This window comes from Talpa occidentalis, unplaced genomic scaffold (assembly GCF_014898055.3).
Source record: "Talpa occidentalis isolate TD23 unplaced genomic scaffold, MPIMG_talOcc4v2.1, whole genome shotgun sequence".
Classification (NCBI taxonomy): Eukaryota; Metazoa; Chordata; class Mammalia; order Eulipotyphla; family Talpidae; genus Talpa; species Talpa occidentalis.
Genome location: NW_026555331.1, coordinates 19,910,770 through 19,971,717, shown reverse-complemented (window position 1 = coordinate 19,971,717; position 60,948 = coordinate 19,910,770). Strand labels below are relative to the sequence as shown.

At 37.5% G+C, this 60,948-nt stretch overlaps 1 protein-coding gene across 1 annotated transcript; it reads left to right on the top strand.

Moving 5' to 3' along the window:
* The first annotated feature begins 18,577 nt into the window (after positions 1–18,577).
* On the top strand, positions 18,578–33,988 carry LOC119249423 (60S ribosomal protein L10a-like). Its single transcript, XM_037516757.1, is given in 4 exon segments — positions 18,578–18,633; positions 19,565–19,694; positions 33,520–33,543; positions 33,545–33,988. Coding segments are annotated over 4 exon segments (654 nt in total).
* The last annotated feature ends 26,960 nt before the right edge of the window (positions 33,989–60,948 follow it).

The window sequence follows — 60,948 nt, the reverse complement described above, 5'->3', positions numbered from 1 at the left end:
AAAATCTTCACTGAACCTGAATATAAGTAGGAAGACAGGATTAGATATTAAACATAAAGGTGCAAATAGGTGAATCTAAACAATAAAGCAAGCTATAGCATAATCACACATCCCAGTCAATAGTATCTGTGGTTAAGTAAAGACTTAAAAACTTGCCAAACCTTTCCCTGAGATGTCCAGTTCCCTTACTATTCACTATTAGTGGGCAATGATCAAAACAGATTTTAAAATAAAAACATTCTTTCCACGTGCATTTCCTTTGTATGTCTGCTTATTGATATTTGCATAAGAAGGTAAACTTCACATGCTCAGAATAGATAATTAACATACTTTAGGCAGATTTATTCAACTCCATTTAAAACTCTTTTGAAAGGCTAAAGATCTCAGCCAACATTTATCATATCACTGGCTGATTTAAAGAAGATGCACCTAAGTTTATAGCACATTATCAGTGTCCATAAAATAAGTGCAATATATAGTTTAGATTGACCAATAAAATGAAAGAAAAAGATAAAGGAGATGCAGGATTTGCCATGCACAGTACTCTAAGAGACAATTAAGGATTATGCCACAATTACAAGAAAATACATCCCAGGTAGAAAAAGAAAGGCTAGAATTTGGTAATGAATGCTATAAATACCAAGCAGTTCCACATTAACTCTTGAAATTAATATCATGCAATGGATGGGGCCATGGAATTAACATACTCAGCACCCCCAAAGATTCAATATGATGGCAAATATATCCATTATACAAATGAAGAAACTGAGGCATAATATGCAAATATAAGAGTTGCAAAATGTTGGCACTGGACCAAGGACCCCCTGAAGCAGCAAACTATAGTATCATGGAGAACTTGAACTTACAGAACCACTCTCCTTCTCCTTGATAATCTGTCAATTCCTTTAGGTGCTGGGTCGGTATTCCATCCCAGGGAGACTGTACACACCCATTTGATGCACTTGCTTCAAAATACAGTTGTTAACGGCCAATAAACTGAAGATGTCACATGTCACATTGATTTTCACTTCCCTATACCATACTCTTTTGCCCTGCCAGCTATGGATATGCTGTATCATTTAAAGTATTACATTTCATGTTTACATTGTTTTCTAAGTACCTGGTGTCTGTTCTTCAATATAAATCTTAATTCTGATTGGTAACAACTTCAAATGCTCTAGCAGCAATATAATTCTTCTTAAGCCTTATCCTCATGAATTTATTTTTAACAACATGTATTTAAATGTTTCAGTTAAGGGCCTCCCTGGTGGCACAAGAGGTTAAGTTACACTACTATGAAACTATACGCAGCCACTGCAGCACAAGTTCGATCCCCAGCCAGGGAGCTACCCACATGTAGCAGTAGACCTCTCGTGTCTCACCCACTGCTCCCCTCAGCACTGTATTTCAGTCCATCTGCTTGTTCTGTGACCCATTCTGTCTCTGGTAAATCCTCTCATCCCCCATACCTACCTCTGGCCTGTACCCCAGTTCTTATTTGCATAAGTAAATAAATCTTTAAAAAATATTTTTCTCAGTTAAATGGCCAACTAAGATAAATGAAAAATTATTTTCAAAAAAACTTAATACAGCTATGCCTCAGTAATCCAGCCTAACAATGAAGGAGGAGAAAGCATTTGCAGAGATTAATTTAGGAAATAAAAAAAAATACTATCATTTTGACACCTTCATCTTTTATTTTGGGGTGTACAAAAACATAATAGAGCTGTTCTAGGGATTCATTTTTAAAAAAGAAACTATTGTTCTCTAACTGCCCACCCTCTGGAAGTAGAGACTAATGACACTAAAAAATATCTGGTGTACCATTTCCAGCCAGCTGTCTGCTATGACTGTTATTCATAGTGGTAGCAGTCCAGTGCTTCAATATGGCAAGAAATGCACTGTCTTCTAGCACCTCCTCCACTGAAGAGATCTTCAGTAAAGCTTAGAAACAGAAAGGCAGAAGAGAGAAGGAATAAACTCTAACTACAAGTGTACTGAATGACCTAACTAGATTTAGAGACGGAACACTGTAGCACAGAATTAGCAGACATGTATGAACCAAAGTTTCTTCAAGAAGAAATTTATACAGAACTGACACCGTGCCTCACTCTAGTTATCTCCAGATATGAGGCTCCAGTGTTGGTCACTCTTCTTTGGAAAGCAGTCTACACAGCTTTTTTCTTGCCCTATTGAGTTGCAGTTTGGGAGTCACTATTGACCCCAAGCTAATCATAAACCACAAGTTATTAAAACAGAGACCCTACCAAAGTGCATGGAAAGAAATAAAGTCAAGTATTCATAGATTTTTAAAACAGCAATTATTAACGCAAAATAAATTTCCAAAGTTCAGAGGATCATGTCTTTGGGGAATACTTCCTGCAGAATGACAGACCTTCAAATTGCACCACAGACATTCAGAGGTTCGTGGAAGGCAGGTTTTAGAGCGATCCATTTACCATTCTCAAAGGCATTTATGAACCAGGCACCCAAGAAGAAAGCATATGTATCCAGCAGAGCTACTATAGTAGACATTCATATTTCTCTTTTCTTTTTTCAGTTTTAAAATAGTTGTTTGTTTGTTTTTTTTTTTTTCTGGCTGGTCGATTCAAAGAAATGTTTTCCTAAGTAAATCTTCTCTCACCCATTAAATCCCAGTGACACTGCATTTGAGAGCGCATCTGATCAACCAAAGATTTCTACTTCTCTGCTGAATGCAGTCATAAGAAAGAAATTGTAACAAAAAATTAATATTCTTCAAAATATCATGAGTTGCCAGCAACTAATGGCTGGTGTATTGATTAATAGCTTGAAGTAAACAGTTAATGCTGTAACAAACCGCTGGGGTTTATTATACCAATAATTCTATGAAATTACTAAGTTTCAAGAGCCTTTTGCTAAAATAAACCATATTCTTTAGCACCCACCACAAGTGGTATTTATATCCATACATATATATTTTCCCTTCTTCAATAAATTGCTTATGTAGGAAATTTATCATTTATATTTGCTCAGGAAGAAAACATGGCACATCTGAAAAGATTTACCACGAGATGATGTGATCTTGCAAATTTTCCAAGTTGTGTTTTTGTTTTTTCAATCTTTTTACCTTCCTCCCAGGAACAAATGGTAGGAGAACAGAGATGCAAAATAGCTCAATACAGTGTTAGAGAAGATAGCGCTGGTCAAAGAGCACCAACTTGAACCAGTCCTTAGAAGGAGAAAGTATGAAGGACTAATTCATTCATCTGTTAAACCCTTGTGTCAGCTGGGGGGGAAAAAAGTGCTCTTGAGTAGATTTTCCTTACTAGGATATACTGGAAACGAAATGGGAGGTAGTGTTGATAAAGAATCACTTTTGAAGAAACTTCTCTGAAGAGGAAATGCAAATGGCCAACAAACATATGAAAAAATGTTCAACATCACTTGTAATTAGGGAAATGCAAATCAAAACTACCATGAGATACCATCTTACACCAGTGAGAATGGCACATATTAAAAAACTAGCAACAACAAATGTTGGCAAGGGTGTGGAGAAAAAGGAACTCTCCTGCACTGTTGGTGGGAGTGCAAACTGGTCCAACCACTATGGAGAGCTGTGTGGAGATTTCTGGACCTACTAAACATAGAGCTTCCATAGAATCCAGCAATTCCACTCCTAGGTATTTACCCAAAGGACACAGAAACATCAATTCCAAAGAACACCCGCACCCCTATGTTTATAGCAGCTCTATTTACAATAGCTAAGCTTTGGAAACAGCCCAAATGCCCAAAAATAGATGACTGGATCAAGAAGATGTGGTACATATACACCATGGAATATTACTCAGCATTCAAAAAAGATAAACACATGCTATTTGCAGCAACATGGATGGTGCTGGAAGGGATATTGCTCAGCGAAATAAGCCAGAAAGAAAAAGAAAAATACCAGATGGTCTCACTCATAGCAGGAATATAGAAAACTTAAATAAGGGACCAGGAAAATGAATAACTATAAGAAAGTGAAAATCAAAATCAACAAAAAACTATGAACCAGAGGCATTTTTTGGGGGGTGGGAGGCAGGAGGGGAGGGATTGGGGTCAGAATGGGGGGTTGCAATTGTATGGAGAATATAAAAATAAAATTTATTATTTAAAAAAAAAGAATCACTTTTGAAACTCTGTATACAGTGGAAAGCTGAGAGAAGCACAGTCAGAACTGCTAGCATCATTCCCCATGGTGAGGAATCCAAGTTGTTTGCACATTCAAGAAAGAAATACATAGCAGTAACTGACAATTTTTGATACAAGTACTGAGAACACAAAGGCAGTGAAGAGCAAAAATAATGCCTAATTTTTAGTTACTACAAGTTCTAAAGCCAAACTTCCTTGACTCACAGGCCTCTGCATCACTTCTCTCCCCATGGTTTGAGCAACTAGGCCCTTGGGTAGTCGTAGCTCCAAATCTAGTCAGGTCATTCAGTACTGTTGTAGTTAGAGTTAATTCCTCCTCTTCTCTGCCTTTTGGGTTTCAACCATGTACCAGGCACTAAATTCCTACCTCTACTCTTTACCTTAATTCTTAAAGACAAGTATTTTCATCTCTCCATCCTTTTTTCACAAATGTAAGTTAAATAACAATAACTTCAGTTTTTCATACATCGTGCAGAGAGCTTTAAATCTAGGTCAAAACCCTAAGCACTTTCTATGATAGCTTACTTAGTATTCAACATTGACCTTCTGAAGAAGGATATACCAAAGGCTCCAATCACACCGTCATGTGCCAGCAACAAGTTACTTTAACCACCATTTTGATTGGCTGCCCCTTTAGGGTAAGTGAATTTCTGCCTCACTTGTGTGTTATAGTCTTATACATTACAGAAAATTGGGTCTCTGTCCTGGTCACTGTTTTTATAACCTACAGAGTCTCCTAGACATCTATTCTCTATTCTCTGTACCACTATCTTCCATTTTACCCATCCAAGAATTACAACTATCATGAAGAAGAATAGTGATTACCATTTATTCATCTTGTGCGAGAAACTCTAAGTCTTTTAAAGACTTTAATTCATTTACACTTCACAACCACCTTAATAAGTATACAAGCATGTGGATATTATAAACATTTTAGGCAACAGGAAACAAAGACTTGAACTGATTGAATAATTGGTGACACAGTATATAAAGTGATAAACGTAAGAATTTAAGTCCACCTGACTTCAAATTCCAACTTCAAATACCACCCTGTATTCTGTCTTTTTCTCACACCTCCTCCAAGTACTAAAAATTCTAAATTCTAGCAAGGTGGTAGAGCCTAAATTTGTCTAACTAACATGAATATTGGTAACTGAGTCACTTTCTAAGATTTATGGTCACCTCCTAGGATTTAGAGCTTAGTGTAATCAAGTATGTGTCAGGTGTATGCCAGGATATCAGCCCACGGATAACCTACTCATGAGGTGGTGTACTCTGTGTAACAGATAATACTTCCTGAAAATGAGCCTAAAGTACCTACAAAAGAGCCTAAATCCTGGTAAACTGTCCCACCAAATGTGTAGACCCCTGGCCTCTCCTAATACATAAGACTCTACCTGCCTCATGCCCCTCACTCCCAGAAGTACTGAGCTGGCCCTCTGTTTCCCCACAGTTCATGAAGAACACAAGAGAGAATCTCTTCACCTCTCTTCTCAGCCCAGGTTTCCCTGCTCACCACATGAGCCCTTCCTCCTAGAAGTGCTGTGCATATACTTCTTCAGGAGACAAGTTTCCTTAGGGCCAGGCCAAAGATTTTCCCATTCATATCGTGCACCTCTAACTCCCAGCTCAACAGTAGTATCATACAAAGTCCACATGAATTTAACTTCGAGTAATGAGGGTAAAAGAAAGAAAAATATGGGAAGAGTGAAATTTTGATTCTCTCTGATCAAAAAAGCATATTAAGAACCTCTAATCTCACCTTATAAACTTGCAAAAACGTTAACCAAGACTAAAGCACACTTCTCAAACCAGGCCCTGTGCAATGAACTTATTATAAGACTTATGATCTTTTTTCAATCATCTTCTTGCTTCTGCATATTCCTCTTCCATTGTTCCTTAAGGTTCTTTCTGTTTTTCTCTAAATTAGACCCACAGGTAGCTTTCTTGACACAACAGACATGGTTCCTGTAAAGATCAATAGAAATCAGAGCGCCATCAGATGAATCATATATTGATTTAACATTTTAGGGGATCCTACTGTTAAAATTTGGCTCTTTCAGTCTGCATCATGTCTCATCATTTAAGTTGGAAGTTTCTCTGCTCCAGAGCTTCCATTTAAATAATTAACACTTTATAGACAAAATCTGAAAGCACTGAGGAGCTCTCTATTTAGGGAAACCACAGGAGGAAGCTCTATGTATGATTAAAAATAGAAAATCACCTGCTTCCCATGCCCAGATCTTATGGGCAGAACTTGAAGGGATTTGGTGTCTAGTGAAGAGGAGTCGTGGCTGAGTAGGTGATTTAAAGGAAAGGGCAATGGTGTCAATAATTAATAAAAGCAAAATCTGGTGAGATAAAAATTAGCTAGAAAATTCTTTAGAGATATAGACATCCAAATACTTCCATCAAGAGATTTTTTATTTTTAGGCCTGGAGCTAAGCCCATTAATCTGCCTTTAGGAAGAATTTCCAGGCAACTCTGACTGTAGTCAGAGAAACATACTTTAGAACAAAGTATTCTAGTAAAGTATTCTAGTAAAGTACTTCTCAGGCTCAAATACACCTAAGACTCTCCCAGAGATTTCGCTTCAGCACATATTCCAAGAGATTCCAATTTCTACAGTCTGAACATGTAAGATTTTGCATTTTTAACACAACCCAAGGACGACACTTCTTAGAATACCACTAACACAGCAGACTGCTTCTCAAACTTGGCTAGATAATTAATCACGAGGAGCTTTAAAAATAATGATTGATGCCTGGATACCACCCTGTAGAGATTCTGATAAACTGATCTATAATCTGATCATCAGGACTTTTTTTAACTTCCCACGTAATTTTACTATGATGCACATAAATGGCTCTCATATTTCATATATTTATGATATGTTATATATTTATGATATAGCATAATGAATAGCATTTATTCAGTGTTTAGTATCTCAGTGTCTTAATTGACATTTCATACAGGTGTAAAGTTTTTATCCCAGCACACTTTTGTTGCTGGGTTTTTACTGTTAGTGGCTAGATGTATTCCCAGTGTGAGACACGTATGATTTGGAGGAAGAGAAACTGGCTTTGAACTGATTCTGCCACTTTTAGATACCTAAACCTGGGCAAGTCAGTTATCCTTTTAGAATGTGGATCCACATCTATAAATGGGCTTTTGTGAGTGATTTAATCTGTAGTTTGGGCTTTCCTTTTTATTGAGAAATTGTTCAGTGTTGAAAGGGAAGGACGTATTATAGAAGCAATGGTGGGGGACCTCCCCAGTCGCACAGCAAGTTGAACACAGCGCTGTGAAGCTGTCTGCAGCCTCTGCAGTGTGGGTTCGATTCCCGGCTGGCCAGGGAGATTACACATGGCATGGCAGACCTCTCCTGTCTCGCCCGCTGCTCCCCTCAACAGTGCTTTTAGTCTGTCTGCCTATTCTGCTCCCCACTCTGTCTCTGGTGAATCCTCTCACCCTCCCACGCCTCTGGCCTATATCCCAGCTGTTGTATAAATAAATTAAAAAAGATGAATTTTTCATAATCTATGACTATAAAGAATTGTAAACTTTGTGGTGGGCTACTACAGAAAAACCTCTAGGCCCTTGGGGGTCACTCATGTTTGCATCTCTGAGAACATGGAAGAAGCACTGTCCTTCTCCATGCCATTAAAGAGCCATTGAAATGCCAAACGGAACCCATTATTTGAGCCCATTACTGGAAATGTGTCTGCAAAACTCTGTACCGATGCAATAATGATTTAGGCAGGTCAGATTTCCCAGAAATGAAGAAAAGTGCTGAAAATAAATAGGAGACAATAAATCTCTTAATGGTGCAGAGGGGAAAAATAAAGCAAATTATATTTTATCTGGCAAAGATATCATGGCCATTTTTTTTTTTTTTGTAATCCTCATTTTTCCTTTCTGCAGAAAACAGTTCAAAATTGAAGAAAATTTAGATTGCAGTTTGTAACACAGTGTCCCAGCTGAGCATAACCCTGGATGCAGAGACTAACCATCCCCAGAAAACAGGGCTCAGTGACCATTCTGGGCATTTACTTATGAGTTCATAAATGTAAATTATGTGGGCAGCTGATGGTATAATAACATCTGAGTTATCCCTCCTCCAAGAAAGCGAGAGCCCTGGGTAAAATACACATAGGAACATGCAAAGAGCAAATGAGTATGTTTGTTTTTTACATAATTTTAATTTCAGTCCAAAATCCAATACAGAGTTCTAGGAAGGCTGGGTAGATAGTCTGCTCTAACAGTCAATGAGGAGCTCTACTAGCCCCTAAAATCAATCTAAATCTTTTAATCTGACCATTCTTGGACTGGCAACATAATTCTGGAGGTAGAAGATTAAAAGAACATACACATGACAGGAAAATAAAGAATAAAGGACGGACCTCACATATGATGACATCTTTTAATACAGAGTGACCTTACCTACTCTTAAATCACTATGTGTGAGTCCTGAAATGGAATGAATCTGATAGCTAAGTTCTCTTCCTATGGTGAGAGAAGCAATAAAATAACTGAGATAAAGGGCTGTGGAGAGGGGCAAGGCTTCATGCAGGAAGAAATTTGGGGTATACATTTTGGTCCTATGAAGAAAGATGGAAAAGATAAGGATAATGGACAGGATTTGGAGGTACTTGTATCCCTATTCCTGTTTCTGCTTCTACCCTCTGTCTTTGAGTGCAAACATAAAGAGGAGCTGAGCAAGAAATTAAAGAGTAGGAGTCAATGGAGAGCATGTAAGATTCTGAGTATAATGAGGATTGCACTGAGATTCAGGCCATGACATAACATGCAATTAGGAAGAGGCAAAAGTGAAAGTCTTTCCCTGACCCCCTCCCTCCAACTGTCAAAATTCACAGCTCAGTTTTGAGTTACTCAGGCTCTAGAACAGTGATCTGTAGAGGGTCGCTGTGCCTGGAGGGACAGCACATTCCTTCCCAGAGAAGACAGATGCTAATTCAATCGTGAGGCCCTTTGGCATGGAGGCCACAATGGAGAATCAAAGGACTAGTACCTGGGCCTCCCTGGTGGCGCAGGCAGCTGAACACCGCACTGTGAAGCTGTCCACAGCCTATGCAGTGCGGATTCAATCCTGGCCTGCCAGTGAGACTCCCACATGGCGCGGCAGACCTCTCCTGTCTCATCAGCTGCTCCCCTCAGCAGTGTATTTCCTCAGTCTGCCTGTTCTGTTCCTGCTCTGTCTCTTGTGAATCCTCTCACCCTCCCACGCATCTGGCCTGTACCCTGGTTCTTCTATAAATAAATAACTTTTAAAAAATAAATAAATAAATAAAGGACTGGTACCTGAAGACAAGTGAAAAGCATTTGGAAACTAGGGTGAACACTAAAGGAATATTTAAAAATTGGCTGTAATAATGAGTTTTGTAGTTTGCAGATTATTTTCACATACCTCACTGGTTTCTCAATAATCCTAATAGGTGGGTATGACAAGCATTATGAGGTTCCTCATTTTGCAGGTGAAAAAGTTGAGTCTCAGAATGTAAACAATACTTAAGGTCATTCATCTGTTAAATATCAAGACTCTGGCTCTAAATTTTGTGCTTTTCACACTGCCAGTCTGGAGCTGTGACAGTTTAGCTAAACAGTCCTTAAAAAAAAAAAAAAAAGATCCTCTAACATAGAAGACTTAACATAAAGGAGCTCACAGGAATTCAGCAATGCATCTATGGGAAAGAGAAGTTGCAAAAGCTACAGGGCTGGCCAGCACTTGAGTCCAGATGAAGAGAAAGATGCCATCTCAGGATTCCCATGGCCTGCTCACTGAGAGTCCAGAAAGCACTGCCAAGGCAAGGTGACTAACAGGAGGATGGGTGGTGAAAGGTTGAATCACCCTCCAGGCAAGAAAAAGGAGGAAGTATGTTACTGAGACAAACAGAATCACCCTAATTGAGAATGCAGGACATCTTTGTTCTCCTAGCTCATTTTTCCTTTGGGGAAGAAAAGTCCTGGATAGGAAGAGTATATAGAATGAGAGTCTGTTCTCTTCCTGAATAAAGATGCTAATGACCACTGTGGTCATTAGCATCTTTAGCTTATATTCTACATTCTATCTAAAAAGGTTGAGGGGTGGTGTTAAAATACATGCCTAGAGTAAATACAAGATTAGTAATTTAAGGAATGATACTGTAGAGCTGGGGCTGGCAAATTTTTTCTGGGAAGGGCCAAATAGTAAATACTTTCAGCTTTGCAGGCCATATGGTCTTTATTGCAACTGCTCAACTCTGCCATTGGTAGCAGGAAGGCAGCCACAGACAATATGTAGACAAATGAGCATGGCACCGTTCCAATAAAACTTTATTTACAAAAACAGGTGGCAAGGTGAATTTGACCCAAGAATGCTAGTTTGCCAACAGTGGAGTTAGAGAAAAATTCTATTTACCTAAAGATTCAGATATCTTTATTTCTACCTCTCAATCAAGTTGGAGCTTAGGAAAGATTATAACATATCACATTAGCTATTTGCTATTAACTTTCATAACATTAAAATGCTATTCACTGTAACCATAAGGTATTCATGTCTACACTTGCTAATAAATTATTATTGAGGGCCCTTATCTTCTATATTGTCTGTGAAATGTTCCATGTTAAGACATTGTCTAACAGAGTTTGGTATTAGAATACAATTTTTCCAAGATAAACCTGGACATGGAATTCACAGTAAAGAAGCAAAAGACATTAAACATCGGAAATTATACTCAGTCTCACTATTAATCAAAAAATATTTTTTGAAAAAAGAGTTACCATGTGGATTGATAATAATTTTTAAAGACTTAGAGCACCAATTTTTGGCGAGAGAAATAGAAATGCATGGATTGATCATGGAATTATATATGGGTACAAATACTTGGAAATACCTAGCAAAGTGAAAAAAAAACTTCTTCTTATCTAATAAACAAAAGTTTTACCTGCAGACATCAACCCTATAGCAGCTGCACCAGGGTCAGCATCACCTAGGAATGTGCTAAATATTCAGATTGTTGGACCCAACTATACCTGTTTCAATCAGAAGCTGTATGGTTTGGGCCCCAAAATTTGCATTGTCACGGCACACCAGCTAAATCTACTGTGCTCTAGTGTATGAGAGTCACTGTGCTAGAAAAGTCCTCGTATGTGTGTTCTTGAAGATGTGTGCAAAAGATTCACTGGAGCATTGCATGTAATCATAAACATGTGTACAAGACCCAACCTGTCCTCTGGGGGTAATGAACTGGTCTATTTGTTCTATGGGATGCTTTATAGCTGTTAAGATGAACACTTAGTTCTATCTATCGATACAGACAAAAGCAATGTTGAATTAAAAAAAGTTGAGTTATGCAGTATGATGGTATTTTTGCAAATTTTTAAAGTAAAGAAAAGGTGGATCTATTATTCATGCCTTTTATCACTTATTTGTTAAGTACCAAGACTCAAAGAAATGTCACACCAGCATCAGGATAATTATTTCTAGGATGGAAATGAAGGCATGAGGCAAAGGAGTTAATGAACCATGGAGATGGCTAGCAATATCTAAAATATTTTTATTTCTTAATTACAGTATGAAAAAACATGGTAAAATAACATCATTTATAACTAGGTAAGGAATATGCATAGGTGACTGCTGTATTATTTTTTGTACTTCTTGTATTTTAAAAATATTTTCTAATTTGTACAAATATGTTATATCTTCAAGAACACACATGCTTGACATTAGAATAAAAACAGTATTTACTCTGAAAGCATTAAAAATAAACAAACAAATAAAATGCTTTAGTCTTAATTATGAATGGGCAACTAACACTTAAGAAAACCTTCCCACAGGAAAAGAGAGACCATGGTAATTGAAAGTGGAGGGGGGATATAGAAGAAACAAATATGTGAGAAAATTTTTCAAAAGGATTTTCATTAATATTAGCAGAGGGATATCAGAATTTTTGATCTTTCAAACAACAGAACATGCATAAAAGTATAAAGAAACAGCTCTTGAAATTTAAAATACCACCAAAAAATGGAAACATAAGCCAAATAAAGGGAATGAAATTTCCGAGAAATAAAAGTATACGAAAATGTAGGGGAGAAATAAGATTTAACAGATTATAGTTTGACTATTCAATTAACATAATTGCAAACAAAGAAAATGAAACAACAAAGAGAATAAAATTACCATAGAAAAATTACATGGGGCCTCCCTGGTGGCACAGGCGGTTGAGCGCCGTGCTGTGAAGCTGTCCGCAGCCTCTACAGTACGGGTTCAATCCCAGCCGGCCTGTGAGAATACCACATGGCGAAACAGACCTCTCCTGTCTCGCCCGCTGCTCCCCTCAGCAGTGTATTTCGTCAGTCTGCCTGTTCTATTCCCCGCTCTATCTCTGGTGAATCCTCTCACCCTCCCGCACATCTGGCCTGTACCCTGGTTCTTGTACAAAAATAAATAAATCTTAAGAAAAAAAGAACAATTACATAGAATTGTGTGACACTAATGTCTATACAGGACATTTGAAGGCCAGCACAAGGAATGAAAAACATCATTTTTTCATAGCACTGTGAAATTTCTTAACACCAGGGTTCAATGAAAATACCTGAGATGCTTCCAGGAGGAAAGGAATCAGATTTAACACAAAGAGTAAATTAAAAATGACATCAGACTTCTCATCAGCAGGACTGCCCTCAAAATTCAAATGGGAAGGGAAGTTATCAACCACATTCTAAAATCAAACTATTAGCCAAGTAGAATAATAAATACATACAGGCAGAAAATTAACCTGGCATGTTCTCTTTGTTATTAAACCCATTAAGGAATTATACTCTAGCAATTAAATAAAGGGGAAGGAAAAAGGATGAATCCAAGAAATAGAATGCAAAAATTCATTGCAGGAGAACCAATAATGAATTCCCAGGATGAAGCCATAAAGCGCAAATGGTCCACACTGGTGGGTGAGGACTGACTCTGGTAGAAAGGACTCTAAGAAAAATGAAATTTAGTAGAACAATTGATATGATAAACATTTGAAAATAATTAAATTTTGTGGCTAGCAAATTATGCAAGTAAAAAACTGACCCAATTAGAAGATCCAAGAAAAACAAAATGTTTTACAAGAAGATGAAATCTTGATACACTATTTGGCTCAGCAGTAAACAATATTTACAAAACTTGATAATATAATCAACGATTAGGATTTAACTAAAAACAGAAATGTAACTACATTGGGGGTATACAATTAAAATATCATCTATCATCAAAAGTCAATAAATATTATGCAAAACAGATAAATCAAGATAAGGAGTTTTATAAATCAAGACTTCTAGTACTTTCTCAATATCGGATACTCAAACATTCCCTTTTCTGATCCATTTTACAAAAGCTACCAGATGTACTTTCCTAAAACATTAATTTTATTACACTCTTGGCTCAAAATCTTCAGTGAATTCACTTTGTGTAGTGAATGAAACTTAATCTCTCTGCTGGCTAATTTTATATGTGAACCTGATTGTGCCATGGGGTGCCCAGATCTCTGGCAAATATCACTACATGTTTGGGGGCTACCAAAAGAGATTAGCATCTGAATCAATAGACTGTGTAAGGGAGACTTCTCTCCTCAAACTGGGTGGTTATCATCTAATCCATTGAGGATCTGAGTAGAACAAAAATAGAGAGAGAAATCTTTTTCTCCCTGTCTAGTTAAACTGAGACATCAATCTTAATTGGCCTTCTGTTTGTCAGGCCTTCAAGTTTAAACTGGATTCACATCACCACCTTTCCTGGGTCTCCAGCTTGCACACAACAGATTATTTCAACCTCCATAATCTTAAAGCCAATTCCTTATTATAAGTCTGGAGAACTTTTAACTACCTTTGCATGCAATCAAATTCTCTATTAAAACAAAAATCATTTTACAAATATGGACATTACCTTTCCCCAACATGCTTTATACTCTATTTATGTCATACCTTGCATCCAAAAATGTTTCCAACTGCACCCCTCCATATTCACTTATCAAAATCCTACCCATCTTTAAAGGGCAGTTAAGATGCTTCAAGTTCTAACTATGCCATCATCTTCAGTCACAAAGGCAGAAATCATTTCTCTTTTAGCACAGGAGCCCAACCCTGTTAGACTCTATTACCCCTTCTGGCCAACTCTGCCTTTGACCACTCAGTACCACTGCCTACATTCCAGCTACTCTGGCAGTTTTCCCTATCCTTTACATTTTCCTGCTATGTCTCTGACAGTAGTTGCATTCCACAATGGCTTCTCTTCATGGTTCCAGTATTCTCTGGGTTCTGTTAATTCTATTTCCCCCTTACTCTTTTAACCTCATAGCGACAATGGCTATCTACCATTGCTACAGTCTTTTCCTTTCATTTCTTCTTTAATGTATCTGCATTTCTGTAAGTAGACTTAGCATTAAATCTAGGAGTAAGTGAACTAGAAAGAATGAAAATGCCATAATAAATAAAGAGCTAGATGAACCATCTGGAGTGAGTTCACCAAGGCTCCATTCCATGCAATTCATCTCAATGCTTTCTATAATAATGTATGTCTGTTTTATCCTATGATTATAGGTTTTCTGACTTGGGTGACCTATACTTGATTCATCTTTGTTATTTAAGTGTCTAATAAGTAATATATATCCAATAAATGAAGTAAATGAATCATAATGTACTGCCTACTCAATGCACTCCAAAAAGATCTGGTCATTAGTTCCTGGATGGAAGGATTTTACATGAACTTTCTGTTTTAGATAGCAATCTGATCAGGATTATTGAGGGACACAATCCTGACAACAATGACAGGGATTGGGGAGGGGGTTGTGGAATTAAGGATTCTAAGGAAGGAATACTTTGAACCAGAGATGTGTGAACCCAGAATCATTTCGAGATTGGCATCATGTCTTGAACTAGTTTTCAAAGGAATCAGACTTGGCCAAACCCAAAGAGAATTTTGCCAAGCACTTTTCCCCTTAATTTTTAAACCCATGTGTATTTTAAAGGAAATTCAATCCATATGTTTCTGATTCATTTACACTTAACTCATCAAAATGTTGTTTTGTAAGAGTCATTTGATGTCCCAGTCTTTTGAGCTTTTGTGAAGAAATGCTTTCTCCCCTTAGAAATAGAAACCTTCTTCTGGTGAGTCACAAAAAAAAAAAATCGATCCCCAAAAGGTTCGAAGTCATTTCAAACCTCAAGGCCCACAAAGTTCCAATGGTTCTTTACTGAACCTGACATGACATCCATCTCTGTAGAAATCTGAGGGCTCTCTGTTGAAGAAATACAAAGATAGAGGTCTGACCAACAAAAACCGAAAGACAGAGATAATTAAAAACTCCAAACTGAGAACACAGACATGTCAAGGTTGGTGAAGAGATGAGAGGAAACAATAAATCAAATGCCCCAAAACAGAGACAAAGAGAGTAAGTACATCAATTTTTTGTGCACAGAAGTTCAAAGATGAGGCAAGAAAAGAGGAAAATGTGTGCAAATATATGTCACAGAGCACATATATCAGAGCTTTCAGAATCCTGTTTTAGAAAACCAAATGCCTTGGCCATTTGGGAAGCAATTATGAGAATGTGTTACTAATTACTTAGATGTGCCTGTTTACTTGAGCAATAATAGTTCTTGCTACGGACCTTGCCAGCTTGCCTGCTTTACTTCTATCACCAAAGTTGGCGCTACTCGTGCTTACTGCAAGAAATCTTTCCTTTTTCATTTCTCATATCCACTGCTGAACTCACATGTGTGCATTTCTCAAAAACATTATGCTCCAAAGTGTCAAACAGAAGTATTTATAAATGCAGATGATGAACACTGGGGCAGGTCATTGGTGGGGGGGTACCTTGCTACCTTCTAGCAATTCACAACACAATTGCCAGCGAAATAATGCCAGTGAAATAAAGCCAGTGAAATAAAGCCAGTGAAATAAAGTTATTTTAAGTCTCAAGTTCTTCTCCATTAGAATACCCTACCTCAGATGTCAGAAAAATGACAAAACTCAAGAACACATAAAGCACTCCACAAGGATAAAGAGAGATGAGAGTACTCCAATTGAGTATTTAAATGTGAATGATAATTAGCGTGGGGCTTAGCTTTTAGAGTTGATTTTAAAATGCCCAGGGCGGGGGGGGGGGGGGGGGGGGGGGGGAGTATAATTTCCTGGGTTCTTGCTCTCAAAGGTAAGATGACCCAAGGGGATAAATGAGAGACTCTTTAAAAATAAAGAAATTCCAGAAACATAATCACTTATGTTTTCAAGTGGAAGTAAAGGTGGAGACATCTACAGAAAGCAGTGATATTCCTAGTTTTCTTTAGTGAACTTAGGAATTAGTAAAAATAATTGTTTGTTTCATTTTTTTATTTTAAAAAGCAAGCCGGAGCCTTTAAGTACAGGCCAAAAAACATGACTTCGGCTGGGAAGAATAAAGAACACCCCAAGCTTGTTAAAACATGCTTAGTGGAAATATGAAAGAGCTTTAACAGTTATTTCAGATGCTTAAAAACAAAGAAAAAGAGTGCCCTCCCTCTTGGAAACTAATCAGGTAATGTTATCTGATACCAATAAATACTGGAATTATTCAATTCTGCCCTATCAACCAAGCTAGCTCTATGTGTTTGTTTCTGTTCCCCAACTCGAATGAGTTCCTTCAGGACAGAGGGTAAGCTTTGTTCCCTCCTTTGGCCCCCAAGCAACTGGGATATAACTCATGTTTAGTAAATATTTATAGAACAAAAATGTGATTAGTCTCATTAAGAGAATGCTGGCATGTGGTGGTCTCCATCTTGCACTAGTCCTAGCTCTCCCCAAGTGTATGTAATTTTCATTCAGCAACCAATAGGGTTAGGTCTTTATGCCTGTTCACCTGCTGTCATTCTGGGGGAATGGGGGGAGCTGTGGGGTGTCACAGCAGGGTCTCGGCTACAGGATTGCCTAGTTCTTGATGGCAGCAGTTGAGAAAGCAGGTCAGAAGCCCATGTGTGGGGAACAGGAAAAACTCTATTATGAGGCAGCAGGAGATACAATAGTAGCAACAGGGGCAGTGTCCAGGAAAGGCAGCCCTCATGGTCTCCAGACACAGCAGTGACCTTGTGCTCAGTGAATGGCCAGAAGAGGTCCCCCCACCCCCAGAGGAGCCCTACTAGCTTTTATATGATTTACAGACAAAGCCAGCACTGGGCTAAGTTTAGGCCTAGTTTACAGAAATGTGTCCATGCATGTGAGCTATCCATCAAGGTTACATATTATTTACTGCTTTCTGCACATGCAGACGACATCTCAAGGCTACATGTTATCTGTCGGCCACCTGTGCTCGAAGGTCATGGTGTAACACAGTCTGAGAAACTCTGAGTAAACTATTTTCCCATGTGTCCTATAGTCAAGTACCTCTCCAGCTCACTACACCTTCCATCCTTCCAGCCCATTTCCCAGAATGGGTGTGCCATGTGTTAGTCTTCCTAGTCTTGCCTGCATCTGTGCTCCTACAGAAGTGCTGAGCATGCCTCTTCATACTCATGTCTTACTTGCCACCTTGGGTTGTATAATAGCCGAGAACTAAACCACAGTAATGCAGCCTCCACTGAGATCTCTCATAATGGTCTAAACCTCTTTGATGTCCATTCTTGTAAGAGTGACTGTTTCTGCTCCCTGTTTACTACAAGATATTGTTGCCCCAATTTTCCCAGTGTGCTATAAGTCTGACTGCCTCACCCCAGTGCATGCCAGAAGACGCCCATAAGGGAATGCCCTACAGCAGCAGTAGTCATATAGCCGTTTTCAAAGGGAGAAATGCCTCCTGACCCAGAAAAACTACACCCAGGGAAAGAAATAAGCAATATACATTAGGTCAGGTCAAATTAGCTTTTTCTTGCTTTTCAAATAAGGGATACTAGAAGGGTCACATAGACATACTGTCATTTAAGCAATGCATTTAGAATTATTATAGTCTTAAAATCAGCACGACCTTATAGAGAACGTTGAACTTTTGGTTGGAGATGAACTCCACTGAGAATCCAATGGAAGTCAGGAGCTCTATTTGCAAAAGTGTATCAAGCAATTTCAGAGGGAGTCGTGGGGCTCCATATCAAGATTTTGTTTTAGAGATCAACAAATCTAAACACTATGCTCTATCAGTGATGAAAAACAAAGCGGGTTCACGTAAAGGCCTCTAAACTGCATTCAAACACAAAAACTATGCTTCTAACAAAACAGTAAAAATAAATACATTTCTTAATGATTGCTATGTGCCAAGTTGTATCCTAAATACTTTATCTACATTGCTAATATTTAATTCTCACAGCAACCCCATGTTTTGTATTATCATAATCTCCCAATGAGAAACAATACAGGCAAGCAAACTGAGGTTTGGAAAGACTAAGTAGTATTTCCAGGTTCATGCAGCACGTGACAGAGATAAGATCAAATCATGGTTTAGGTGTCTCTCTGTCAAGGTAAGCAAGGTTATGGCATCCTAAACCCCAGTGGCTGATAATTAAAGAAATGTGTTTCCCCTTACTCTAGATGTGCACTAGACATCAGAGTGAAACTCTGTTCTTCTTGGGCCTTCAGAACCCCAACTAACAGAACCACCATTTCCAGTGCCACCTGAATTTATGAAAAAAATGCAGCTCTGAGGGTCGCAAAGCATCAATCAAAATTCTATAGCCCAAAAGTAACACACCTCTCTTCTACTCATATTTTGTTGACCAGAAGGAGTCACATGGGCAAATGCAAGAAAATTTAGAATTGCAATCTTACCATGTTTCCAGGAGATACCATCCTAAAAATACGTTGGCAAACATTATAATGTCTACTACAAACAAAGTCCACTTATTAACAACAAATTTTATATGCCTACAACCCAAGAAGTGAAATGTTAAGCAAAGAGGTAAGTTAGCTGTTTTTCCATAATCATGATATAATCACAAAACAGGGAAAAATACACACCAAATGTCATTCCTCAAGTCCCGTTCTGTATACCTCAAGTTTCATATTATGACCTCACTGGACACTGAAATTGCACTAAATTCCAGATACCTGCCCATGCTCTGTCTTTAAATATAGTATAGCAAATATAGAAACACTTTCAGAGATAACCATATTTGAACCCTAATTCCTTCTGATCTTTGCCCTATTTTCTGGAGAAAATTTTAAAAAAGCAAAATATGTGTTGTGTTGGTACAACTCATAAAAAACAATGCTATGGATTTCCCCTTTTATTTCCATTCTATCCTGGAAACTTTAAGTAATCGAAACAACTTCCTTCATTTTAAGTCTCCAAATGTCTTTGTATGGTGCTTTAGCATTTGCAAAACACAGGCACTTTTCACATCAATGATCTCATTTCAACAGCCTTTCATACAGTCATTATTTTCATTATAGCTCTCCAGATGAAGAAATGGAAGCCCAGGATGGTCTAGAGGAGGTGGGGAAGGAGGAGGGACTTAGCCTAAGGACACAAAGTGGAAAAGGAGGCTATACCAGAATTCAGTCCCTCTCCTCTGATCCTGCAGTCTGTGCTCCTTCCTGTCACACCTCTCAAATCTGTGTGACAATTATCTCTAACTGCTATTAAAATCAGTCATGGTCCATCCTCTCTTGTGCAAGAATATCTGAAACAAAAGGTCCCTTATCCCAAAATGACTGACTTATAAGGCAGTCACAGAAAAAAGGGTCACAAAGTTTCAAGGGAAAAATTGCAAAATTAACATCAGAAGAAAAGTCTTTATTAGCTAGTAATAAACAAACCAACCCCTATTGCAGAGTATTTTGGAGGTGGGAAAACTAAGATTTATGGTATACCTACTACGAATTGAGCACTTAAAATTGTGTTAATAATAGCTGATGTTAATTGAGGGCTCATTTGAAAAAGTTACAGGACTAAAAGCTTTCCATGCATTATTACATTTTATCTGTTCAACAACCCCATAATATCAATACAGTCATTATTGTACTGATACTCTTGACGACTGCCAACAGCACACACTGCTGACAAGTGGCTGAACTGGGATGTGAACACAGAATTCTGAGTTACAGAGCTTACCTTCTTGTAATTTAATGATCACAGCAAACCCCTTTACAGCTGTAGGAAAAAAAAATAGCATAGAGAGGTTAAGTAACTCTTTTAAAGCTGCACAGGCAGAAGAATGCAAAATAAAAATAAACTCATACTCATACCATATCAAAAGCCAGTTACACCAGGTGCTGGAGAAGCAAGGGTTTTTAATGAAAAACTCTACCCCTTTTAACTTATCCTTATCTCAGGAAAGAGAAACCCACAGAGATCAATCAACAGAGGAGGGAGAAAAGAGCTAGAACTGTATGTTTTTAGTCTGCCTCTAAGTCTTACTGATGCCATGTATGCTGTCAATCTCTAAGGTTGGAAGAAGGAATTCCTAATGATTCCTGGATGCCTCTGAGGCACTTTCCACTGGAGACACACACATTGTTCTGTTTGCATATGTTCTGGAACACTGATCCATTCCTTTACATTTGTTTGAGGCATTAACTTTCCAACACTTCTTTAGTCACTTTCAGGCACCTCCCATCACTAAGATCACCCTAGAACTAATATTTCCATTCATACAGTCAATGTGCAACCCACCTTTCCAGGATTAAGTGTGTCACCTTTGAAGGGAGGTTGGTCCTCTTTCTGCCTTTTATTTCACATTAAATGAAGTGAATAAAGATGATAAGTCATTACTCTGGAACATTTACAAATATGATCTTTCTTAATAAACTGATGAATTGCTGAACAGGAGTGTTGAAACATTCTTCTGATTTACAAATAATATCTACTGTGCTCTATAAGTGCTGCCCAAATATCCTTTTGGGAATAAGCATAATCTGAGAGATCATGTTTTTATAATGGCATGCAATTGTAGAAACATAGCAACTAAGACAGATGTCACATCAGGCTGAAGAGAGAGACAGGAGTACAGGACTATCTCATGACTTACAGAACTGGGTAAAAAGGAATAGTGAACAAACGCTTGTTTAATTTACATCTCTGAGGAGAGGCAAGAAGGAAGCCGGTGAGAGGAGAAGGAGGAATTTCAGAAAGGAAAGAGGCACAAGGATTGACTGGGAAGAACAAAAATCACAACCTGAGATGCTGCATCCAGAATTAAAGGAGTGAATATACATGCCTCTCAGATAAATCATATAATCTCCCAAACTGTGATAAAAATGATTAATATCAACAATAATGACAGCTAAAATTTACTGAGTGCCTAATTTCTCATCACTCAAACACCTGATCCTTCTAAATACCTTCTCTTAAAAAACACAAATTCTATGCATCAAATGGTGTCCCTATAACTCCCTACTTCTTTCTCTTGCTTCTAAAGGAGGTTCTATAACTGTTGATCAATTCTAGACCACGAGAAGGAAGAAATGATAGTGGTTTTCTGATCCCTCGCCTGGTTGTTTAGTCATCTCATTAATCCCAACTCTATAGCTAAAAGATAAAAGAAATAGAGTAATTCTTTGTGCTGGATTCATATTCAGGGGTATCAACAAGAATAATCATCCCAATTGTAAAAATATCTAAATATCTCCTTCAGATTGAAATATAGCCACTGCAGTTCCAATTCATGCAAGTAACCTACTCCTTCCACTCAAACCACTCAGTGCCTCCTTCAAGATCCCTGGATGCCAAGATCCCATCAACTAACTCAATTAATGTGTCCATTTCAGGAGATAGTGACAGCTCCAGGTCTCAACTACAGTCTGCGTTCAGCATGCATTATTAGTATATTTGCCCGGATTTTTTTTTTTTTGAATTGTGATCTTGTTGTAGATGACTAAATGCTGTTCTTGGGTTCCCTCTGAGAAAGAATTTGGCAGTTTCTCATTCAGCAGCAAACAGCAAGTTTATTAAGCCTCAGCAAGTTTAAGGAAAAAGATGTTTGCACAGACACAAGCATTAAGGAAAAAGATGTTTGCACAGACACAAGCAGGCAAAGGCTGCAATCAAAAAGAGCAAGTTTATTAAGGAAAGAGAAAAGGGGGTAAAAAGGACATTTGCATAGGTGCAAATGGGCAATTCTTAAAGGGCAAGAAGCTACTTTTGAAAGAAACAGGTTTATTAGGAAAAAGAGACACCTACAGAGACACAGGCAGACAGTCTTAAGACAAGAGGTGTGTTTTGTCAGAGCAAGGGCTATCCATATGTAGTGTTCTTTGGGAGAATTCATTTCTGTATGGAATTTGATTGCTTTGGGGTCAGTTAAGTTAGTTTTCTTTAACAACAGGTAATTCTTTCAGATCTCACCTCTGGTTTCTAGGAATATCCAAAGTCAATGTAGTGACTTGTTAATCATACTTACACCCATGTATGGTTTTTGACCTTCTCAAACTTCCATCCTAAATTTTCTCCTCTAAGGTTCCATTAATCTGAGTATCAGTCCTAGGATACATTATTAGGTGTTAAGTTCTAAGGTATCTGTTATATTTGTGAATCCTGTGATTAACAAACCCAAGCAGGTTTCTCTTTTTTAAAAAGATTTTTATTTATACAAGAACTGGGGTACAGGCCAGAGATGACGGAGGGTGAGAAGATTCACCAAAGATGGAGTAAGAGCAGAAAAGGAAGATCTACTGAAATGCACTGCTGAGGGGAGCAGCGGGCGAGACAAGAGAGGTCTGCCGTGCCATGTGGGTATCTCTCTGGCCGGCTGGGAATCAAACCTGCACTGCAGAGACTGCAGACAGCTCCACAGCGTGGCGCTCAACCTGCTGCACCACCAGGGAGGCCTCCAACAGGGTTCTTAACTAGAGAACATCTTGGAGATTTTAATATTCTAGTGGGTATTATAAATCTTAAGGAGGGATAGAGATTTTTCCCTTAATTATTTTAAAGTGAAACCTTTTTTCCCACAAATACTTAATCATTTGACAAATATTTATTGAGTTCCTCTTATATGGTCCTCAGCATTATGAATACACACTTCATATTTTGTGTTCTTCTGGAGCTTACACTACAGTAGAAAGGATACAAAATATAACTGCCATGAAAAACTAAAGCAGGGTAAGGCAGTATTCATAACACAACAATAGCATAACCAGTCCATTAGTGGTTAAATCAACTTAGCTTGGCATGGTTTTCAATGAAATAATTTGAGTGGATTGATATTAAATGAAATAGAATGCTATGGAATAGGAGATACTAGAATGTATCTCCCATAATAAACACAGGTAAGGTTCTCTGAAATTTTTGCTGTCATTTTCTATGTACATCATATGGGTCATGATACAAAATGTACTTCTCACTGTGGTGACAGGAAAATGAGTTTAAAAGACTCGAGTAAGAAGTCAAAGAGTGACAAGTAGGTCTGAGTTTAGATTGATGGCCAGAGAAAGCCTTTTTGAGGAGATACCATCACAGCAGAGACCTGAGAGAAATGATAGAGCAAGGAGTTCAAACTGAGATAACGACATCTGCAAAAGCACTGCCTGGATTATGCTCGCAGGTTTGAGCTGGCAAGAAGGCCCAAGGGGCAGGAATAGAGAAGACTAGAAGAAAATGGATCACAGAGGAAGCCAGGAACCAGAGCATGAAAGTCTTGAAGAAATAGGATAAGTTTTAGATTCAAATTTAGTGACATGATCTGACTGAAGTTATAAATGGAGCCACCCAAGCCCACAGACAGGATGACCACAGACAAGAATAAACATGATAAGACACAAGTGTTAGAGGGGTTGGTGGCCACAATTTCCAATCATCTGATTGTTTAAGTCTGTTTGGGGCGTTCTTTTTAACCTTATTCCTTCCAGGTAGACATGTGGGAAGAAGCAGAAGAAGGAACTACCCAAGAAACAGAGCAGACAAGGATAACCTGAAACTACCACGTGTCTCAGCTCACGGCAAGGATCACCCCTCCCAGGCTGGGTTCAGGTCATTCAGAAAACCCACCAGAATCTCCACGGGCAATGAGACAATAATAGACTTTATTGATGTGGCCCTAATGCTATAGTTTTAAATGGATAATGCTTACTCCACAGGTGACTTTTGGAGACTTTTGTTCTACCTCATGTGTACAAAAACATAGTACTTGGCATTGCTAAGTATGAAAATCTAAATTTAGAATCACTTCAAAATTGCCTCTGATTCCAGGAAGAATGCCAGAGAGAACAAGGAGGGAAAAAAAGAGAACTAGAAACATTGGAAGACAAGAAGTTAAGCAAAAAATAAATAAATAAGAAAAAAAAAGAAAAAGTACTTGTCTAACTTGACAAAATGCATCCACTAATTTCCATTTGTTTTTCTAAAAGTGAAGTGCAGAACAGCTCAATGAGGCACTTGAATCTGGAAAGGGAAAGTGAATATTCATGAAGTTTATTTTCTTGAAAGGTCTGTGTTTTAAATGTACAGTGCAAGCAGTCAAACGGAATTATTTAAAAATCAGGTTTGAAAATCTGGGTTCCCTTCCAAGGGTTCGGTCTAGTGGGAATTTTTACTTCTGAGATACTGGGGAAAACCCTGGCAAATGGAGACTGCTAGGAAAGTAAAGATAATATCTGCTGTTCGGCAAACAAAGCAGTTACTGTATAGCAGATGACTGAGCTTCAGCATGCAGGCGCACAATGTATGCTGTGCTACTCTGCCTATACCATCTAAACTGTTGCCACCCCTGTTAGGTACAATTTAAAGAGGCCTCCCTGGTGGCGCAAGGGTTTAAGCATCAGCACTATGACTTAATCCGCAGCTACTGCAGCACAGGCTCAATCCCTGGCCAGAGAGGTGACCCACATGGCACAGCAGACCTCTCTTGTCTCGCCCACTGCTCCCCCAAGCAGTGTATTTCAGTAGATGCACCTGTTCTGCTCCCAGCTCTGTCTCTGGTGAATCCTCTCACCCCTGCACCTCTGGCCTGTACCCCAGTTCTTGTGTGCATAAATAAATCTTTAAAAATAAAAAATAAATTAACTGCTCCATGCCTGACCATTGCTGCTGAGTTAAAATATCCACCAGAATAAGGGAAGATAGCAGCTACATGTTCAGGATAAGGAACATGTTCAGAGAAGTAGCTAGCATCATGCTTGAATGAGAATAAAAAGAGGGAGGGGAAATGTCTACAGAGAAAAAAGGGTAGAGCTAAGGTAATGATGAGCTTTAAAACTGCACTGAGCATCACAGAAGAGTGAGAGAGCCCCCTCACTAGACCTACATGGGTGTCAGTCACCCCAGTATAGGTATACACAAGTGTTCTCAAGTTCTATAATGACAGAGAGAGAGCAGTGTCATTAATTACAGGAGTTTCTGCCATCACCTGTGTATGAAGAAGCTGCAGCCAGGGAAGCAGATCAGATCAGGAGCAGAAGCCCAAGGCAAAGCACTGGAGAGAAGCTGCAAGGTGGGGCTTCCAGAAGTAGGGCAGGGAAATGTCAGGCAAGGAAGTCTTTCTTTCTTACAGTAGTTCTCATCAAGGGACTGGGATGGGGTGGGGGAAGCTTGGGAGTGGCTTAAACAGAAGTGTGAAGATTAACATCTTCGGCATTATTTAACCTCCTTATCAACATCCTGGGCTCTCACTTACATCCTAAGTTTGCCAATGACTAGTTGGAAAGAAGTTTGGCTATAATCCCAGGCGGCTCCGCAAGAGCCTCGCTGAGCAACCTTGATCATGATTTGCGAATCTTTGCTTTCTCTTCTGTATAATGGGGGTATTAATATGTGTTTTTACTTCAGAGGGTTAATGAGGATTAATAAAATAATATGCATGAGAAACAGCATAGCTGTGGTACAAACTAAAAACTCAATGAATATTCATTTGCTGCTATTATTAAGACAATTAATTGATAGCTAAATTGTGTAACTGACAATGGCCTAAGGAATAAACTATCCCAGAGCTGATGGAAAATACTGTTGGATAAGGTGTTTAGATGAGTTTTGCAGACAGCATATTTCCCTGGTGGCTTCTCAAAGCTTAACAAGTATAGGTGTTCAAATAAAGAACAAATATTTCTTATGTGTCTGTTTGGGCCAACGTACTATGCTAAGCATCCAAAAAAAAAAAAAAAAGGTAATAAAATAGGATCCCTTCTCTTTAAAAAAAATTCTTTAATAAAACACAAATTAATGAGAGTACAAAAAATATGTAGCAAACTGGGATCTAGAGAAGAATTAAAACTGCTTTGGAATTTTAAGTCTTAAAATTTAAAACTTCAAATCTTTTTTGGCCCATTTTCTTGTTGTTGAAGTGATTTCTTAAACAAGAAAATTTGATTTTCTCATTCTTGGTTTTAGATTGTATTAAAAAATTATCTCTTTAAATGTCTGGTACAAAATTAGTATTTCCTTCCTTTAAAGATAAGTAACAGTACTTTGATACATTTTATGTTGACTTGGAATATAAGCACAGATTCCACACAGACTTTCTACTTTGGTTCTTGTGAAATAAGTACAGGAGACTGTAAGAGTGGAACATGAATTCTGGAAATTCTGCTTTATGGCCAAGGCTGAAAAACAGATTTAATAATGAATTAATCTTTCCAAGGTGATTGTTGGTGAGCATTTGAAATATGCTATTTTGTTATCCATATGACATCATCCTCACTCATGACCTGGTTCTCTCCCAGGACTCATCCAGCTCTATGTATCTTGTTATTACGTTAATCAAATGTGTAGGGCTAGTTGTCAGAGTGCACAAGGGATCTTCCAAGAAAGGAGTCACTGATGGGGGTTAAGAAATTAACCATGTCACTTGACCTCTTTCCCCCAAATTTGGGTCTAGTTGGACATTTAATATTAATATAAAAAATATACTAAGGCTGTCAGAATTATATTTAACTGTCAAAATCTTTTTAATTTCATGAAGAGACTGCTAAAATTACTCAGATCTAAGCGACTGATTTGGAGGGGGGAAACCATTATTTTGGTTTCCTTCTTCCCATTTTCTGGCTCTGAAAACTTTAAAAGTGACAGAAAGCACACATTCACATTAAATTAGTCATTTCTACTTTATCTGACTCATTTTACAAAAGTGTTTTGAGAAGAAAATTGTCTGAAATGTTTTAAAGATTTTCTGTGGATTATGATTACTAATGATGTCACTTTTTCATGATCACATAAGGAAGACTTTTTTCAAAAAATGGTAATTAATGAAAGTTAAGATCATTAAAATGTATCTTGCTAATTACTTTTGAAATTTAGAGTAAATAGCTAAATATGGTTAGTATTTTTCATTAAAAATATTTATATTTCTCTTTTAATAACTTGTTATTTCTTGTAAACACTAGTTCCTTAAGTAGTAAAATGGCAATGATTCCAATTTACTTGTAAGGAAACAAGTGTGGAAGAGTGAGGATTCTGTATTTTAAAATACAGTTTTATTGCTTTTCAGGATCTTCTAGAAGAGATCAATGTACTGGCAAATGGAAAATTTTGGAAGCATGCATTAAATTACCCCTAAATAATGAATAGTGACCACCTCTTCAAAAAATAAAAAAACTGAACTTGTTCATCCAAATGGAGTTATTCCTTAAAACAGTTCATAAATAGATGTGCTTATATATAACAACATATTTGTGTTTTCATTTTATAAGGCACTTTCTCACATATTGTCTAATTTAATACTTACAATCTGTGAGATAGGTTGTTTTAATCTTCACTTGAAGGATGAAGAAAATGAAACTTTGAGCAAGCAAGTTGCTAAAGATTTTCTTACATTCCACAGCCAGAATTATTTTACCTAGATCTCAGTAAAATTTTTGTCAATTATAGTGATATGTTTATGCTCAAAATATTTGTAAACTTTTGCTTTGGGGATCACCTTTGGAAGCTATTTATGAATCCCAGAGGAAGTTTGATTTCATTATTTTAAAGTTGCTACCTAGTTTTATATCAGTTGGGAAAAAGTACCCAAATATTTGATCACGTAATCAAATCATTACCCCAAATCAAAGCCACTCTCAAATTATAAAGATTTTTCTACTCTTGAAGATGGTCAAAAGAATGTAACTTGGTCTTAGCAAAAAAAATTCAAAATTTAAATTCCAAGCATGTTGTAAACCATGGCAGGGTGTTTGAAAGAATATACAGACTATTAAAATGCACCCATTTGAGTTGTTTAGAACCTTTTTATCTCTGAACTTATCCCTGTAATTTTGCCTGAAATCTTTGTATTTTTAGTGTAATGCATGACATGCTCAGATAGGAAGAGAGATGTTACTCAGGTATACGCTACAGGAGTCACTTTCTTGTTCTGATTCTAGGACTGGAACTTCAGGGGCAAAAAAATTCAACTAGGTCCAATTAATGGAGATATCTCTTCATAAAACTTTAAATTTTTTTTAAAGCAAAGCAAAGCAAATCTTTTAAAGAGTGGGAGAGATTAACTAAAATTAATAACAGAAGTGAATTACAAGCTCTTGCATATGTAAATATAATATAATAAATATAAACTACAATTAATAAGCAACTTTAACTGTGATGTTGATCTGATCTTAAACCTGTTCCATTTTCCATTAAGGAACTGACTGTGTTTAAAGAATTTTCTTTTCATTCTTGTTCTTGTTTCATTGCCTGGGGTTCATGATGAAGTACAATATTAAGACAAAGAATGGAGTCTTCTGTGTTCACTTGTTAAAAGTTGAGCAGTTAGCTTGGGTGGTGGGGAGAGAGAGAGAGAAAGAGAGGAGAATGAGCATGAGCGCACATACGCAAGCGTGAGTGAGCACTTTCAGTGTGTTTTACTGTTTGATAAAAGACATGTAGATATATACCTGACAGACTAATGGAAATGCTAGGAAAACTGAATTTTAGCCACAGGAAAGTTACTGTATAATGCTTCATAGGCTTTAATAAAGATGTCATTCTCCCAGTCTGTATTATTTCCCTTTTGTAAAATGATGGTAACTGGACAACTGATTACTCGGAGCATTAACTCTGAATATCATTTATCTGGTTCTATGAGCAGCTGAATGAGTGCTCTTAGGACTCGCTTCTCTGTATTCTGCTCATTACTGGGGTTAGTGCAAACTCAGATCTTTCTTGGACCTCAAACAAATTACTATAACTGAGTTTAAAAACAGAGAAGTGTACTATTTTCTTTGATTTTTCAGGTTTCCCATGTTTGATATATGCAAGATGGAGAAGACAAAGAAACCATGAATTAGAGCTACCTGCGGGCCTTTCAATCTTGCACAAGCTTCAAAAAAAGAATTTCCACAGTGCTAAAGATAAAAGTATGTAGTTACTGAAGGTCAGACGCTTGTTCCCACAAGCTGTCCCTTTGGTGTTGCTCACTCAGCCTCACGATTCTAGAGACTTGTCTTTCAGCATCTTGGCCGTCACTAAAAAGAAGGCTTCTAAGCATGAGAATGCTGGTTTAGTACAGTCTTAGTGTGGGAGCTGCATTTTGTATGTATTCTTTTTGATTGTTAAAAGTAAAAATATTTGAAGGCCTATGTGAAGAAGAATAAACTCCAAACCAGGACAGACAAACCTCATTTTTTTAACATTATCATTAAAACTCTAGCACAATGCAGTTTCACATTCTCGTTACCTAGTTTAATTATTCCCCATGCAGTATTACTATTTAAAAGCATTACCAAACATCTAGAAGACATTTCCATGTATGATGCTTGAACTTTGATCCCAGATAAAGTGCATATGCAGAGTATTTATGTAAATTCTCTGTACTTTCTGTTCAAGTTTTTGTAAACCTAAAATTGCTCTTAACAGTCTACTAAACTTAAAATCTACTGCTGAATTGACATATTTATTAGTATGCTAAACTGTGCCCTCAAAAGTTATCTAATATGAATTACTTAATTTTATCTGGATAGACATGCTGTTCTTGGATCAAAAATTGCTAAGAAGAATCACTGCAAAAGTTGAATCCATTTAAATATACTAGGTTTTCACTGGGTTGACACGTGCTATAGAAATGCATGAGTAGAAACACAAGAGGAAGGGAAATTTTGATTTATTGCATTCCCAAGCACATGGAAGGATGTAGAATGAGATGCTTAAACATGAGAGAGCTATTAAACTGAGAAGACTGTCAGAAAACAGAGAGGTCAGACACATGATACAATTCCTCCGAGGCTTCTAGAAATTCTGGCCAAAAAAACCACTTACCAAGTGGAAAAATTTGAAGTATCAATAGGAAACATAGATAAATAATAGTAGCAGGATGCTGGGAGAAAATGACCACTGGAGATATTAAAGAAAACATAAGTAATATTAGTTAAAGAAAACATAATACAGTATTCTTTTGTCACTTACCTTAGGTATATTTACTAAACACCTGTTGTTTAAGACATTAGTTCCCAAACTTTGCTGCATATTCAAATGACCTGGGGAGTTTTAAAAACTTCTGACAGCCAGCTCACATACCATACCAAGTAACTTAGAATGCCTGGGGATGGGAGCCAGATATTAGTAATTTTTTTTAAATTACCAAGTGATTTTAATGTGCAGTCGAGGTTGAACACACTTATTCAACCAAAAAAAGTAAATTGTGCATTTTTTTTCTTCTCTCAAGGAACTTGAAATCTGGCAAGGAGATTACTCAGGTACACAAGCAAATATAACGTCAAATGCAACACAAGCTTTAGATGCACCATCTCATTTTGAAGTTGGCTCAGCATGGTAGCATTTCTCCAACCAAGCAGTTCTGTGATTCCAGAGAGCTCTGCAGAAAATATATTTGTAATGATGCAGTCATTTCTGGGAGCCTCATTTCAGAAAGAGGCAGACAAACTGGAAAAGGCTCAAAGAAGAGTAACAAAGTGATTACAGGCCTGGGGGGCGGTGGACTTACTGGGCAAGATGAAAAGAACTAAATATGTAAAAGCTGACTAAGTGACAATTAAAGGAGGGGGGGTTATGATAACAGTCCACTAATACCTGAAGGGTGCAAACATCAAGGAAAGAAACGAATTACTCTGGATAATGCAGAGGGTGTTAGCTAAGAGTAATAGGATGGTATTATGAAAGAGAAAATGAAGGTACCGTGTCAGGTAATCCTTGCTGACTGAGCGAGCTGTTGGGACACAGAGCTGGCTTCCAAAGGAGAAGCTGCAGTCATATCACCTGAATTCTCATAAAACAAGTTTGGGCAAAGACTTAGGAAATAAATTATTAAGAGCAATTCTGTATGACCCGGACTTTGGCAGGAGGTGGGAACAACTAAAGGGAACAGAGAACTTAAAGCTTCTCTGACATTCATACCAAATTATACTATAAAAAGTTCAGAGAAAACAGAAATTGTGGGTCTCCCCGGTGGCGCAAGGGGTTAAAACGCAATCTATGAGGCTGTGCGCAGCCACTACAGCACAAGTTCGATCCCCGGCCGGGGAGCTACCCACATTACGCAACAGACCTCTCCTGACTTGCCTGCTGCTCCCCTCAACACTGTATTTCAGTAGATCCACCTGTTCTGTTCCCCACTCTGTCTCTGGTGAATCCTCTTACCCCCCACACCCCTGGCCTGTTTTCCAGTTCTTGTATGCATAAATAAATCTTTTTTTTAAAAAAGAAAGAAAACAGAAATGATGGCAAATGAAGATGATCCATTAGCTTTTATGAATGTATTCAGTATATATTCAGAAATTATATTCTGAGCCTTACTTTGTATATGTTCCATGTGATATTTCAACAACTTATTTAAAGACAAATGTAGTCATCACATGTATGACAAACTTCTTCAAAGTATAGAAATCTCACTGTAGTCTTATTCTTAAACTGGGACATCTTGCTCCTTTAAGCCAAGGACAGCGTACTTCTTTTTTATGCAGTGCTCCTAAACACTACAAAATAAGGGATGATAATAATACCTAATATCTTGGGGATATTTCCTATGTGCCAGACACTGTGTTACAATAATTTCCCCTATCATTTAATCTAAATTATTGGTCACCACAAACCTATGATGAACCACTAATGTTTTTACCATTATTTATATGTAGAAAGTAATTTTTTTTTAAGTAATTCTGTTTTACAAAATTGTATGTGAATCAGAGGAACAGGATCATGAGGTTAGGTAATATATTCAAGGTCACACAGTGAGTGCCATGAGAAATGAAAACCCAATCTTGTTTAACTCAAGAGTCCACACACGCTTGCATTTTTATGGAATGCTTTTAAGTAACTCAAAACTGGAAACCAAATAAGGACTGCCATTTTACTAATCCCTTTCGTAAACCTTATCAAAGAACATTGGTGATTGCCAGAGGTTCAGGAATGTAAGAGATTGGGAAATGTTAATCAAAGGATACAAACCTCCAGTTAGAAGATAGGTAAGTTGTAGGGAGCTATTTGTGCAGCAGGGTGACAATAGTTAACAATCCGGGACTGGACACTTGAAAGTTGCTGACAGTAAATTTTAAATGTCCTACACAGACACAAAAAAATAATTATCTGATGTAATAGTCATGTTAACTAACCTTACTATGCTTTTCATTTCACAATAGGTATGTATGTACACCAAATTGCCAAGTTGTATACCGTAAATTTATATAATGTTTCATGTTTTATGTCAGTTATATTTCAATAACCTGGAAAACAGAAGATACCACTTAGCTAATATATTTATCCAGGAAATATTCGTCAAGTACCTATTATATGCAAGGGATTATAATGGTGAAAAGGGAGATGAGAGCTGACCTCAGAACTTACATTCATGCAGATACAGTAAACAAAAAACTAACGATGACAAGATAACCATACATCAACATCAATATCACAAAAGAAAGAACTGATGTTACACTTGGTGTGAAGGGAGCCAGGAGGCTGTGGTTATAAGGGATGGTTAAAAAGCCCATTTTAAAGAGATGATTGCATCCAGCCCTCAGTGACCCCATGTCCATCTCCTCCCTTCAGGCTTCTGATCAGCCTGGGGCAAGCAAGCCTGTGCGGCACTGAGGTGCACAGGCAGTTCGGACCTCCAAACTGGGGTAAGCAGGGCTGGATAGATTCCCCACTCTGGCCTTGAAACAAGAGAGGACACGGCGCCTCGCTGGTGGCTCATGGGGCTAAGTCTCAGCACTATCAAGCTATCACCAGCCACTGTAGCAGGAGCTTGATCCCCAGACAGGGAGCTGACCCACATGACTTAGCAGACCTTTCCTGTCTCACTCGATGCTACCCTCAGCAACGTATTTCAGTCAATCTGCCTGTTCTATTCCCTACTTTGTCTCTGGTGAATCCTCTCACCCCTCCATACCTCTGGCCCATACCCCAGTTCTTATATGCATAAATAAAGATATCTTTAAAAAAAAAAGAAGAAGAAAAGAGGCCTTGGCTGAGACTGATGGCTAGTCTGAGAAGCTAGACTAGCTGCTGGTGAATATAGACCCTCTGGGTTTAAGTCCAGCCCTGTCCCAAGTTCTCCATGTGTGTTCTGGGGGAACCAGCAGCACTGTGAGGAGGCCAAGGCTCTGGATATCCCCCACATGGACACTGAGGCACTGGAGAAAATCAACAAAAATAAGGAGCTGGTCAAGAAACTGGCCAAAAACTATGATGCCTTTTTAGTGTCTGAGTCTCTGATCAAGAAGATCCCACAAATCCTGGGCCCAGGCCTAAATAAGGCTGGCAAGTTCCCTTTCTTGTTGACTCACAATGAGAACATGGTGGCCAAAGTTGATGAAGTAAAGTCCACTATCAAGTTCCAAATGAAGAAGTTGCTATGTCTGGCAGTGGCTGTTGGGCACTTGAAGATGACAGATGAGGAGCGTGTATACAATAGCCACTTAGCTATCAACTTCTCATTGTCATTACTCAAGAAGAAATGGCAAAGTGTCCAGGCTGTATGCATCAAGAGCACCATCGGCAAGCCCCAGTACCTGTACTAAGGCACTTTTTAATAAACCTTAGTGCTACCATTTAAATAAATCAATAATTAAAGAGATGATTGCTACACAGTAGCACTAAGGGATACAAGTAAGTCAGATGCACACACAAAGTCTAGAAAAGAACTTTTATATAGAGGTTACCAGCAACTGCCAAGCTCCCTCCCAGGTCATGAAAAAGTTTAGAAACACAAAAGACTATGAAACATGATGAGTTAGAGTAAAATGGCAGGAAACGAAGTTACAAAGTAAGACTGTGGTAATATCATGCAAGAATTCCAGTCCATGGTAAGAGGGGAACCTAATTCCGAGAAAGTTTGAAATCTTCCAACTCTAAAGACTTTTAATTAAAGGATTCATATATTCAGCTTAATATCTTTTTTCAATTTTATTGAGAAATGACATGCATCACCGTGTAAGTTTAAGGACTCATGGTTTGATGTCATATATTTGTGACATGATTACCACAGTAGGTTCAGCAAATATCCACCATCTCATACAGTTACAAAAGGAAAAGAAATAAGACAAAAACACAGGAAGGAAATTTTCTCCTTGAGATGAGAAACTTAGGACTTACTCTGAACAACTTTCCTATATACCACACAGCTGTGTTAGCTACAGTCTTCATGCTGTACATCTCTAGTATTTACTTAATAACTGGAAGTTTCTACCCCTTGATCACTTTCCTCTAAATCTTAGTATTTTTAAAAATTTACTCTAGCATATAACTGGTTAATAGGTATGCCCTATGCTGCAGGACAGTGATGGTGGAGGATTGAAATGAATAGAGAACAGAAGAGTGTTTATATTTCTACAGCATTTATACTCATTTGTTGATATATTTGGTTGTTTAATAATGGTTGATTTATTGTTTATTGTGTTTTTCCACATTGAAAAGACTGAAAGTCTGAACATCAAATAAGAAGTCTTGATTTCAATTAGAAAGTTAGCACTGCCTAAGAGGAGAGAGGTCTACAAAAACAAAATATATGCTGGAGGTAAAACTGAAAAGAGTAGCAGATGGATTAAACATGGGGAGCAAGGAGAAGAAATGTGCTGTCCAGGTTTTCAGTTTTATTTTGGGGGATAGAATTTACTGATTGTGAACATTGGGAGGGCCAGGTTTAGAGATAAATTGGTATTTCATCTCAGGCAGGTTAATTCTGAAATGCTCTCAAGCATCTAAGTGACGATGCCAAGCTGACAGCTGGATAGATGAATATGCATGAAAGGGCAGACTGGGAGGCACATGCAACATGGGAGATTACACATTAACTATATGTTCTTATTTTCTGCATTCTTGATGCTCTTAACATCGGAGGCTTCATTGACCAGGGAGAGACTGCCCCCAAAACCGAGGTTAATTCCTACATAGAGCAAATGATTCCCCCTGTGAACATACCTTTCTAACCAATCCAGAACTGATCCTGCCAACTATCTCCCTTATCTGGCTGTCACACATGAAACATATATTCTCCCACCGTAATCAGACCACAGCCAAGTATCAAACTAGGGATCACTGCTACCACTAGAGTCTACCTAAACTGTTCAAACTATCCAAACCTAAGTCTGTTCTATTTGCCTACCCTACCTCTTTCAATAATTACTCCCTTGACCATCCTACCCACCCCTCTGTTTCCCCACCTTGCCTTGTGCAGCAGGACACCTCACACACTATAAGTGTGTGAACTATAAGTAATACAGTATCTTTCAATGGTGATTGTCTCCTGATACGTTGGTCTCAATCATATCTGCATAACAGCAAAAGTCCGAGGTGCTTTTTAAAACAGGTTGTCAGCCTAACAATGCTATTTTAAGGATTTAGAATGGTAAAAACTAATTAAGGGGGAGTATAGTTAGATAAGAGGAAACAGGAGGTAAGTCCAGGGAATCCAAAGAAATGAACATTCTATGTTTTGGATGTTAGGCTGTGTGGCAACTAAGTGAAAGAATTATTTTCAAGATTTCTTAGCTCCCACAAACCATGCCACATAAACCACTGCCTACTCCATAAAGTATAAGGCCTATCCTGTTTCAAACGAGCAACCCTTGTTAAACCCACAAGCACAGCTGAGCTATCTTCCCAGAGAAAGAACATAAAGTTAAAAGTGAGACCTCTTAAAATGTAAAGGACTCATCGCCACATGCCAATAAGAAGAAAAAACATAAGTAAAACTCCTACACTGACACACATCTCTGCTGGTCTTTCCTGTCAAAATGTCAGGCTCTAAATGAAGACTGAGCTATGTCGCAAAGCAGGTCCTAGACCTGTTCAGCTCAAACACAGAATTCTCAAAGGTCTGGTATGAAATAAGAAAAGTAAGCAATGTATTTTCAACAAAGCTGAATAGATTGATTCAATAGAACACTCCTTTAATCTTAGATTATGACTTTTCCTTTTCAGTATTTCTAGATCCTTTCATTCATGAAATGGCAGCAAAAGTAGACAGAGTTTGTCACTTTGTTTATTTAATGAAAGACAAAGTAGGCAGTACTATAGAGGCCCCTTGAAATATTTTACTCATTTAACTTTCAGGACAATGAATTGAAGAATTTAAAGATTACCAAACTAAAATATGTATGTATCCAAACAATTGAGGTGGGTGAGGGGGAACCATCACTGACAACCATCCAGAATCCTATTTTCCATTTTCATCTTGACAGGAGTCACACATCCTACAGAATAGGATTTCCCAACACCAACCGTGATACGTAGTTTCCATTCTAAATGGTTGGCCACAAGTAAGGAAACTCTTATCACAATGATGGAGAAAAAGTATAGAAGTCTTGAGCTAAGTGTATGTTTTCTCAGATACTGACAAGTAAGGACAAAGGTTCAACAGTGACTAATGGATAAAATGTTAAGGTGGAGACAGGACTTAATTGTTTAAAAGCAGTCATTTTAGGCATGTAGCTGCATTCACTTAAAACCAAATCAAGCTACTGTCGATGTGGCAATGAAAAATTTATTTGTTCACTTAAACAATGAACCCCCCCCAAAAAAAATTAACGCTTAATCAAAGGCCACTCACTGCTTCTACTTTGAACGGTGACTGCATTTTGGTGTGAGGTAAACATGTTTGCTTATTCTTGGAGTAATTATAGCATCAAATTTCTGGGCATGTTCTTCAATAAGTCAGTCAGACTCAAGTGTCTGAATAATGCAGGCTGGAGAAGATGGTCCTGGGAAGGTGTCTAAGAGCGCAAGAAAGAAGACAAAAACCAAAGACATAATCAATGATGAATTAAGCAATAATTGGGCCATTCCTTCCTTTTGTTATTGGGATTAAGAGATTAAAATATTAACCTAAGGCTAATTTTATTAGGTGAAAAGCAGTGGGAAATAAAATTCCACTGTTTACTAAGGTGGAAGTGATGCAAAGTTTGAGATGTTGGCTCCAGGACTCCCTACTGTCACTTCACATTCATCTAAAGTGATCACACTGAAACTATCATGGTGAAAAGGAAGACATCTGTCATTGAGATCTAGACCTTTGACTTTCCTAATGTCTGCATGGACCAGGACGGAAACTGCAAACAGAGCTACCAGAGAGAGGGTCTGCACATTTTGTATAAAGAAAGTGACATCACTTCCTCACGCTGCTGGGGATTTCACTCAATTGTAGCTGCAAAATACTGACATCATACCAAAGAAAAAAGTCACATATTTTGTTTATGTAACTATAAGCAGACTTGTAAGGGCATGCATGATTGTTTACGTAGATGTATGTGTTTGTGTGTACATATATTTTTTGAGAGAAGCATGGGAAGTAGAAAAAAATGAAATCTCATTAGAAATTCAGAGTAGCACTTATTTTTTTTCAGTTACAATAAATAAGACTCCTACCAAAATTGATTCATAAACAGAATGCTCAAAGACAGCAATTTGCCATTTAATTCCTAAGATAACTTACCTATAAAATTTGGATGAGAAATGTGTAATTTTTAATGCTATAAACATCAGGCTGTGTAATCGTGTATATTCTAAACAAAATTATTTATAGATAGGAGAAAATCATTTTGTTAAAAAGTCTCAATCCAGTCTGAAGCCTTTAATTCTAAATCACTGCTCTTTTCTTTCAGTCTTCTTCTCTCTTTCATTGATCTATCTCTTACATCATTTCAAATGCCACACTGGGGAGACCCAGAGAGAAAGAAGTCATAATAGCTATGCATTTCCCTCCAGAAAAGCACTGAAACTCTTGTAGTAGCATGTGCTTCTGCTAAAGCAACTAAGATGCCCCAGTCCTTGTTTGAGGCTGCCACACTCATTGAGGAGGAGGTAGAGAAGAAGTTAAAGTCAGAAAATCTAATTAAAACTGAAATCTCTATCAGGAAATACCCTACTTTAAAAGTCCAATAAGCAGAATATCAGCAAATGAAAGAACAAAAGGAATAAAACTGCTATCTCTTCTGGCAAACTGCTGAGAGCCCACAGGATTATTATGACCAATTAAGGGTGTGGTGGCCTGGGAGAATAGAAGCAATAGTCTTTGATACATGGAGATGGAATGGAACATTACAAAAACACCCCAATTTTAGAGTTGTTCTTCTCCCTTAGCTAAAACAACTTGTGCATGCATGTACATGTATACCTAAAAGCCTTCAATTCTCACGTCACAGAATGGAAAATAAACAGGATCTTGTTGGGCGATAAAGCAGGAACTAATTATGATAACAATTAGAAAAATAAAACATTAATGAAATTTTAATTCCTGAAAGAGATAATTATTATTCCCAATTAACAGTGATGAAAAAACTTTTACCAAAGTAACTGAAAAGTCCAGAAAGACCTTAAAAGAGTACAGACTTGGGAACAAGCTTCAGTAACAAATCATTTAGAAAATGTTTGTGTTATGTAGACTTTTTCAAAGTTAGACTCATTCCACCTCACTCTGGAGTGCTTAAAGGTTTATCCTGTTAATATGTCATTAGTAACAGGATGTGCCACTCTCACATCCCACCTCTTAAACCTGAGGATACCTCCAACACCCCTTTAGAAGCACTCACAGTTTCTGTCCCATGTACAGGTTTCACCAAACAGTTTGCTACTAATGTACCATAGGCCGGATGGTCAGAGGGTTCTGCTGGCTGTGAGTGGCCACTTCTGGCCCTGGGGGCTGGCTGGCTAACTAGTGACAAGTAGGGTAACAATGAACTAGAGATTCCTTTATCACCCAAAAATAGCATAACCATTCCAAAACACCTTTCTAGATTGTATTTAAAATGAGAAATGCCCGGCTCAGCTTCCAGACCCTAAAAATGCCAACAGCCACTCAAATGTTACCTTAGCCAAGTGGAAATATAATGAAGGAAAGGTCACAGTGGAAAGCAGTGCTAACTTGTTTTTGCAAATATCACAAAGAGAAAGGACTTCATGAATACATTCCTTGGTTCTTTCCTGGCCTAAGAGGGAGTTTATGTAAGCAAGGCGTCCAAAGCATAACTTCTTTAAGTTAAGTCCACCTCAGGCCACCACCACCTCTCAGTGAGGCCATTTTAGTAGCATCGTGACTGGTCTCTGCACCTCCACCATCACCCTCTTCTGACAATCCATTTCTTTCCATGTGGCCGCCTGGGAGAATTTCAAAAACCCAAATTAATTCATATCACTTTCTTGTTAAAACCTTTCAGTGACTTCCCACCATTGCATGTATAATAAAGGCCAAATACCTTATCACCTCCCCTGCCATCTAGAGGCTGCCTAGTCCACAGACTCAACCAATACCTCCCCCTTCCATCACCCACATGCTGTCATTACCCTGGCCTTGTTCTCACAGTTAAGGGTCCTGCTTTTCCAGAGAAAACTAGGCATCACCGTTTCATGAACTGGAAAGCACTAGATCTATCCACTGCCATCATCAGAATCAGACTTGTGACTAGTGTGGCTGAGGAAGAAAATTTGCAGTTGTTGATTTTTGTAAAAGTCAGTATCATTCTTTTCTTTCTTACTCTGATAAATACTGTTCTGAACCTCAAATGCCATCACAAAGGAAATGCTCCAAATACAGGTCCCAGAAAACCATATAGCTATTCATCACATGTGGACATACGGCACACATGTATACTTATAATATATAGAAGCAAACGGCAGGGGTATTTAGCTATAGCAGTTTGCCTGCATTTCAGATATTTTATCAAATTACAGTTTATATTCAGAATGCTAACAGTAATCAAAACACAATGTATGGCACAATGTTAGTTAAATAATAATAAATTTATAAAATACTAATAAATAACAATGTATTTTTAAGATTTTAGTCAATTTCTAACAATTCTCCTTTATCAGAGCATTTTTCAACAGTATCTCACAGTAATATATCTGCTCTGCCCCCACCCCCCAGGTCAGAGATGAAAAGATTAAAGAATAAAGAGCTGATGTGGGTCATGTGTAATCAACAAAGCAGTCAGAAAAGGTCTTATTATTTCAGGTCTTGAGAGTGTTCCTCGCCACAGTGAATTTATTTCCTGGATGCTGCATCATCAAGAATTTTTTCAACAACATAATCTCAACTCAAAGACACACATGAAAATTTGGTGACCAGATGAATATAAAGAGAATTGGTAAAAAGATGAGAAAAAACAATGCAAAGACCACACAGGCAGATCATTACAACTGTTCTGTTATCTGCCCAAAGATTAAAGTGATGGAGTTTACAGAACACCACGAAATTTGAAAACATCTATACCAACTTTCATTCACATCTCATACATGACAGGCATGTATTCTCTACAACACTGAACCATTTGGCATTGTCTGATGATTATTCCTTTAGATGATTCACCATTTTTACAGCACTGGATTTTGTACAAGTTCTGGTTTCTCTCTCTTAATTTTTGAGGTTCAACTGTTTCATATTTAGGACTACCACAGTCTCATCCAGATGTAGGAGTTATCTCAAACTCCTAAATAAATTTATTTTTAAGTTGAGTAAGTTTCATTATGGTCCTCTTATTTTTTTTCCTGTTGCTCAAATGCTCACTAAAACACCCTTCTACCATCTCTCTGTTGATCAAAAGTCCACAGATCTTCTAAGATGATCTTAATCCTTTTCATCCATGATCTGTCCCCAAACTGCTCCTTGATGTCATTGCCTAGAAATCCCACAACTCTGAAGCATGACTTTGTACTGTAATATGTACATTTCTCATGTGCCTAAGACTTTTTATTCCCACAAGACTATAAACTCCATAAGACTGATGACATTTTGTATTTTCTATATCTAGTCTTGAACTAAGTATATGGTAGGCACCCATTAAATATTAGTTTACTTATCCCCTTATCAAAATTTACCCTCCATCCTCACACTTTCATTTTCTAACTTTAGACACCATTTATCCTGCTCAGGGTATATTATGTTTCCAAAATCTGAGAATTCATGATTTTTTATCAGATCTGGAAATTCACATCCATTATCTCTTGAAGTATTAAGAGATAATACTCTTAATATCTGTGTGCCCGGCCCTTTCATTCCAGCCTAGTTCTGACCTGTAACCAAATGATATTTTGAGTTCTATTGTATTATTCCTTCAACATTATTTTTAAAATTTTGAATTTTTCCTTTTTAATTTTTTTGTTCTTTTCTAATACAATTTGTAGTAGATCACATTCTTTTTATATCCTTTAAGTACTTTCTATTACATATTACATTATATATAGTATTTTATATATACTTTTCATCTTCAAAAAAGCAAATATATGGCTTGAACTCTATTCTCTGTTGATCCTAAGAACTCTAAGTTGAAGTGGCAGTATCCCTGGTTATTTTAAGGACCTTTGATCATCAGCTCATTTCTTGATCTCAATTGTAGGTAGGCGTCCCATAGTCCTTCATTGGGTGTGAAGGAAATTTTTGTGCAAAAAAATTAAATAAATAAAAGATTTGTTCTTGCAGGTAGCCAGGAGATGCAACTAAAGTGGGCCCCCTGAGGACACATCATGGGAGGTCACTGTGGGAGACCCAAGCTCCCTCACCTACCATGATGGCTGGAAACTCACCAACTAGAAAACTAAGCCAAAGGGTTGTGGAGCCATGTATAAAATTAGTAAGATTGCTAAAATGCAAATACCTTTAGGAGGGATATGACCCTTGACTTATGAGGTGACTTCCAAAAAAGTGCCAGATGACAGACTAATAAAAGCAATGTCCTATAAGACTGCTTAAAGCTGGCTTTATAATGGTCAAAAGAAATATATTTGATGTCTATAGGGAATAATGATGACAAATTAATTTCACCCCACATGCCATTCTAATCTAATGACATCAGTTATCTAGAGAGATAAATTAAAAATGAATCTGATACCTTTTGGAGGCCCAGCAGAAGCAAATGCCAGAAAAAGATGGTAATGCAATAATAGCACTGCTCAAGCATAGGCACTATTATAACTGCGTTGATGTATTAATTAAATCAACACAATAATTTTATTATCAGGTATTGCTATTTTATTAATACGTGGACTGTTGAGGAAATAGACATTGGTTAAATAACTTGCCAGCAGCTATATAGATAGTAAGTGATGGAACTAAGTGCTGAATATGGAAAGTCTAGCTTCAAGGGTAACTTTACAACCATTAAGCAATAATGATCTATAAATCAAAGCAGATAAACAGAGTGAAAGGTCAAAACAACTGCCTCTTCTCTACATACAATGGTATAAAGCCAGGACTTTTAAATACTTTATCCTTTGATATTATGAAAAGTAGATGGCAAGCAGTTCTTACCATATATGGTGCTATCTGCTAGTTTAACATCTAGGTAAGAAATAAAAGGTTCTTCAGATGACATAGAAGTCATTTAGGATACGAAGCCTCGATGGCACCACTCTTGATGGATTCATGATAGTAGCCATGAAAACTGAGGTAGGAACTATAAAGTTCAGGTCAACTGCTGTGCTACCCGTTTTTAACACTTAGAATTCTGAAAACTCAGACAAGAATCATGGGGTACACAGAGATCTATACGAGGTAGCTCTTCTTGAGCAAATGTTTTGAATAGATCCTTCAACTAGAATCTAAGTTAGAATGATACGAGATCTACTATCAGAATGCTCCTTAGAATATTCACTTGTGGGGCCTCCCTGGTGGCGCAGCGGTTGAGCGCTGGGTTGCGAAGCTGCCCGCAGCCTCTGCGACGCCGGTTCGATCCCCGGCTGCTCCCCGGCCAACAGAGGAGGGTCCCACATGGCGCGCAGACCTCTCCTGCCGCCCGCTGCTCCCCTCAGCAGTGTACTTCGGTCCTTCTGCCTGCTCTGCTCCCTGCTCTGGCTCTGGTGAATTCTCTCACCCTCCCGCGCTTCTGACTATACCCAGTGCATGTATGAACAAAACAAACAAACAAATAAATAAATAAACATGCCTCTATAAAAAAAAATTTAAAAAAAAAAAAAAAAAAAAAAAGAATATTCACTTGTGACTTTTTTGATTTATAATGATAATCATTTCACCAATCTATGAAGTTCCCAAGATAAGTCCTATATCACATTCTTATCTGTGCCCACAGGCAGGCAATATGCCTGACAATAATTTGGTTTTCTAGTATTATGCATGGAGCAAATGTATGAATAGATGGATAATGTTCAATCTAAAACCACAGGAAAGTCTAAAAACTCACAGAATGTCAGTGTTCATATCCTAGGTCTCCTGTAGCAATATCAACTACTTTTGGCTCTCAAGTAAGAAAGGTCAAGATGAGATACATTCATATTCACACATAACCTCTCTCTCTCTCTCTCTCATACACACACACACACACAGAGAGAGAGAGAGAGAGAGAGAGAGAGAGAGAGAGAGAGAGAGAGAGAGAAAGAGAGAGAGAGAGAGAGTTTGAATGAAAAACATAATCCTGTAACTAAAAGGAAGGGGAAATTGTAGGAAAAAGATGAATCCCCAGTACATTTTTTCCATTTCAGATATATTTGCATTTCCAATTTTATATTAAATTTTGGGAAATTTAAAGCAACCATAATTTCTTCTTTAAAAATGTATAAATAGGTAGAGGGACAAAGTCATCTTGTTTTAATCTTTTAAAGAGCTTGGTATGAGCTGGCTATATTAAAACAGGCATGTGTATGCATGCACGCACGCGCACACATACACACACACACACACACTTAAAAAGAAACATAAATAAGAAATACTCACACACACTTCTGGGTACAGGACCACAAAAAGCAACCACGTGTTTCTCTGATGTTTTACATTATGTCTACTGGGTCACATGTAATATGTTCCCCACACTTACAGCTATCTCTACACATCTCTTTTAAAGTTATTTATAAGTAATTTTCTATCTGTAATATACATATTTATATCCCCTCACACCCATTCATATCATTTATTCATAAATGCCTTGCGTAATAAATTGGCAAGCACTTTGTTATTCTCATTCTTATAGTGCTTGCATTATGGTATGTTCCATTTTGGCAGAAATTTCACAATTATAGTCCTCAAAGATATAAATAGAAAACATAGAACTATATAGATTTTCCATCCTATGTCACTTGAGGATTACAATAAAATTCACTTGTAAGAAAATTAGTGATCATGATAAAAATTGTACAACTAATGAAGTTTTAAATTTAAAAAATGAAAATATCCCTATTAATACTGACACTTCCTGCCTTCTAAAGCAGATTACAATGGACTAATTTAATGTTTTTTTGGTAAATTCAGGTTAAAAGATATTTTTATTCCCCAACTTTATAAGATACCTATAACCAACTTATTCAACAAATGTCCATGATGATTGTTTATTATGTTCAACTGGAGAAGATAAACTCTGTGCTTCAAACATGAATAAAGAAAAATCTTGTCTCAAGTATCTCACAATTTTCCAGGGGATGTAGCTATAACTCACTGGTTATTTGCAATATGAATGTAGAAATCACACATTAAAGGGGGAAAAAATGAGGTAATATTTTTTGTCTTCAGAAAAATGAAATATATTCCAGGAGGTAGAAAGGAGAGTCAAGACATTCTTAGGCAGGTAACATAGGTTATGGCTGAAGCATAAGTTTGAAGGTTAACAAGAGGGAGAAAAAACAAGGGGAGATATAAAAGCAGCATTATGAATAATGATTAACACCATGAACTTGGGATCAGACCAAACTTATCCTGACTCTGAATTAATAATAGCCCACTTATTAACTTCATATGTGGACAGGTTTTACCTTTTGGATCTTATTTATTTGTAGTTATTGTAAGAATTAAATGACATACTGAATGTGCAATAAAAAGTTAAGGTCCCAGATTCCAATAGTACTTGAAATTATTGATATTGATTTATTATTCATAAAATGATCCATATTAGTGTCTCAAGGAGAGGTGCCTAAAGGCAGTACCCCAAAGGGTGTGCTTGCTCATCAGTACTCCTGCCCCTATGACAACTCTTTTCCACCCTTGTCCACTTACTACCATTATAATAGGTCCCACTGGCTATGTTCATAATACCTGAACATTGCCAATTCCTTACCTAACTGTGTAAACTTTTAAAAAAGGCCTCAACTGAACCCTATTTCAACCCTTGCAGGATATTTCTCTATATTTTAAATGTATTTTTATTGAAATGATATCTTAGAGAAAGAATTGACTGCAATTGTAAGAATTTCAAATATAATGGCAGTTCTGAGGAGGAAATTTCCATAGAGATATTTCCAGATCCCTCTAATGAATTATAAGTATGTGGCTTCCTCTAGCATACATGAAGAACTATCTCTACAGAGATCATTGTAGCTGGGATCCAGTTTTTGCTTTCCATGCATTTCCACTGCTGTGGGTGGGAGATTTCATGGCACCATCCAGTTTATTCTTAGCACGTGTGGGTTATGTGTTATTCAGCATTATGAGACATCTATTTGAATAATAAGGTTAAGATTATTTTTAAGGCCATGGGTAACAAAGCTGTTATTCAGGAGACAGACACATGAAGCCATGAATGCTCATTAGACACAAGCAATGAAGTCAATTTTAAAAAGGAACTAAGAGGAACCAAACTGGTTCCACCAATGTGGAAAACTCCAACTCTCGCTGTAACTGAACACACTGGAGAGCTCAGCTATTGTCAACTTCTCTTTCTATAGTACCAAGGCATATCCTCCCTACATATGACTCTTTAGTAGCAACATTTCCAAACAATATAGGAATCTTCTAGGATCAGATAAATGAAGTTATAAGTATTCATAAATAACTTCTTAAAATGATTAGGAGTCTTATTTTGGATGGAAGAAGGGATGTAGCTGAGTGATCTTTAGTCTGGGTCATTAAAATATTCAGCTGCAGGGCCTCCCCTGGTGGCCCAGCGGTTGAGCGCTGGGCTGCGAAGCTGCCCGTGACCTCTGCAGCGCTGGTTCCATCCCCGGCCGTCGAGTGAAGATCCCACATGACGTGCAGAACTCTCCTGCTGCCCGCTACTACCCTCAGCAGTGTACTTCGTCAGTCTGCCTGTTCTGCTCTCTGCTCTGGCTCTGGTGAATTCTGTCACCCTCCCACGCTTCTGACTATACCCAGTGCTTGTATAAATAAATAAATCTTTAAAAAAAATAAAAAATTCAGCTTCAGATTGCTGAATTTAGGAGCACCCATCTTTAGAACTTCTCCAAAGTAAGACTAGACAGCCAGAATGTGTGGCTGATTAATAATATGATGGGTGTGGCTGGCTGTCTCTAAGGTGCTTTGATAAAGTATGTTTGTGCTGAAGACACTATTCATTATAAGCAACACAAGGGTGTGGTGTTTCAATGTTTCCATGTTTAGCAATTATAAGCTGAAACTATTAAATGCTTTGAGACCAAGCCAGAAAGCAGGCAAGCTAAAAAGTCTAGGTTACACCTCTCTTTATGGACATCCTTTTTTCTGATCTTGATTTACAGCAAAAGTATCATCAATACCTCTTGCTATTGACATTTTATAATCTTAACATGTAAACTCTAAACAAAGATACTGAATTTGAAAACTTCTGTTTCAATTAGAAACAGTGGTATCAAGACAAAAGAAGTAAACTGTTAACACAAAAAAATTAAATCTGCCCAGGAACCTTCATTTTGGACATGTTAAGTAATTAAATTTTAATTCCTTATGTTGTAAAAGATGGGCACAGTAGGAATAATTCCTACTGAAGATCACTTTAAAATTCACTATTTATACGAAGGATTTATGTCCCTAAAGTATCAGTAAACTGCCTTTACTCTTCTTTCCCCACATGTGTTTGAACATTTCAACCACTTTTGTGGTCTCAACCATTACCCCAAGGTGAATTACTTCTATATCCACATTTCCTCTCCCACTCACTTTGGTTTAACAACGTTTCTGCCTACTGGTTCTGCCAGCTGTGTCTCTCACATTAACCTCAAGCTCATGTTGGTTGAAATGATTCATCCCCTTATCCAATAATTTAGCAAAACTTCTGGGCTTCTAATTGCTCTCAATGAAATCCTCACGTCTGAGGACTCAGAATTGCAAAGTCACCTTTTCTAAAACTTCCTTTTTCATTCATTTCTACAGCAAGGTTTCTTTGACCTCCACACTGTTGACATTCTGAGCCTGTCCCTTTTCCTAGGAGAGGGAGGTTAAGAGTACTGTACATTTTACAAAATTTGGCAAGATCCCCAACCTTTCCCTACTAGCTGCCAGTAGTTATGCCTACTCCCGAAGTTGTAAAAACCAAAAATGTCCGCAAACATTGTCAAATATTCCCAGAGGGAAAAGGGAGAAGGAATATGGGGTGGGGAGGGGGGAGAAATCACTCCCCTCCCCATGTCAATTAGTTTCCCTACAGCCAGTCAGTTCTCCTTTAGGTTCCTGACCTCAGTCCTGCTTGCTCCTCCCTGTCAAACCCCCAGACAATCAGAGTATATGCTGCCTTTCTCGAGTTCACCTTTGAGAGGTACTGGATAGTGTGCCAAGACATTCCAAACACAACAGTCAATAACCAACAGCAGAGAAAAGGAGATTTTAAAAAAGAAATCTGAAAAATATTTCTCGTAACTCCAGGCAAGCTTGGAATCTGAAGGTTTCAATGTTGATTTTTGCTCCACAGCAGGCTGAAGTCATGATTAGAATAGAAAGGACCAGATAAGAAGCCATCACTTAACTATTTAGACATTCCTGAATGACATGTGGTATTCTGAATACAAATAATGGATTACAGCAAAAAAAAGAAAAAAAGTATGTACATATATACAGTGGAAAGAACATGGATTTAGGGAACTAGGCAGGTCTGATATGAACCCTATCCCTGACAATGCCATGTGAGGAGATAAGAACATTCACTCTGCAGACTTGTTCCAAGGACTACAGTAACTTATTTTTTAATTTTTTTTAAGATTTATTTATTTATACAAGAACCGGGGTATAGGCCAGATGTGCAGGAGGGTGAGAGGATTCACCAGAGACAGAGCAGGGAACAGAACAGGCTGATTGAGTGAGATACGTTGCGGAGGAGAGCAGTGGGCGAGACAGGAGAGGTCTGCTCGCCATGTGGGTTTCTCCCCAGCCAGCCAGGATCGAACCCATGCTGCAGAGGTTGTGGACAGCTTCACAGCACCATGCTCAACCACCTGCGCCACCAGGGAGGCCCCTAGAATGTCTTTTAATGGAAAAAAGAGATTAGAGTCATTATATTAGACTTCGAGAATCAGCCTGAATTACCTCTCTAAATGTAACAAAGATCAACAAGGAAGAACTAGCGAGGCAGGAAACAACAACAAAGTGTGGTGTCACAAACACAAAGGAAAGAAAAGCCTCAAATGGAACAGTCTACAAGATCAATTGGTGCTGAATGCTCAAATGAAAGAGGAATTAAAAGTGCCCACCTGGATTGAGAGTCATTCAGGTCATTAGTAAAAGCAAACACAACTGTTGGCTGACAAGGGCGATTTCAATTGGATGGCAATGGAGACACCAGACTTCAGTGTGCTGGAGAGGAGGGGTGGTGGGTATGGATGACACTGGAGCACAGCAGTGAAAGCTAAAAGGGAGTTAAAAGGTACTGTGAAGTTGAGAAAGGTTTTCCTAAAAGTCAAGGGAAGACTGAATCACATTGAATGGAAAGGGTAAGAAGCTTGTTGAAGTTGCAGGAAGAGAAGACGTACAATAGAATATAATTCCTGAAGAGGTAAAAGGGTACTCTATCTGCAGAAAAGGTGAAGGAATGAGACTTCACCTAGGATAGGATAAAGAGATTTACCTTTCACAGATCAAGTGGGAAGGAGGAAAGGGTGGCTACCTGGACACTGAGTCACTACAGATAGTTGAAAGAGTTCCCATCTGATGACTTCCATTTGATTCAGGAAGAAGTTGCTGTTTCAGCGATTCCTCTGACTCTCTTATAAATCAGATGGCATGTTTTTCTTGTATCCATTTTTCATTAAGTAGAGGGACCAAAGAAATGGTCAAAAGTTATTAACTTTTGTTCTTATACTTTGATGTGTTCTTTTGATAGTCCATGATCCTTTTTTTAATCCATGAACCTGTCCAAAACACACATAGACAAACACACCCATGCACACAAGACAATTTGCATATTAAGCACTCATTCATTTAAATTTTCTTGAATTAGTAACATCTACAATTCAGTTAAAAATTAGTTCAGGATGCACTCAAATAACATGATTTTAGAGTTGAAGTATTAAATATCTCATGAAAGTATGTAGAACTTTTATAATAAAACACAATGTGTTAGAAAATCACCTGCTAAGAATGTGGCCATTACTGTACATTTTGTGTGCAAACCAAAGACTGTTGATACTGTACCTTGGCGAAGCTGCCTTACCTGCTTTTGTTACTGTCCAGGTGTTTCCCATGCCTGTGGCAGATGGGAGGTGGAGGAGCCTGCCAGACCAGTTACAAAGTGCAGAACATGCCTCAGGGCCTCCATTCACAATCCAATTTGCCATCAGTGACTGTGCCCAGCCTCAACACCGCAAGGCTGACCTTTCGACACAGGTAAGATCAGCAACAATCACTTGGCTGCAGCCATTGATTCTGCCAGTGCCAGGAATTCTGCAGTCTCCTGGGCAGCAGCCACTTGGCAGTATTTTCAGGAGCTCTGCTCTGGCAGAGAATAAGGCTTAGGGTGTGTGCGTGTGTGAGAGTGGTGTGTGTGTGTGTGTTCATGTTCCCCATAGTTAATATGTGATGTTTACTCAAAAGAAGAAAAGATATAGTGGGTCTGAACAGAAACAATGCCCCTCTGGTCAAGGCCAGAACACCCACGCTATCCTCTGACTTCCTCTGACTTCACCAGGGTTTTCTAAACGCAGGGAAAAAGGAAGTGAAGACAAGAGAAAATGAAGAAAAATGGAGAAAACAAAAGATGGAAGGGAAGGCAAAAGATGACAAGCTGAGTTAAAATATTATCGGATGGTTTCACTTATAGGAGGAATATAGGGGAACCCAATAAGGGATCAGGGAAAAAAATAATTACAATAGATTAAAAAACAAAATTAACAGGCAACTATAAATCAGAGACATTCTGCAGGGGAGGGGAAGGGAGAGGGATTAAAACAGGGGAGGGAAGAGCACAAGGGACTGTGGTGATGGCGCAATTGTGAATTGGTGGTGGGAATTCTATGGGGACTACACCTGAGGAAGCACACATTGTACAAAAATGAAGAATGATGTAAAATATATATAAATAAATAAGTCATAAAAATATTATCATGGACTGTGCTTTGGATAATATGTTATTTCATCTCTCATTCCTTTTCTCTTCCAATTCAAACTTTTGACTCACTAAAGTGGATACAAAGAGACCTCATTTTGTCAAAATTCTCAAACTTATCATATTTATGATATCTGTATCCCTGTAATAAATTTCCCCATATCAATGGAATAGCAAGGACTCTTTGTGGCACTTTTTTTTAAACAAGATTTATTTAATTATGCATACAAGAACTAGGGTACAGACCAGAGGTGTGAGGGGGTGAGAGGATTCACCAGAGACAGAGTGGGGGACAGAACAGGCAGACAGACTGAAAAACACACTGCAGAGGGGAGCAGTGGGAGAGTCAGGAGAGGTCTGCTTCCCCATGTGGATTGCTCCCTGGCCGGCCGGGGATCGAACTCGTGCTGCAGTGGCTGCGGACAGCTTTCATAGGTTGTGTCTTAACGCCTTGTGCCACCAGGGAGGCCCTAAAGTAATTTTTACTCAGGTCTATAACAATGTTAAGATAATTCCTTGGTTAATATATTACCAATGCAGACAAAAACTCAAACCAAAAATATTCCTTTGCTAGATAACCAAAGGTCCACTTCATACTGAATTAAGAAAGAAACAAAGAAGCAAGTGTTAGTAATAGCCAAAAGCATATCCTTTATAAAGATGGTCGTTCCCATATAATTTCCAAATATGTTTCCATAGGAGAGAATATAATATATCCATTATACTTAATTGAAATGATTTTCTTTGTGAAAGCAAGCACCTCTGTTCTTTTTTTACAACATGGAAATACACCTGGAATTGATTTTAAGATGAAAGTTAACCAAGGTAACCACCCCAGCAAAGTACTGCTCTAACCTGGACTGGGGAAGAACCCCAGTAGCATCTAAAGATGCTCTCAGTGCAGTAGCTGGTGCAGAGCCAATGGTCACCCAATGTTAGCTAAATGACAGGATAAAAGTCAACTGTTACTGAACAAGACTAAAGCCTTGTGCATTTGGGAAAGAAGTAGAGGAACAAAGGAAAGGTCAATGGCTCTTTGTAAGTAATACGTCTTTGATTAAAATTACTGTTTAATTAAATGGTAAACATGAAGGAAAAAATGGAGGCAAGCACAGACCACCTTTGAATTTGGTAGTAAAAGATCTCAAAAGCTAGTATGATATAATAAAACACTCCTATTATCAGGGTATAAAGTCTATCAAATGACCAAATGATTACCCTTCAGAATACATATATTCTTAAATCAACTGAAATTTTTACTTCAAAAACCACTTCCTTCCATAGACATACACAAATATAGGTACTTCATTTGCAAATTATATGTGGACACATCTGGTAGATACATGAAAGCCTGACATTTCAGACCAAGTAAACCACTTATGAAGTCTCAAAAAGCATATGTTCTATTGCAACCATTTGTTCTGTTTTCTCTGCCAAGGTCAATTCAAAGGTAACTGGGTCTTTTTTGGATACCACTATTCTTTCAAAGATACAGTGGTGAAATATGAATGTTCTTTTCACAAGTGGCTCTCACTTCAACTCAATATTTTACAACTTGGTTAAAAAGCCTGCTATCTTCAATTCTTTGAACAGGCTCCTGTTACTCCAAGTTTCCTTGGGACAACATCTGGCTCTCGCCCAAGTCCTTAGTGTTGATAACCTGTCTTGCCTCTCAGCACTCACCAAAATTCATAAATGATGACATAAGAATTTTTCAAGAAGCTGGATGTGAGTTGGATTATGTGTTGTCTCTCATCTCCCCACTTGCCATGTTACTAAATTTTGTACATGTCATGCTTCCACCATATTTTCAAACAAGATTTCTTCATTTAGCTAATGCCCAGGTCTCAATTATCTGCAGTGAATTTCAAGGTCACCTAGATATCTGTCCATATTTGCCTGGGGTCCCAAAGAATGTTTCCCTCATGCTTATACGATTTCCTCATCAACCACCCTGTCATTAACTTTCAACTTGATTTTTTATTTTTTCTTTCTCATAACTCTGTATTTCCTCCCTCTAAATTTCTCTGCCCATGGGATGGGCAGTAAAGTTATTGTATTTCTTATTATTTTCTTAATAAAAATAATTATAACATATTACAAGAGATGGAAAACAGAACAAGCACCCCAATCACACAATTATGTGTGTTCCCTTCAGGTTTGTTTCAGTGGGAATATTTTTTTTTTTACTTAGTTAAGACTACTTCAAATGATTTTTAAACAAAAATAAATAGAAATAATAAACATTGATGTTTGTAATATTATTCATATAGTTTTCTAAATTTTGTCCCTTAACATTATGAATAAGCATCTTTTCATGTTGATAAATAAACTCTACATGTTGTATCACAGCAATAGCTATGTTATATGCGGTAAGAGGAATTATTTTATTGGTAGACATTTATTTCTAATTACTTACTAATATAAAAAATGCTGCTATGCATATATTAGTAGATAGTGCTTTTCTTCCCAAATTTTGGACTATATTCTTAAGATATATCACAGCAATGGAATTAGTGGGTTGGAAACATTTTCAAATTCACTTCTAAAAGTGCACCATCTTGCCACTATTAAGTGAAGATAGTATTTTTGTTACATCTTCATGACCAAAGAACAAATTAATTTCCAATGCTAGTTTAATAAATTGATATTATACTCCATAGTTATTTGAGTTAAGTTTATCAATCTAACGCAATTTCAAACTTCTGTTTATTTCTTCACTTTACAAGTTCATGCTCACCTACTGAGTAAAATAATAATGCCAAAGAAAAAGATAAAGCCAAATAAAGTATTGTCACTTCATTGAAAACTTTTTAAAAGATACTGACTAGCTTATTTATCTGTAGAGCTGGAATCTTCTCATATGTTCTCTTCTAACTGGATATTATCATGTGTACGCTCCATTAGGTCACTATTTCACATTTTAGTGACCTGATTAAAGTTTTATCAGTGAGAAATGACCAGTGTAGAATGTTTAGTAAAAAGACACTATAAAATCCAATATGCCTAAATCTGTCATAATGTTTTATTACATGAAGCACCTCATGAGATGAACCGGATCTCTAAATTGTTCTTCAGGTATTTAAAGGTGATTAAATCACGAAAGTGTAATCTTTAAAATTATGGTTATTCATTAACCTCTCCAGTGGTCACTCACATGCCAACAAATACATGTCAGCATTAAGAGAAGTCAGCCCCCAGTGACCTTCATGTTCTACTTGTAATTGCACAGCAGCAACTCAATTGATGTGCAAAAATCCATTTCCTGTATCTCCCTAGGTATCTTCCACTCTTGATAAAGGGGAAATTAGCCTTAATAACTTAACGGAATTATGTTGGGGAAGTTTCCTTAAAAATAACTGTGATGCTATGCAAATTTATCACATGCACTAATAAACCTGTTGATTTTCCTTGAACTGTATAACAAATATTTCAGGAAAGAAGTGAAAGTTCTAATTAGCTTGCAATGTTGACAAATTTTTAAGTATATGTTGATGCTTACTGACTTAGCAAAGAGCAGAGGTTTGTCTGAATTATGAAAGGTACAAATAATTGACAAAATTATGGTTATAGATCAAAGGCTATTCCAGGACCAAAAAAAAAAAGGATTCAAAGAATACACAGTCCTGGTTTATGCAAGAAAGTCTACAAATTCATTTCCTTTATGCTTTCCATAGATGGTGTGTGTGTGTGTGTGTGTGTGTGTGTGTGTGTGTGGCTAACATTGTACTTCACGCTGCTACTCCATGAGCAACAAACCTTTCATGCACTTTTACTAATTAGCCTATTGTAACCAAAATTTGGAGCTGCAGGAAAAAAGCAAATCTATGAATGATAAACAGGGACAGACTTCTAAGTAAGAATGAGTTCCAGAAGAACTGCGAAATCTTATCATGAAACGAATGCACATAGACCTTATGGGTCCCTTGCCAATGAGGTACAGGAAACCAGACTGTGTAACCAGAGGTTAGACCATACTTCTTGTGTGGCAATTTCTCCAGGGGACATTTTCAACTTTGCTCATTTTCTGGGATAATCCCTAAGTACAGTGATGGATATTCTCGAAAGACGTATGGAGACAAAGGCAAGATTGTCACTAAATTACAGTGTCCAATGGTCACTCATCATCTGTGGTGTTTTTCCCTCTGAGCTTCACAAAAACACAAAGGCCCTAAGAAACTAAATAATCTACTTATTCCCTTGTTTCTAGACATGATCCTACTTAAATCATTCTAGAAAGATTTATCCTATTCTCCATAGAAGTGAATTTCGCACTTTCAGAAGAATATGACTCTCATATAAGTAACAAAATGGATTTACAAAAGCTACTTAGGGGATTATGAAATCCTGACATTTCTTAAAATTGAATCATTCTAGGAAAACAATTTGAATGAATTCATTGATATTACCACTTTAAAGTATCCTCATAATGTTAGTAACTGAGTAACAATCACAATCATTTAAGATTCCTATACATTTCAGAAGACAAACACTTTTTGTGATTCATTAATCTCTTGATTTGTTTACACGTTTAACAGTCTTCAACTTAGCTAACACAATGCTTGGCAATCTCAGTCAAGCATTGCTCCACTACTCTTAGAAGACTAAGGATATTTTCTTTTGAGTCTTTGGGAAGATTTCTTAACAACATATATAATGCCTACTGAACAGTACACTTGGTCATCTGGTCTGACACCAAAGATTATATCAGACCATCTTCCCTTTCACTAAGCACAGTATTAGGCAGAGTATATATATTTCTGGTGTTTTGTTTCCTAGAAAAATAGCTACCATAGAAATACATAGATAAATAGCATTCTTATTATTCCAGTTTGGCTGATACCTCCATGCTTACCCTGTCATTGGCTCTGGCATATTTCTCAGCAGTGTGCTTTATTCTCAAATGAGTCATTTGGTCTAAGACAAGTCTACAGGAATAGAATGTGAATATAAGAAACAATGTCACTGGCTTTTGTAGGCCAATTTCTTTCTGCAACAAGGATATCATCCAAAACTTTACTAAACACATTTAACAATGGACTAGTGCATAAAATAAGAAATGAAAGCACTCCTTTGTGAAGTGCTGGATGAGTTGACGACATTCTTGGTGGTCAGGTAAGGGGCAAAGAACTCCTTTCCCTGGTAGAGATTTACTTATCATATGCGTATTTATTACATTTTCAAATTTTAGTGAGCAGCAAGGATATCCCCATTTGAGAAATTATAAACTGAAACTCAAAAAGATAAATCCTTATAGCCAGTAAAAAGCCATCTGAAGTAACACAAGGACCATGATTTCTTATTTTGCAACTCACTGGATTATTTTCCTTCTCATATGGCTGACTTGGTTGCTATCCAAATAAAGCAGAATCTTTTATCTAGAAAAAAAAAAGCAGCATTTTCCAATTAACTAAATACATAATAGAAGAGATTCTTTTGAGGTCTCAAGGATTGATCTCTCCTGGAGGCCAGCTACTGGATTTGATGGACCAGAGGCCAAATGGGTAATGACAAATTCCAGGTTTTATGTTTTGGTTCCTTGAGTGCCTGGAAGCATATGGAAAGAGAGTTTTTCTGAGATACTCCGTGATGACAGAGAGAACAGAAGTGTTCAAACTCACAGGATTTTAAGGAATGAAATGCATAGGGAGCTTTGGGGAGGACAATGGCTGAAAAATAAAGGAATGCAAGATATATCATAAAATTGCCTCAACTTCTATGATACAATTTGTCTACTAAGAAAAATATCCTTGACTAACAAAAGATGGTCCATGGAAAAGAGTAACTGGTGTGAAGTATCAATTAAAAACTTACAATAAAGGTAAACTAAAATGGAGGTAGAATTAAGACAAAGAAAACAAAGTTTAAAGTGTGTTCTTGTGTTTCCAAGTACACAAAGTTGAGTGGACACTAGATCACTCAATTTTCTGTGTGTAAATTTTGGAAAAAGCATTTAGTCTTCATTAGTTTCCTTCTGCCAAATGTGAGATACTGGGGAGATACTGTGAGGTCTGTTTTGACAATCACCTAGCACACTGCATACCATATAATGGTCAACAAATATTAATTTCCATGATATGAGTCTAATTTATAACCTCATTAAATGAAACAAAGCTTCTGTTATACACATTGTCCACTGAGACATGCAGCTAAAATTTAAAATGCATTAAGAAAGATAAGACAATATTAAAATAATTGAGCTCTACTAGATAAATAATAGGTTTCAAATTCCAGTTCTTATACTATAATCTTTGAAGCATAGGCAATATATTTATTTTAAATGAGAAAACATCTTTTGAATATAATTCTGGATATCTCGCAGCATATTTTTATACTACTGTAATTATAGGAATGTTCTTGCTGTGAAATTATTCAATTAATTAATTTGTCAAAAAACTGACAGCGACTAGTTGAAATTAGACCTCACTTCAAATTTATATATGGTTAAAAAATATGTGGACTAATCATTACTAGATTACTCAATTGCTTTTCAGAATAAGCCAGAAATCCATTATTACATAAAATCTACTGAGTTAAATGTTTTCTCAAAAATGTTTAACATTCCTTGGTATGAAACATCCATTAACAGTACACTGACTGCAGTTGTAGGTAACTGCTTTGCAACCTATGGTATGACAATATTCAAGAAAGGTTGAACTGTCTAGAAAGACATAAAGAAGGCCCTGAAAATGAAAGTTCAATAACCACAAATTGTTTCATTACTCTTGAACGGCAACGTCAGTAATTCAGTTTTCTTAGTAACTCCACAATAAATAATTATGTGAACGCTTCTTGGCCCTAAGAACTAAAAACCTACGATCCGTCTTACTCTTAAAATTATTAAACTATTTGTAAGTACTGTTCACAAGGAGATACCCGCTCTATTGATATGAGATATTCCATGCCAGATATTTAAAGAAATATTTTTTAAAAGGAAATGGGTACAAAGATGTTAAGTGTGCTTACCAACTTTTTACAGTTTTCTACGACCACTGAAGAATTGTCCACAAAATATCAGAGTACACCTTCATTGTTCTTATACAATCTTCAGTAGTAATCCCTAGTAGTTGTTCATAACTATTGATGTAACCATTCTGGGACAATTTACCAAACATTAACTGGCCAGAAACAGAGTCACCAAAAATCAATGGATTGAATGAACAATTGACTAAATATAATCTTTATCGTAATTAGTACCTAATAAAGTTTCTACTTTCAAAAAGTAGACATATTTTTTAATCCTCCCATGAACACAGATAATAACAATAGACATTATGTATTAAAATAACATTTAAAAAATGAAAGATAGATGACAGCAGAGTGGCAAAGGACTTTGGAACGACACAGTGGTTTGCTTCCTAGGCCTTCTTTTTGCTTCACATATTCCAGATTCAGAACTAAAGAAACAAACAGCTCAGAAACACCAAGTACAGAAGAAAGACAGTCCCAACAACGTCTACCCTCTCAGGCCAAGGAACAATGACAGGGTAAGCTAGGGGGAAAAAAGAAAACTTTAGGACTTCTTTTGCCAAATGCTACAGAAAAAAATCTGTGACCAAGCCCTCTCCCAAACTTGCAAAGGCCTAGAAGAACGTCTAGACTTCCATATCCAACATGAGAGCAATGCTCCTTTTTAATGGAGCGGTGTTAGAGGAAGAAAGGAAGAATCAGACTTTCACTACCACACAGTAGTTAGCAGCAAATTTCTCATCAGAAACCACAGAGAACAAAAGGAAGTTGCCAAATATGTTTTAACTACTGAATTGAAAAATCATCCCAGAATTCTACATCTAGTGAAATACCTCACCTAGAAAAGTTTTTTTAAATAAAACATGTAACTATAATATGATTCCACAATTGTATTCTTTATTATTTATCCCAAAGAAATGGAAACTATGCCCATAGAGAAGAGTGAATACTGGGGCCTCCCTGGTGGCACAAGGAGTTAAGCGTCAGCACTATGAAGCTATCTGCAACTACTGCAGCATGAGTTCCATCCCTGGCCACAGAGGGGACCCACATGGCACAGCAGACCTTTCCTGTCTCGCTGCTGCTCCCTTCCACAGTGCATTTCAGTCAGTCTGCCTGTTCTGCTCCTCACTCTGTCTCTGGTGAATCCTCTTACCCCCGCACCTCTGGCCAGCAATTGTATGCATAAATAAATAAGTCTTAAAAAGAAAAAAACTACATAAATTTCAAAGTCTATTTGTTTGAAATAGTTAAAATTAGAAGCAACCCAGATCTTTTTCAAGAAGTGAATAAATTGTAGTACTTCCTTACCACAGAATATAGTACAATAAAAAGGAACACATTGCTGCACACAACAAACTGGATGGACCTCCTGAAAAAAAAACTGTGCTGGGTTAAAAAGTCAATCTATGTTTCTGGCCAGTTAATATCATTCCATTCATATGTCATTCATGATATAAAAAAAATACAGAAATGAACAATAGATTAACGGTTGCCAGAGGATCAGGGGGTGGCATCAAAGTGCAACATGAGAGATCTTTGTGGTGATAAAAATGTTTAACATCTTGATGCTCTCAATATCAGCATCTCAGTTGTGGTAATGTATTATAGTTTTATAAGATGTTACCACTTCAGGAAACTAGGTGAACGATACACAAGAATTATTTCTTGTAACTACATGTGAATCATCGCAAATATTTAATTTTTAAAAATAAACTTTATAGGGCAAGATTCCTTTTTATTGTATTGTTTTTTATGGAGGTAATTTCGGTTTACAACACTGCATATAATTTAGAGGTATAGATTCTGAAGAAGTGTGAACCTAGGGCAAGATTCTTTCATTCTTCTTGAAATGACTGATCTTGGCTTTTCCTTATACATGTTACAGTCAGCAATTGCATGACACTTCTTTCACCCAGGTGCTTGCCAGACAGCAGTTGGGGATAAGTACAAGTTGCAGCAGGAGGAAAAATAAAGGAGGAGTCAAGTGATAACTACAGATGACAGACACGTTTATGTGGATATACGGGCCAGCCCTGTAGGGTTTCCCAAAAATAGCTGGGCAACACTCTAACCATGGATTCTTTGGACAGGAAAGGATCACTAAGAGTAATTTTGACTTCATTTTTTTTCAACCATGGGTTAGTAAAAGTTGAAACATTTATCTGCTAACTGTTCACAGTTCCCTTGACCATCAGATTCATCTACTGCTTATTGTATTTAGCTAGTTAAATAAAGTTCTTCAAGGAGAACATTTCCTAGAAATGAACAGTATGATAAATTCCCCAAGATGCATATTAACAACCACATTATTACCACCCCAAGCATTCACCAATTCTCTGTGTATGGTCTCAAGCCAGGTACAGTACAAAAGAAGGAAAGAAAGGGAATGACTGTCTGAAAATTTACAACCAAAACCAGAAAATTTACAGGCAACCAAAACCAAAAACATAAAGAAGTACAGGAAAGAAATAGCTAAGTTCCTAAACACTGAACACTGAACTGTGCTCCTACATGCAAAATCACTACCAGCATCACCAACTGCCCATGAAACTATATTCCCTGTCTCTCCGTGTTCATCTTGTTCACAGGTTCTTTCTTCCTGCCCGAGCCAGCTGGGCCTCACACCTGAAGCAGTGGTGAGGAGCAGTTACTTGTCCACATGACAAAAACTGACCAAGAACTAACATGTGTCATACGCCATGGCAATTAGTAGGGTCATAAGAAAGAATAAAACATGGCCTCAGCTCTCAAGGCCTGGTGTGAGGCAGGCATGCCAACAAATAACACAAATTACAGTGAAAAGTTGAACCATACACATGTAAATAAGATTGAACAGTGACATAAAAAAGACAGGAAGCAATTGTATCACACAAGGAACATCCAGTGTATAGGCATTATCACCTTACATATGCCAACCCTTTCCTTGAAGTAATGAGACAAAATGGAGCTGTCACTGGTACGATATGAGGGTAGACCAATTATGACATATTTCACCATATGGACCTCATTACGAGGTCCAAATATATACTCTAAGGAGGTTAAGGTGTAAGCCCAGTTGCCATGAATTTATCTGTAATGTTAGGCAAGCCTCATGACTTCCTGAGTCTCATTTCCCTCATATGTAAAACAATAGGCTCTAAAAGACCAGACAGCCAGCTCAAAGTCATCGCTAAATTACCATTTAGAATCCCTAAAGGCAAATCAAAACAATCCCGGCTCCTATATTTCTAGTTAAATGAAATTAAGCAAGTCATTACCTATCTAGGCCTCAATTTCCTTATCTGCAAAGGGGGCATAATAATACAATATCTAATTGGATCATCAGGAAAATT